This window comes from Saimiri boliviensis, chromosome 1, assembly GCF_048565385.1.
Source record: "Saimiri boliviensis isolate mSaiBol1 chromosome 1, mSaiBol1.pri, whole genome shotgun sequence".
Taxonomy (NCBI): domain Eukaryota; kingdom Metazoa; phylum Chordata; class Mammalia; order Primates; family Cebidae; genus Saimiri; species Saimiri boliviensis.
This window is the reverse complement of record NC_133449.1, coordinates 300,198,148-300,267,654: the sequence shown is the minus strand read 5'-3', so window position 1 is coordinate 300,267,654 and position 69,507 is coordinate 300,198,148. Positions and strand designations below refer to the sequence as shown.

The following is a 69,507-nucleotide window of genomic DNA, read 5'->3' as shown; positions in this document are numbered from 1 at the left end:
AGGCTGTGGTGCCCAGCTGTTGAGTCAAATGCCAGTGTAGATGTTTCTGGGAAGGTTATTTTTTAGATGTGATTAACATTTAAATTAGTAGACTTTGAGTAAGGAGGTTACCACCTTCCCTCCCACCATTGTGTGGTGGGCCCCATCCAATCAGTTGAATGTCTTAGGAGCAAAGATAAGTTTCTCCTCAAAACTGTGCCACACGCATCCTGCCTGTGTTACTGGTCACCCCAGCAGATTCCAGACTCAAGATCGCAACCTCATCTGGCCCAGGTGCGGGGACTCCCGCCTTAATCCCAGCACTTTGGGAGGCTGGGGTGGGCAGATCACTTGAGGTCAGGAGTTCAAGACTAGCCTGGCCTACATGGCAAAACTCCATCTCTACTAAAAATACAAAAAACATGAGCTGGGTGTGGCGGTGTGTGCCTTAGACCCAGCTACTCGGGAGGCTGAAGTGGGAGAATCACTTGAATCTGGGAGGCAGCGTTGCAGTGAGCCGAGATCACGTCGCTGCACTCCAGCCTGGGCGACAGGAGGAGACTCTCCAAAGGGAAAAAAAGAGCTCAACATCAGCTCTGACTGAATTTCCAGCCTTCTCTAGAGAGCCCTGATTGCGTCAGCCCTGGATCCATTCCTGTTCCCACCTAGAGGGCTGGTGGCCCATCCCAGCCATTGAGAACTCAGGGGTCTCATCACACCTGTCCCGGCCCCAGGGTGGAGGTAAAAGAAGGGGTGTGGTGTCTGTTGGGTTCTCCCCCCAGGTTCGTAATCCAGATGCGGTCCCCACCCCATGCCCCACAGCGCAGCCAACGCCATGGCTGGGTGACAGTCCCATGCCTTAGTCATCACCACACCGCATCACCACGGACAGGGTGGTCCTGGGAAATCAGACCTGGATGCAGGAGCCCAGCCTGCAGGCTTGGAAGTTTTCCCTGAGCGTTTGGTATTAGATTTGTTTGCAAAGTGCTCAGATAACTAGGAAAATAGCAAGATTTTCCAGTATTTGCCAGTCCCTAAAATTCCGTTTCTGTTTCACTGCACACAATCTCACAAGAAGGAGGCTGACACAGTGTTACGATCTGCTGCTGCTACAGTCATCACTGTCCTTCACATGTGATGGTGTGAGAAAAAAAAAAAACATTTTAAGAAAAAAATAATTTTTGATTGGACTGGAAACTAATTCTTATTTAAATCTGTTTATATTTCTAGATACGTACAAAATTTATTCATATAAATAGAATAAAATATTCTTATAAATAGAACCCAGAAGGTCAATTTAGCATAGTATTGCTCGTAAACGGAAAACGCTGTGCTCTAAACAAGCAGAAAATATGGTCATTTTCAAAATAAACTCCATGTTTTACATACAGAATTTTCAGTGTTAATTAAAATTGTGAAAAATCAGATGGTATAAAGTCACTTTATTCACTTTTTCTTCTGAAGCAAAAAAGTAGACATCTCATTTTAGCTAAAATATTATTTTGGTTGGGAGTGAGAAAAAGAGATGAAAAAAATCCTGATTAAAAAGCAGCAAAACCAACAGAAATTAAATCTTATCAAAATAAGAGGCTCGTCTGGAGAGACAGCTCAGCCAGGGTGGTGTTTCTCCGGCGGGTGAGCGCAGGGCTCCTTCTGGCTGATGTGAACTCACCGGCTCCATGTAGAGGAGATAGGATAACATGTGAGCTACTGTAACAGGTGCGCGGCCGGCTGTCTCAGAGGGAGGCTGAGCCCTAGAGGACCCTACGTGGGGGGCGGTCCCCTGGCCTGAGAAGGACGAGGGAGAGTTCCTCAGGGAATACATAGAAGCATCTCTGCATTTTTAACGGTTTACATGGACTTTGCAGAGATGAAGAGTGAGCCAGCAGGAGCCCCACTGAGGGTGTGTGGGCTGCTACAGGGGAGGCTGGCCTGATGCTCCTCCTCAACCCACAGGGGAGGCCAGCAAGATGCCCCCTCCTCAACCCACAGGGGAGGCTGGCCCGATGCCCCTCCTCAACCCACAGGGGACCATCAAGATGCCCCCTCCTAAACCCGCAGGGGAGGCTGGCCCTGGGCTAAGGGAGTCCTGGGCTGGGGGATGCCAGACACAGAAGGCCACACAGCGCACAGCTCCTTTTCCATGCAAAACCAAGAACCAGGAAATCCACAGGGCACAATTCCCTCTATGTGCAATACCCAGAACCGGGAAATCCACAGGGCACAGTTCCCTTTACACGCAGTACCCAGAACCGGGAAATCCACAGGGCATAGTTCCCTTTACATGTAGTACCAAGAACCAGGAAATCCACAGGGCACAGTTCCCTTTACACGCAGTACCCAGAACCGGGAAATCCACAGGGCACAGTTCCCTTTACATGTAGTACCAAGAACCAGGAAATCCACAGGGCACTGTTCCCTTTACGTGCAAATCCCAGAACCCATAAGTCCACAGTGACAGGAACCAGGTTAGTGGCTGCCTGTGGCTGGGAGGGGGGACAGGAATGACTGCTCATGGGTAGGAGGTTTTGTTTTAGAGATGACGGTGTCCTGAAGCCAGAGGTGGCAGGTGCCCATTGTGAGGGTGACAAAAGCCACTGAGTTGCTCTCTCTAAAATGGTTAATTTTGTGTTGTGTGAATTTCACTTCAGTTTTGACAAGCGGAATAAGACCCTGCCCCATCCCCCGAGGTCACCAGGGCCCCTGGAGGTATAAAATGTGTGTGCAAAGGGCTCACTATGATTTCGACCTTGGACTGAACCTCCTTAAGCTTCAATTTCCTTGTTCATAGTTTTCATGTGTAACTGTCTGGGGGCAGGGAGAGGAGAGCGCCTCGGAAGGGGTGATGTCGTTAGATGGCTGATGGTGAAAGAAAAGGAAAAAGTCGCTGATGATAAGGGCACCGCTGACCCAGGGTGTTCTCAAAGAGTCAGAAGGAAACAGAGACCAAAAATTGCCATTTATTACATTGAACTTCACTATAGCAAATAAGAGATCATAGTTTTCATCTCACAGTGTTTTGTGGGGATACTATGAGATCGTGGAGCAGTGGTGAGCACACTAACATTTTTGCGAACATTCCGGTTGGTGTGGAATGGCTCATCGAAGTCAACAACTTAATTCTATGCCTGTTTTCTCTAGCACGGAATAACAATGCGCACCTTTTAAATGTAAGGTGACGCTGCAGTCCATACGCGGTGTGATCGATCAGGATTCATCTGGCTGTCAGGAAAGCAGGGGCATCAAGATTCGTCCAGCTGCTGAGGAGAGCAGGGGCGGTCCCACAGGAGGCCCCTTGGCAGGGCCGGCAGCTCCGTCAGCAGCAGGACGGGGTCTCGGTCACCAAGGACTGGCCCAGGATGGGAAGCACCTCGAGGGGCACATCCAGGGCAAGCACCTGGCCCAGATCTCAGCCACAGGAGGGCTCAGCTTCCAGGGCGGGCTCAGGGGTGCAGCGGGAGTGAGGTGAGTCCCGAAGGTCCCCGCGCGGCCCCGAGGTCGTAGTAGGAGGAGCTGCAGGATGCCTGCAGAATCGAACCAGGTTCATTGCCACCATGCCATGGAGAGCCGAACACTGAAGCGCGGGGTTTATCAGCAAGGAAGGCTTATTGCGAGTTGACCGGCCAGGAGACAGGGAAATGTCCCGCTCTGCCTCGTGAGCTGGGGTTGGACCGGATTGTACAAGCATCTGGTCAGGAGGTCTGGTCTGACTGCACCTGACAGGGGCTGATCCTGGATCCTGCCACGCGGCGTCCACGTCATTCAGTCCCTGTTCCCAGCCCCAGCACCGAGGCTCCCCCGTGTTGCCCGTGTGCCTCGTCTGGGCACGCTCAGGTTATGTGACCTTCTGAGGGTCCACAGCAACTGCACAGCACTCGACGCCACTGCACGGACGTGGAACCAGACTGGTCAGCCGTGGCTACGAGCTGGGCATGGTGGACCCTGCCTCAGCCAGAATTACCCACAAAGTACAGTTGGAAATGAACGTGCTGCCGTGGGCTGAGCACAGGCGGCTGCCACGTCCTGGGGGGGTGGTCCCGCTTTATGCATGTGGCTCATTCGTCTTGCCGGAAGGTTCATTGTGGTCTGCCCTCCGCACATCAGGGGGTGCCAAGCGCACTCACTACACGTGCTTTTCCGAGCCTGCCGAGCCACTGCCGCACCCAGCAGGCCTGGACTCCGCACCCCCGTCAAATCCGCCCTCACACCTGGGCCTTCATTATTCTCAGCCTGTCTCCCACCTGCCACACAGGTGAGGTGCTGGGAGCTCAGCCCGAGACCCTTCAGGGTGCAAGTGTTCAATACGAGTGAGGGAACCTGAAGAAGGAGGCGAAGAAGGGAAGGAGTGGCTGTTGGATAATGACTGCCCCTTAGACCCAAATCTGTCCGCACGTCCTCTCTAAAAGCACAAAGAAAACGAACGAAACCACCCACAACCAAGCAGAACACAGAGAACGAATAACACAAACCTCAATGGACACGTAAAAGGTGGAACAAGCATCTGAACCCATCGGAGCTGGCAAGGGGCCCACAACAGAGCGGGGTGAGCTGCAGCGTGCTTGGGGGACCGGAGGGTTTGCCGTGCCCGTGTGTAGAAGCCCGCGACATTCACGGAAGAGTCGTCTGCACCCCGAGAGACGGAGCCACAGAGGAGGCCTAAGTTGGGTGGACCAGAAAGCTGTGCTGGGAGCCGAAAGGACGATGCTTGGAAAGCTCGCAGGACCCGTGGATGCAGCCTTGTGGGCGACCGTCGGCGGGGGGGGGAAAGCTCCTTGGAAGAGAGAAGTGCCCCTTCCGTAAGGGCGCTACTGAGCCCAAAGAATCAGGAAGAAACAGGTCCCCAAAGCTGCCGTTTATTACACAAATTGAACTTTACTATGGCCAATAAGAGGGTGCTGCTAAACCAAACAATTTAGAAAAACATCCAGACCCCTTCACAGGGGATCAGCTACTGCTGGTCCAGGAAAGTCTGACACAAATAATCCTGAACAAAGTAAGAAGTCAGCATCCAGCCATAAGAATTGACTGTAAGAGTGCCAAAATTGAAAATAAGAATAGAAATTGCAGCAGGAGAAAAAGCTACCTCAAAAAATCCTCAAAGCAAATGAAAAGCATAACACAACCCACCCATACAAACGAAATGCAGGTAAACAAGCAATTGTGGGTTTCAAAGGTCATCACAAATCAGAGGCTCAAAGACTCAGAATACAGACAGATAGATACGGGAAGGTACAAAATCACAGCCAGCAGCATTCAAGTAAGGAACTGAAGAAAAGAGGCCGGGCGCAGTGGCTCATGCCTGTAATCCCAGCACTTTGGGAGGCCGAGGCGGGCAGATCACAAGGTCAGGAGTTCAAGACCACCCTAGCCAACATGGTGAAACCCCTTCTCTACTAAAAATACAAAAAATTAGCCAGGCATGGTGGCACGTGCCTATAATCCCAGCTACTCAGGAGGCTGAGGCAGGAGAATCGCTTGAACTGGGGAGGAGGAGGTTGCAGTGAGCTGAGACTGTGCCACTGCACTCCAGCCTGGGAGACAGAGCCAGACTCTATCTCAAAAACAAACAAACAAAAAAGAAACACAAAAGCACCATAATCCCATGCCTATAGTTTCAGTACTTTGGGAGGCTGAGGTGGGAGGATTCTTTGAGCTCAGGAAACTGAGACCTGCTGGGCAACATGGTGAAACCCTGTCTCTACAAAAATCAGCTGGGTGTGGTGGTGCACACCTGTAGTCCCAGCTGCTTGGGAGGGCTGAGGTGGGAAGATGGCTTGAGCCCAAGACGCAGAGGTTGCAGTGAGTCAGGATCACACCACCGCACTCCAGCCTGGATGACAAAGCCAGACTCTAAGTTTTCCCAATTCAAGAACTATAAGAAAATTTAATTCTACCCATTGAAAGATGCCCATCATGTACTCAAGAAAATCAACTTGGAACATTGAAATCAAACACAAACATTGTGGGACGATACTGACTCTCTCCTAAGGAGAAACTGATCACTCTAATGCCTGTATTAGACAGGAAGAAAAAGTGTAAAATCAATGATCTTTGCTTCCACCTTAGGGAGCTGGCTAAAAAAAAATAAAAAATAAAAAAATTAAGGTCAAGGTAAGTAGGAAAAAAGAGAAATAATAAAAGCATAAGGAAATTTAATTAAATATAAAACAGCAGAGAAACTTTACAAAGCCAGAATGTGTTATTTGTAAAGATTAAGGTCTGTGCAATGGCTCACACCTGTAATCCTAGCGCTTTGGGAGGTCAAGGTGGACCAATTTTGGCAACATGGCAAAATTCTGTCTCTACAAAAAATACGAAAATTAGCTGGGCATGGTGGTTTCCACACCTGTAGGAGGAAGCTTCTTGGGAGGCTGAGGTGAGGCTTGAACCCGGGAGGTGGAGGCTGCAGTGAGCCAAGATTGTGGCACCGCACTCCTGCCTAAGTGATGGAGTGAGACTCTGTTTCAAGGAAAAAAAAAGATTTATAAACCTGTAAATCGCTTAACAAGACTGATAATTAAAAATCAAATAAAAAGACAAATCAGCAATATCAGGAACCAGAAAGGAATATGACAACAGGTCCCACAGACACGGGCAACGGGTGATGACACATGCCACTTCACACCGATCATTCGATGGCTTCGATAAAATGGACAAACTCCTCGAAAGACACACGTTACCAAAACATGCCCAAGCAAAAACAGAAAATGTAAGCGGCCCTGTATTTGTTACAGATATTAATTCATAATTAAACTTTTTACAAAGAAAATTCCAGGCCCAAACAACTTCTCTAGTAAATTCCATCTAGTATATAAGAAAGAGATAACATCTCTTCTATATAAACTTGTTGGGGGGAGACCCCATAAATGCCGAGGCAGGAGTCAGAAGCCTCAGCCTGTTCCCATATAAATAATGAGGAAGAAAATAACTAGGGATATAACCATAGTAGTTATTCATAGGCGATCTTAGTTATTCATAGGTAACCATTAAGATATGTATATATACTCAGCATAGTCTTTTACTAATGCCTCTCAGGTCGGGAAGTGTGACCCTAAGGTAACATTGTGAAAGAGGTGACCCTAAGGCAAGATGCTCTAAGCCTTCTGTCACGCCCGGGTAAGGGCTGCTGGAGGGCGCCTTGGCTGCAAGGCAGCCCCAGCGCTGGGAAGTCACCCGCTGTTTAGCCAGCTGCAGAAGGAGACGTCTCCTTCCTCGGGGGAGTTAGGAGGAAACTCTGCCCCCCCAAGCTCTTATGGTGGGTCTGACGGCTCTCAGGGAGGCCCACAGACATCAGGGGCGTAACTGTCTCTGTGTGACGCTGTGCTTCAGAGGTCACGTTCCATGTCCACTCTCAGGTTCCGCTTCTGCACCTGGTTCCTCTTTTTCTTAGAAGATAGAATCAGTAAAAGTAACATAAATCTTAATGTCTTTGTTCTTTCTTGACAAGTCTGGAAAAAGTGCTGATGCATTATGCTCCTTACCTCATCTCGGCTACTTGAAAGTCCCGGGCCCCCAACCCTAAGACACGTGACGTCCCTGACCCTACCACTGACCACCATGACCTCACCCCACCCGCCCTGCCCCCTGGTGCGTACTGAATAAAAGTCAGAGCGTGCGCACACTCGGGGCCACAGCCGGACTCCACACTTTGGTGGGCAGTGGACCCTGGGCCCAAACTGTTTTTCTCCCATCTCTGTGTCTTGTGTCTTTATTTCCAGTTTCTCATCTCTGAGCCCTAGAGAGGGGCTCACGGGACCCTGCAGGGCTGGACCCCACATAAATACATAAACCCATAAACTAGAGGAGGAACTATTCTTTCCTAAAATATTTTAGGAGGTTACCAGATAAAATATTTATGAGGTAACTAAAATGCAAAAAGCAGACAAAGGCATTATAAGCTAGGAAATTAACAGACCAATATCCTTCATAAGAATAGACGCAAAAATCACTGGCAAAATTAGCATATCAAGTTAAGCAATAATTAACAAGAATAAGATACCATGGTTAAGTTGGGTATATTCTAGAAACATAAGAAAATCAGTGTAGTTCACCATATTAACAAACAAAGGAAGAAAAATTATATTGTTATTTCTATAGATGCAAACCAATTATTTGACAAAATAAAACACTTTTTTTATAGTTGTTAAAATCCCTGAGCAAATGAAAACCGTTGGTGAATTTTTCAACCTGATAAAGAGCTCTTACCACTTCTGCTCAGTATGGTTCGAGAGGTGCTAGCCGCTGCAATAAGACATGAATGGGAAAATAGAAATCATATGAATTCAAAATAAAGACATGAAAGTGCTGAGCCTAAGAAGCTGAATGCCAACGAGTTTGTACTGAATTATTTCATTTGTATGTGGTGAACAGGTAAGACTAGACTGTGTTGGCGAGATTGGATTCATGGGAACCTGTGGGCGGTGACAGGGGAGAGGTGACGGGCCTGCGTCACACCCGGGGCCCGTCGGAGCTGACTGAGCAGCACTCAGGGGGCATGAGCACCTCCCTGTGTGGAAAATCATTCCTCAGTTTCCCAAAACATCCACAGGGGTTTTTCTCCGAATGGTGGGATTTTATTTAGTTATATTTTATTGTGCAACCCAGCCTGTGTTCTGTGAGTTTTCTGAAATGACTATGTATTTTATTGGTGAATCAAAATATTAACTAATCCAGTATAGTCCAAACAGTAAAAATATGACCTAAAATTATCTCGAGCTATAAATGCTTAGCAAAGAGTGATGCAGGGCCTAGCTCTCTTCTGAGCTGTTTGGTGAGCTCTTCCTATAAGATGTCCTTACAATGAACTTGGGTGAGAGAAGACAGGGTTTATAACCATTACGAAGGCCTGGAGCCGGGATGGGATTAGGTCAATAAGAAATCAGCCGTAAACCTCCAAGGTTCAGGCCGGAGGTTGGCGGGTCACTCCTCTCAGGTCAGCCTTGGAGGGGGCTGCCTTGTGTCAGCATCTTGACTCTGTCTTTCCTCTTCTCCATGTGTTTTGGGGTCACAGCTCCTTTCTTTCTAAGTTTCACGAAGTCCTCAGTTACCTCCTGGGCTGAGCCCCGCAGGACGAGCTCCCCATGTGGCCGCTCCCCGGGCACCCGGCATCTGCCAACAGCACACGGCCTCCCGGTCCCTCTCCACCCCCGCCCACCCAACCCTCGCCAGGGAGGGCGTCGACTCTCCCGGGTCCTTTCCTCTAGAGTGCTGAGGCCCCACTCTCTTCCTGGGTTTGTGCCCATCGCTTTGGTGACATAGACACACGGGATTCCGTCTGTCCTGTCACTCCCTGTCCCCTCTTGGAGCTTCCTTTATTTGTGACCGCTTCTGAATGCATTCAGGACAGGACACCGCAGGCAGTGGCAGCCGTGAGGAGCCTCTGAGCGCATGCATGCTCTCCTCCAGGACCGCCCTGAGGGCAGTGGACATGGCCCAAGGCAACGCCGGCCTTGCTGAGCAGGAAGACCACAGACAGCAGCCTGGCGAGAGTGGGAGCAGGAGCTCTGCTGAGAAGAGCCATGCCCTCTCCAGGGAAAGAGCGCCGGTGCCTCCCGTGTGCATCTGCTATGGTGCATGCCGCCGGCAGAGACAGCGACACTGTGGACTGAGCGTAGGCTCCAAAGTCACAGGTGGGGCCCCAGCCCCCATGTGGCTGTATCTGGGGACAGGCCCTTGAGGGAGGGAATTAAGGTGAAATGAGGTTGCGAGAAGGGCCCTGACCTGACAGGACGTGTCCTTGTAAGAAGAGGAAGCGACACGAGGGATGGGTGTGCAAGGAAAAGCGGCCACGGGAGGACACGGGGAAGCCACCACCTGCCCCCCACGAAGAGGCCTCGGCAGAACCTGCTCAGCAGCCCCGTGGTCTTGGACCCCCAGCCCCCAGATGGTGAGGGAACAATTTCTGGTGTTGACATCCCAGCCCCTGGTGCTTTGTCACGATTGCCCGAGCCGACAAGGCCGGATGAAGGGAAGGGACAGCAGTGGGCCCGGTGTGTGGCCTCGCACAGCCGGGGAGGCTCGGCGTCAGGACACCCTGTCTCCAGCTGGGCTGGGCAGTACTGGTGAGTCAGCTGACATCGGGGCTCTGTGTTCACTGTCTAAATGGTGGGCAGCAGATCAGATGACCCTCCTGCATCGAAGCCCCCTGGGCTTCTGGTCACCCGCGAGTCAGAGCCAGGAGACTCAGACCTGCCGTCCACACCTGCTGCCTGGTGAGACTGCAAAGCCAGGCAGAGACCCAAGGGCGTGGGCTGTGGCAGCAGGATGCCCATCACCCAGTGCCTCTCCCTCCCTGGGAACAGTGGCAGAGGCTCAGGGAGCTGAAGTCTGGCGTGAAGATGAGGGTTGGTCTGGGCTGTGCTTGTCTGAGCAGCCGGGGTTTCCTGTGCCCTCCGGAAGAAAGCCAACTGCCTGCTGGGCATCCTAGGCTGCAACAGGCATAATGAGGGCAGCACTGGCCAGCACTGGCTGTCCCAAGCAGGCCCATTGTCTCAGAGCGTGCAGGGTGGGTGTGTGTGCATGTGTCTCTGAGCGTGCAGGGTGTGTGTGTGTGCACGTCTCAGCATGCAGGGTGCGTGTGTGTGCACGTGTCTCTGAGCGTGCGGGGTGCATTTGTGTGCACGTGTCTCTGAGCGTGCAGGGTGGGTGTATGTGCACATGTCTGAGCGTGCAGGATGTGTGTGTGTGCACGTGTCTCTGAGCGTGCAGGGTGGGTGTATGTGCACGTGTCTCTCAGCATGCAGGGTACGTGTGTGTGCACGTGTCTCTGCGTATGCAGAGTGGGTGTGTGTGCACATGTCTGAGTGTGCAGGGTGGTGTATGTGCACGTGTCTGTGAGCGTGCAGGGTGCATGTGTGTGCACGTGTCTCTGAGCATGCAGGGTGAGTGTATGTGCACATGTCTCTGAGTGTGCAGGGTGCATGTGTGTGCACATGTCTCTGAGCGTGCAGGGTGCATGTGTGTGCACGTGTCTCTGAGCGTGCAGGGTGGGTGTATGTGCACGTGTCTCTGAGCATGTGGGGTGCATGTTTGTGCATGTGTCTGAGTGTGCAGGGTGCATGTGTGCACGTGTCTCTGAGTGTGCAGGGTGCATGTGTGTGCACGTGTCTCTGAGCGTGCAGTGTGGGTATGCGTGCACGTGTCTCTGAGCGTGTGGGGTGCATGTTTGTGCACATGGGTTACGGGCATCTTCCCAGGAGGAAAGCCACATGCCGACTCCCACCACCCCATTCTGGGGACCAGTTTCTGGGTCTCAGCTTGGGTGGGGTGTGGGCCCCCTTGCACTAACCCCCGGGGAGTCCATTTTCCCAGACACAAGGACAAATCGGGCCGGCTCAGCTGGGCACAGCCGATTTCCTGCATTTATTTGTTTCTCCGGAAAGAAGGCTTCTGTTTGGTTCTAATGAGTAGCTTTTCCTAAAGAGAAACAATAATAACAGTGGAACCGTAAGTGGATTCTGTAAACTTGTAATCATACGTGTCAAACACAGCGTGGTATTTTCCCCCGTAAAATAGAAATGGTGGGAAGTCATACAGAGTGCGTGCGGGAAATGGTGTTTTCTCTGACAGAAGTTAATTCTAAACTAAGTATTCCCTGAAAGGAAAGCAGGAAAACATTTTTACATGTCTATCATTCGTCCTTAGAGGACAGAAAACAAATATGTTTTTAACGCTTGACACCAGCATCATTCCGGGCGGCCTCGGGCTATATGCTGTTTTCCAGTTTGTAGAATTGGAGGAGAAGAAAACAGCTCTGCATTAGGAGGAACAGATCGCACAGCTTAATCATCAGCACGCGGACGTCAGAACGCGGCCGCCGGCAGGGCGGGGGCCTGGGTGCCAGGGTGCCAGGAGTGGCGGGAAGGCCAGGAGGCGGAGGCGGCAGCAGCCAGGGCCCAGACCAGGATCACCGCCCCGGAGGCAAACGCTTGCCGACCTGCCAGGGGCTGGAGCTCCTTCGGGTCCCTCTCTACCAGGAGGCTGCCCTGCCGCGCTTCACAGACCTCCCCACCGTCCTCGCAGGCGGAAGCTCCCCGGGAGGTTTATTTCATCAGTCCATTCCCAGGAAGCCCCACCGAGAAGCCCCGGGCAGTCAGGTCCTGAGGCGCGGCCATCATGGCCCAGGCCCGGGGCCGTCCCAGATCCCCCTGCGGATGTGGTGGGAATTACGACTGCCCCCCACAAGTGAGCCCAGCCGCACGCATTGCATTAAACTGTAGCAGCGGCAGGGACACGGTCCCCGAGGGCTCTTGCTGCTTCGGGGTGTGCGTGACCCCCTCGGCGCCTCTTCTCCAGCCTGGCCTGCGGGGACTCCCAGCCCAGCCTCTCCCATGGGAGGCAGGCCCACGTGCTCGCTTCCCTCGGGGCGGGAGGCCGCCCTGCCTGGGGTTTCCACTCCCATGCTCCTTCTCATCCCCGGGATTAGGAGTGCCTCCCTGCTCACCCTGGGGCCACGCTTCGAAGCCCACAGCTCCCCACGAGAACCCAGCCCACATGGCTGTTGCTGTGGGAGGGATCCCAGAGCAGGGGCTCCCGGGGTCCTTGCCCTATGAGGGTTCAGCAAGAGGTCAAAGTGTGCAGCTACTGGTCCTGGTCCGCACTGTCTGCCAGCCTGTCCTTCCAGGGGCACACACAGGCCTACCTGGCCACCCACAGGGGAGCCTTACCCTGTGCACCTGTCCTGTCCTGAGGGCGACGTGAGGCGGAGGGGCCCCTGGCCAGGGGGTCCCATTCCTTCCTGCCTCCTGCCAGTACGGCCTCCTGAGCACAGGCCCTCTGCAATCCTTCCACAATTCTTGGCAGCATCTGGAAGGAACTGGAATCGCAGCCCAGGGAGCTTCCCACAGAGCATTCTAGTCCGTGGCCCGCCCCAGCTTCCTTTGTACTCTCAGAGGGATCCGGCCACCCCGGCTCCTGTGGGGATGGTATCTCTCCTGCTGTCTCGCCTCTCCATCCTGTCTCTGTCACACATTCATGCTGCACGATGGCCAATTTGGTCCAGCAAGAAGGTGGCGCTGTGACCACTCCCCTCCAGAGCACGCCACCGCCACTGCTCAGGGGCAGGTGGGGCGAGGGACACTCTGTTGTCAGTCCAGGAGGACCACACTGAACCCCAAGCGGGTCTGCAGGTGGCATTAGAGATGCTGTGGGGGGTCTCGGCTGGCAGCCGCTGGCTCAGGGCTCAGCATCCCTCCAGGGGGCTCCTGGGTGTCCTCTGCTGGACTTGGCTTCGACACTTCCTGAGTCCTTTAGCATCCACAGCCCTGGGGGACAAAGCAGTTTCCCTTGATTAAAAAAACAAACAAACAAACAAAAAAACTCCAGCCCAGTTAAATGTAAAGGTGTATAACTGAGCAATGAATGATTTGTGAATCCGGCGGCCTTCCCAGCCACAGCAGGCTCCGCCTCCAGCGCAGCCTCGGGTGGAAGATTTAAAGACGGAAAAAGAACGACGGAAGTGAGGCCCAGACACGGCCGCACTGGTTACAGGTCGGGGTCTGCCTCGGCTGAACACAGTTCAAACAGCTGGCTACAGTGACCGGGCAAAACTCAGCGACGGGCACAGGTGTGTAGGATCCGCCCGTCTACGCTGCCACTCATTATGGGGGACGATGGGCAGAAAAACCTTTAGGCCGAACTAAAATATGGAAGGAGGCAGCTTCAGGCTCAAGTTGACTTAGCACAGTGCTTTGAGACGCTCATTGGCGAGAATTGCTTTTATTCACCTTCCCCGGGACGTCTCGCATCTTCCGAGGGCGCCTGGCTGCCCTTCAGGGTCTCCTCCAGGAACATCAAGCAGGCGACTGAACAGATCCTGTGTCCTCGTTCTCAGCTCAGCCTCTCCCTCCGTCGGAAGCGGGGAGGGCAGAGACACTGTATCTGGAAGGTTCTTCTGTATCTGCTCTCCCACCCCCGTCTCACCCTCAGCCACACCCTGGAACCTGGTTTCATGAGGACTCTGCAGAGTAGCCTTGGGACAGACCCCAGGTGCTGGAGGACGGTGCAGCTGCCTCTACCTAACCTCAGCCTCCACCTCACCCTCAGCCTCACCCTCAGCCTCACCCTCAGCCTCTGCCTTACCCTCCATCTCACCCTCAGCCTCAGCCTCTGCCTCAGTATCAGCCTCCGCCTCACCCTCAGCCTCCACCTCACCCTGCACCTCAGCCTCACCCTCAGCCTCCACCTCACCCTGCACCTCAGCCTCACCCTCAGCCTCCACCTCATCCTGTGCCTCAGCCTCCTCTTCACCCTTAGCCTCAGCCTCCACCTCAGCCTCCACCTCCGCCTCACCCTCCTCAGCCTCCACCTCTGCCTCACTCTCAGCCTCCACCGCACCCTGCACCTCAGCCTCGCCCTCAGTCTCCACCTCACTCTGTGCCTCAGCCTCCACTTCACCCTCAGCCTCAGCCTCTACCTCCACCTCGCCCTCAGCCTCCACCTCACCCTGCACCTCAGCCTCACCCTGCGCCTCAGCCTCCATCTCTGCCTCACCCTCCGCCTTGTGCACCCCTCCGCAACACCACCAAGCCCCAGGACAGGGCTGAGTCAGGCTCACTGTCCTCTCCTGGGCCAGGCTGCAGACAACACTGCCAAGCCACGGTCTCAAACAGCAAAGCCTGCAAATGCTGGGGTGACTTTTTGGTCCCCAAAACTTTCTGGACTCGCACCTGAGAAGGCACCTCCAGGTGGAGCAAGGCTGCAACTGCCGAGGCCGGGAGGGAAGCTCCGGGGCCTGGTTGCCCACCTGGTTCCCTGCCGAGGTGGCCTCTCACTGGGGCCCCGTAGCTGCGGTGGGACTGCTGAGCCGGTGTGAGACTGCGGTGGTCATGTCCCCTGACCTCTGGTGCTGCATGTGACTGCTCCTGATCCAGCCGTCTCCTCCCTACGTGTGGGGCCCGGGTGGGAACTGCAGGCACCACTGCTCAGGAGCCTGGAGAGGGTCTCCATGCGGCTGCCGGTTCGTGCACCCACGGTGCTGTGTCTTAGCAGGAAATAAAATGTCACCCAACGTAGCCCTCAGAAGAACCCCCCATGCTTCAGCTGGTCCACCCCCAGACCACACCTAAATAACATCAGTTTCCTTGGCAAGGGTTCATAAGGCCCCTCACAGAACTTGGGGTGATCGCTTCAGAACCTTTCAGCCTTGGAGCGATTCTGCCACTGCACCACCGCCTTTGGGAACTGTGAACCATTTCCTGTGCGAGCATCAGTCTGGTCTCAGGAAATTCACGCTGATCACGGCCCTCCAGTTCAGAATCAAACACGGGCTCAACCGCTGAAGCAGAAGCCCCAGAAATGCTTCAGCCTTTTTTGTGCTTTCACTGACCTAAGCATGAGGGATCCTCTGGTCTACATATGTGTGCACACATACACTCACGAACACACCGCACATGAACACACATGAACTGGATCCTCTGGTGTACATATGTGTGCACACATACACTCACGAACACACCACACATGCAAACACAGAAACATACCACACGTAAACACACATGAACTGCACACACATTAATGTGCCATGCACGTGTGCACATGCCATGTGCACACATGTGAGCACACACACCACCACCCGTGTGTGCACACTATGCACTCACACACACGCACAGCATGCAAACACGTCACACATGCAAACACTGAAACACACCACATGTTAGCACATATGAACTGCACACACATTAACATGCCATGTGTGTGCACACACCACACATCTGCACACACACCACACATCTGCGCACACACCACACATCTGTACACACACCACACATCTGCACACACACCACGCATCTGTGCACACACCACATATCTGGGTACACACCACACATCTGCACACGCACCACACATGCTCTGCCTTTCCACATCAGATCCACATGTTCCCTGCAAGCTCTTCCCCTGCAGAGGGCCCTGTGCCCAGAGATCCCTAAGAAACAACCAGGCACGGTTTGTCTGAAACTGGGCTCTGGACACAGAGCTCCGGAGGCGGTCACCGGCCCTTTGAAAAGGCCACAAGGACTCTCACCAGCTTGCAAGGACTCATGTGTCCCGGTGCGGGTTTGAAACAAAGATGGGTCCCTCTGGTCTGTCAGACACCGTGATCGGCGTCACCCATATTGCCCCTCCTCTGGGTCCTGGAAGGGTGAGGCTCGGTGAGGCTGGATTGCTTATCCATGCGGGAATTTTCGGGCCTTTGAAGTGGCTTTGTCAGTCCGGAGGCTCTGAGTTTGGCCCGGCGCCTGCTCTAGGGGTTGACACACGCACCTATAAATAACGGTGGTGACAGGTCCCCTGTCAGCACCCGCTGATGGACGGCCCCTTCTCCCGCCATTACAGCCTTGTGACTGTGGGAAAATTAATTTAAGTGGTAGTTAATTTCTAATGAATTCCACTCAAGCGGCTAATATGGTCCCTCGGCGTTATGGTAACCTTCATGGATCATTGCATTATGTAAATAAATTCTACTTTATGCTGCTTTATTAAAAAAGAGTGAAGATTGGGAAGCCTGGTGAAGTCTCTCAGATGCACAAGACTAACAGGCAGTGGGGGGACTTTAAGAAAGGGAAGCCACCAGCCCACCGAGCTTTCCCGAAAGGCTGCGCTTCTCACCGCTACCTTTCCAGGTGGACCACACTGCCCAGGTGCAGGGCTCCGCATATGTACCTATCTCCAAATCTCCAAATCCCTTTTTTTTCTTTTTGAGATGGAGTCTCAGTTTGTCACCCAGGTTGGAGTGCCCTGGTGCGATCTTGGCTGACTGCAACCTCTGCCTCCTGGGTCAAGTGATTCTCCTGCCTCAACCTCTGTTTTCAGGCCCTTCTGTTTTCAGACTACAGGAGTGTGCCAACATGCCCGGCTAATTTCTTCTGTATTTTTAGTAGAGATGGGTTTTCACTGTGTTGGCCAGGCTGGTCTCGAACTCCTGACCTCAGGTGATTCGCCTGCCTCAGCCTCCTAAAATGCCGGGATGACAGGCGTGAGCCACCGTGCCTGGTCTCCATTCCTTGTGTCATCATTGCATTCCAAATGGAAAGAGAAGCGTTCTGCCTTAGACCACGCGTGGTTCCTAACAGCCCTCAGAGACAAATCTTGGGAGTGTCCTGATCAGCCTCAGTCTGAGGACAAGTGCAGGCCTCAGGGGCTGGGTGCGCTTTGGCTTCCTGGTCCAGCACAGAGAGGGAGGGACACACAGGCTCCCCATAAATTCTTCCATGTGACCGTGGGCAGCCCACCCTGTGGAGGTCCCTCCATGGCCCTCCCTCGCCCACTCCTGGTCACTCCAGGAAGTTGCTGCGTCTGAACCCACCCTGCTCCGTCTCCTGGTGGCATTCGCTGGGCCAGGACCCCCTCCACCCTGCAACTCTTCCCAGGTTCGGCCCAAAGCCCTCTGTGCTCCCGATCTTCCTCCAGCACCTGGGCACCCCACGTGTCACCTGCTGTGGCACCATCCTCTTCTACAGGGAAGCCCATAGGGCTGGAGCCGGGATGCCTTCTCTGTCCACACATTCTCCTCGGGACAGCTTCCAGCCCCTGGCTTTCGCATTGTTCCAGTTGTCTAACGCTGCGTGCAGCCGCCTCGAGGCAGGAGCTTAAAATAGTAACGGCCTCTCGTGTTGTTCCCAGGTCGGGTTGACTGGGCTCAGCAGGGCTGCTCTGGTTCAGCGGTGGCCAGATGGTGGCCGTGGCTGGGGTCGTCTCCTTCATCTCACCTGGCACCTGTCTCCTCCCAGCCTGCACTGGTCCTCAGACTGAGCCTCCACACCTGGGCTCCTCTGGCGCACTTCTGTCTAAATGGCCTCTCCCTGCGGCAGCCTCCGCGGGTCTGGCGAGGGTCGCAGGAGAAGCTCGCAGAGGCTGCACTGGTGTCCTAAGCTCACGTGTCACTGTATTGATGGAGACGGTCACAGAAGCCCATCCAGGCAGGAGGCATTCGGCAGAGACCTCACGTCCTTATGGGAGAAGGGGTCAAGAGTTCTGGGCACGGTGCACATCTGCGGCCCGGACACCCAGATCTTCATCTCCAGACTCACATCCAGCCTCTGGTCCTCCTCTGTCTGGGGACTCACCCACATGGGCGGTTTGGGGGTGCTTCGCCTTCCCCCACTCTGTTTCCCTCTCACTGCAGGTTTAGACGGCAGCAGGTGCTAGCAGATCAGAGAGACGGAGGCTCTGCTTCAGCTTCCTTGCATGCAGCAAGCCTGCGCGCCTCAGGGGCCCCTCCACACAGCTGCCCTTGGCTCCGGGAGCTGCCCCTCCCTGCCCTTCTTAAACCCTGCTCTTATATTTATGAAAGCTGGCGGCTGGACGCGGTGGCTCACGCCCGTAATCCCAGCACTTTGGGAGGCCGAGGCGGGTGGGTCACTTGAAGTCAGGAGGTCGAGACCAGCCTGGCCAACATGATACAACACCATCTCTACCAAAAACACAAAAATTAGCTGGGTGCGGTGGCATGTGCCTGGAGTCCCAGGTACTCTGGAGGCTGAGGCAGGAGAATGGTTTGAACTTGGGAGGCGGAGGTTGCAGTGAGCTGAGATCGCACCACTGCACTCCAGCCCGGGCAATAGAGTGAGACTCAGTCTCAAAACAAAACAAAGCAAACGAAAGCTGGCCAAAGCTCACCTGAAATTGCTCAGTTTCCACGTGCCGGCTCTTTCCTGCCGGCCCCGACCAACACCATCTCCCTAAACACCACAGTGGGACCCAGGCTGAAGGCGCCATTTTTCCTTCCAGAGTCACCTCTTCCCAGCTCCCCACTCAGCAGAGGGAAGCGCCAACCACTCAGGCTCCCAGCCAAAAATGAAGAGGCCAGGCGCAGCCGCTCCTGCCTCATCCCCGCACGTCCAATCCACGCGCATCCATCTACACCTGGGTCTACCCTGGGATCTACACCAGGGTCTACACTGGGGCCTACACTTGGGTCTTGCCTCAGGTCCAGGGGTTTCCCTCTCGTCTGCTGCCAGCCACGGCATCTTCTGCTTGGGCCCCTGTGGCAGTTCTGCCTGACTTCCTGCTGCAACACTGGTTCCTGCCATCTGTTCCACACATGGGGCTGGATGACTTCCGGAAGCACCTGCAGGGCTTCCCGTCACTCTTGGGCTCACGCCTGCCCATGCCCAGCCTCCAGGCCCAGCCCCGCCTGACCACCCCCGTCACGCCCACCCCTGCCCAGCCTCCAGGCCCTGCCCCGCCTGACCCCTCCATCATGCCCGCCTGTGCCCAGCCTACAGACCCTCCCCCGCCTGACCCCCCTGGTTTGAGTGCCTGTCCTGCTCCACGGGAAGTCAGGCAGAGCTGCCACGGGGGCCCAAGCAGAAGATGCCACCTGGACCCACAAACAGGCCATCCCAGGTGAGCCCCCTGGGAAGGGACCCCTGGGGGGAGCTAGGAGGGTGTGTGTAGGGGAGACCTCCCAGGACCAGCACAGAAAGAGGCAAGCCACACGCAGGTTGGGCATCGAGAACATTCCAGAGCAGAAGAAGGAAACAGAAGCCGAGGCTGGGGATTTGCAACGACTGTGCATTATATACTGTGACCTGAGTCCAAAAAAAACGGCCAGGGGCAAGTGCCCCAAACCTAAAGTCAGTCATCATTTCTAGCTGCTCTGCCTCCAGGCCATTGGCGGCTGTCCATCCTACAGATGACCGGCCGCTTGCCTTAACAGGGCCGAGGGAAGGCAGCACCCCTCGTGTGAGACTCTGGTGCATTCTGGAGATTTCTGTGGCGAGTCAGAGGCAGGGGCCTCCAGCAGAGTCCTTGCAGAGGCACGAAGTGGGCGGCCGGGGCCGGCTGTGTCCCAGGGGCGTCCGTGTCCACCTGCAGTTCTTGCCTTCATCCGATTCTCCTGTTGCACGGGGAGTTGCTGGCTTCAGGAGGGAGCCGCGGCCGCAGGGCCCCATTTTCAGGCCACACCAGTGTCCACCTAGCGGGTCTCTGCGTTCGATGGCTCTGCTCAACCCTGGGAGTAAAGAAAACCCACCAGGCACCCACGGGGAGCGGGACCTGGGCTTGGCTGGTGTGATCTGTGCTCCTGAGGCTGGTGCGTCCCCAGGCCATGTGAGTCCCGGGCTGCGTGAGTCCCGGGCTGCGTGAGTCCCGGGCTGCGTGAGTCCCGGGCTGCGTGTGTCCTGGGCTGTGTGTGTCCTGGGCTGTGTGAGTCCCGGGCTGTGTGAGTCCCGGGCTGTGTGTGTCCTGGGCTGTGTGATTCCTGGGCTGTGTGATTCCCGGGCTGTGTGAGTCCCGGGCTTCGTGAGTTCCCAGCTGTGTGAGTCCCTGGGCTGTGTGTGTCCCTGGGCTGTGTGTGTCCCGGGCTGCATGAGTCCCGGGCTGCGTGAGTCCCGGGCTGCGTGAGTCCCGGGCTGCGTGAGTCCCGGGCTGCGTGAGTCCCGGGCTGCGTGAGTCCCGGGCTGCGTGAGTCCCGGGCTGCGTGAGTCCCGGGCTGCGTGAGTCCCGGGCTGCGTGAGTCCCGGGCTGCGTGAGTCCCGGGCTGCGTGAGTCCCGGGCTGTGTGAGTCCCGGGCTGCGTGTGTCCTGGGCTGTGTGTGTCCTGGGCTGTGTGAGTCCCGGGCTGCGTGTGTCCTGGGCTGTGTGTGTCCTGGGCTGTGTGTGTCCTGGGCTGTGTGAGTCCCGGGCTGTGTGTGTCCCGGGCTTCGTGAGTTCCCAGCTGTGTGAGTCCCTGGGCTGTGTGTGTCCCTGGGCTGTGTGTGTCCCTGGGCTGTGTGTGTCCCGGGCTGCGTGAGTCCCGGGCTGCGTGAGTTCCCAGCTGTGTGAGTCCCTAGGCTGTGTGTGTCCCGGGCTGCGTGAGTCCCAGGCTGCCTGTGCCCCTGGGCTATTTGATTCCCAGGCTGCGTTTGCCCCCAGGCTGTATGAGTCCGGGGCTGTATGAGTCCCGGGCTGTGTGAGTCCCTGGGCTGTGTGAGTCCCTGGGCTGTGTGTGTCCCTGGGCTGTGTGTGTCCCTGGGCTGTGTGTGTCCCGGGCTGCATGAGTCCCGGGCTGCGTGAGTCCCGGGCTGCGTGAGTCCCGGGCTGCGTGAGTCCCGGGCTGCGTGAGTCCCGGGCTGCGTGAGTCCCGGGCTGCGTGAGTCCCGGGCTGCGTGAGTCCCGGGCTGCGTGAGTCCCGGGCTGCGTGAGTCCCGGGCTGCGTGAGTCCCGGGCTGCGTGAGTCCCGGGCTGTGTGAGTCCCGGGCTGCGTGTGTCCTGGGCTGTGTGTGTCCTGGGCTGTGTGAGTCCCGGGCTGCGTGTGTCCTGGGCTGTGTGTGTCCTGGGCTGTGTGTGTCCTGGGCTGTGTGAGTCCCGGGCTGTGTGTGTCCCGGGCTTCGTGAGTTCCCAGCTGTGTGAGTCCCTGGGCTGTGTGTGTCCCTGGGCTGTGTGATTCCTGGGCTGTGTGATTCCCGGGCTGTATGAGTCCCGGGCTTCGTGAGTTCCCAGCTGTGTGAGTCCCTGGGCTGTGTGTGTCCCTGGGCTGTGTGTGTCCCTGGGCTGTGTGTGTCCCGGGCTGCGTGAGTCCCGGGCTGCGTGAGTTCCCAGCTGTGTGAGTCCCTAGGCTGTGTGTGTCCCGGGCTGCGTGAGTCCCAGGCTGCCTGTGCCCCTGGGCTATTTGATTCCCAGGCTGCGTTTGCCCCCAGGCTGTATGAGTCCGGGGCTGTATGAGTCCCGGGCTGTGTGAGTCCCTGGGCTGTGTGAGTCCCGGGCTGTGTGTGTCCTGGGCTGTGTGTGTCCTGGGCTGTGTGAGTCCCGGGCTGTGTGAGTCCCGGGCTGTGTGTGTCCTGGGCTGTGTGATTCCCGGGCTGTGTGATTCCTGGGCTGTGTGAGTCCCGGGCTTCATGAGTTCCCAGCTGTGTGAGTCCCGGGCTGTGTGTGTCCTGGGCTGTGTGAGTCCCGGGCTGTGTGAGTCCCCAGGCTTCATGAGTTCCCAGCTGTGTGAGTTCCGGGCTGTGTGAGTCCCAGGCTTCGTGAGTTCCCAGCTGTGTGAGTCCCTGGGCTGTGTGAGTCCCAGGCTGTGTGTGTCCTGGGCTGTGTGATTCCCGGGCTGTGTGATTCCCGGACTGTGTGAGTCCCGGGCTTCGTGAGTTCCCAGCTGTGTGAGTCCCGGGCTGTGTGTGTCCCGGGCTGTGTGTGTCCCGGGCTGTGTGTGTCCCGGGCTGTGTGAGTCCCGGGCTGTGTGTGTCCCGGGCTGTGTGTGTCCCGGGCTGTGTGAGTCCCGGGCTGTGTGTGTCCCGGGCTGTGTGAGTCCCGGGCTGTGTGTGTCCCGGGCTGTGTGAGTCCCGGGGTGTGTGAGTCCCCAGGTTTCGTGAGTCCCCAGCTGTGTGAGTCCCGGGCTGTGTGAGTGGCACGTGCTCTGGGGCCTCTCCAGATGCGGCTTTGTCTGCGGTCACATGAGGCTGTCAGGAGCCTGAGCTGCGCCCGGATTTCCTAAGGAGGCCCTGGAGGAGACCGTCCACGAAGCTGGAGCATCTAAGAGGCGCCTCTGAGGGGACCCTGCTCTGCAGGGAAGTGGCTGCTGGCAGACCTGGCAGGCCGGTCCTCTGCTGGTCCTTAGGTGAGCTTCCAGCAAGGCTGCAGCGAGGATTTCCGGCGCCCAGGCTGTTGACGGGCCGGGGCGTGGGGAGGCGGCGCTCCTGGGCGGGTGAGTGTGAGCCCGTGGTGCCTCGTGGCCAGGCCTGCACCTGCATCCCCACACAGCCCGTGGCTTTCCCCGGCGAGGCCGAGTTAAACACCAGGAAACTCACCGTGTGGCCGTTCCTTCGCCACGCACTCTTCCATGGAGACAGCCTCCCGCCTGCCCCCGGCCACCTCCCATCCTCCACGTCCCCATCCTGGAGGGCTGCCTCGCACCCACATCCGGCCCCGTCTGTCCCCAGCATCTCCCCACGCAGAGCAGACCTGGCCTGGACGGCCCTCCCTTCCTGTCCCCTCCCTCCCCTGCTGCCCCAAAGCTGCTGAGCCAGCGTCCACATCCAGCCCTGGCCCCACTGGGCCCTAGGAGGGCAGAGCTGTGTGGGTCCCCCTTCCTCGAGCCACCCCCTGTTTTCTGTCCAGGACTGGGGAGGAGAGGAAGGGCTGGAAACCAGTCTTCCTTCCCTCTTGGGGGCTCCTGGATTTTTTGAGACCCCGATTGCTGCAGGGCCCAGACGAGGAGGGGCGCCTTCTGGTGGACCAATGGCCTCTACCCTCATGTCCGGATCTGCCTCCGTGTCCCCTACACCCTACCGCCCAGGAGCTGTGGCAGCCTCATCCTGTCTTCCCCCGCCCCTCCCGCTCTCTCTCTCTCTCTCTCTGTCTCCATTTCTTTCTATCTGTTTCTCTGTCTCTAACATGTTCTCTGTATCTGTATGTCTCTATGTCCATCTCTATCTCTTTCTCTGCATCTCATCCTCCGGGGGTCCCCATCGGCTTAACAGGGGCGTCCACTCTCCATGCGCCCTAGAATGCTACATTCAGTGGCGAGACGGTGTGGTTCAATGCAGTGGATTTGAGATGGCGGGGGCAGAGCCAATCAACGGCTGATGGGGGCTCCTCCACTTAGATACGGGGTGACCTGGGGAAAATCACTTCACCGCCTTCATCTGTAAAGTGGGAGTAATAGTGACAGCCACCTCCCGGAGTCACTTTGAGGACTGACTTGACGAACACACACCGAGCAGTGCCTGGTGACTGGGCCCTGTGTAAACGCCGGTGTACCATCACCCAGGCCCTGGAGGGCACCCAGGCACGCGTGGCTCCTGTGCGGTTCCTGTGGCTGAGACGTGGGACACATAAAACCATATTGGTAGCAAGACTTCCAGACTGTGAGCCGTTAGCATCTGACCACGACAACGAGGGCGGCCTTCTCTGTGAGCAGAGACAGAGATTAAATTCTGCGGGAGGCGCAACTTCGGGCTAGCCTGGATGATCCCTGTGAACTCAGCAGCTACAGTAAATACTAAAGCAAACAGCAAAATTTGCATTTCAAAATAGTAAAAGTAAAAAAAAATTAAATTCTGATAGTGTTGAGAGCTGAAAGCCATTTATTAATAAAAGCCTTCCAGTGAAAAGTATTAGAAAACCTAACAATAACTACTGGAATCTTCCCATATGCAGTTCTTCCTAAGCAAATTTTACTGAAAGTCCTGTGAGAAGGTTGAAAGTTTCTGGCCACAGAGCACCACAATCAATGGATCCAGCCACCAACAGCTAAGGGCAGCTCTTTCCTTTCCTCCAGCAGCCTCTGATGAAAGCAACGTCCAGGTGACCAGGAGAGCGGCACAGAAGGATGGGAAGAGCAGGGGCAGCGGGTGCTCTGTTTCCTTCCAGTGTTCCAGCCCTTCCCTGTCTGACTGCCTGGAACACTGGAAGTAATCACTGGAGCACTGGCCATCCTACTGTGCCAGGAGTTTGACATGAGGACGCAAAGCAAGCACCAAGGTTGGCTGTGAGGGAGAAGGGATGAAAGACACTGGGAAGCCCCAACAGGAGATGCCACAGCAGCCCAGAGGGCCTTTGATGGCCTTCCTTGAGGTAGCAAACAACATGCTGCATGTTTGGTTTAAACCACGGCTGAGGCAGGAGAATAGGGTCTGGAGGTGGGAAACCTAAGGCTGATTCATGCTGACCTCTTGGAACTAAACCAAAAGGAAACCCCAACTTTCCATGCCCAGGTAACCAAAGGACCAGAGGCTACGACTCCCTTTGCAACCCCTCCCTCTTTTCTGTGTGCTAGTTGAAAAATGGAAAGTACCGCTGATTGGTCTCCTCCTGCAACCAGTCAGGCCCGTTGAGGGTCAAGCCTTCATTTGCACAGGAGTATAACCCTGTAACTTCACTTCAGCCTCTGATTGGTCACTTTCCACAACCAATCAGATGTTTGCATAGGGTGTAACTTTGCAACTTTGCTTCAGCCTCTGATTGGTCCCGTCCCACAACCAATCAGAACCACCATGGGCCACTACCTCATTTACACAGGGTGTACACCAAGTAAGCAATGGGAAACCACTAGAGGGTATTTAAACCCCAGAAAATTCTGCAACTGGGCTCTTAAGCATTTGCTCAGACCCTGTCCCACCCTCTGGAGTGCACTTTCATTTTCAATAAATCTTTGTTTTTGTTCCTTCATGCTTTCCTTGTTTTGTTTGTGCATTTTGTCTAATTCTTTAAGACACCAAGAACGTGGACACTCTCCAGCAGGAACACTGCTATTTTCATCCCTTCTCTTTTGAAGTGGACACAACTTATAACTAGCTATACGTCTGTGGATGATCAGGCAGGACTCTCTCTCCTAATGCATGAATCTATATACATGCATTTGGCACAGTGCGTGATTCAAGATAAAAGCTTATAAATATTTGGCTGGATGAGTAGAGAATCAAGTTTGATTCACAGACCACAGGAAATGCCTTTATCCTGTCTCAAACAGCATTCTAATTAAACTGATAAAAATTATACATAAGGAATTGATGACAGTTTTGGAATAGGTGAATGCATTCTTAACCACTGAAAGAACCATTAGGCTTTCGACGGAAACCCTAGGAGAAAGCACACCTCCAGACCTCCTAAGAGACCGCAGACAGGCCGCCAGCATTTCTGGATAGCAATTCACCGTATGTTTCCTATAATAGCACCATTCTGTAAGGAAAAACATGCCTCTCTTTCTGGGAAAAAGACAATGACTTTTTAGTGGTTGCCAGCCAGGAGAAGCAATTTTCATCTCCATCCTGGGGAGCTGCTTGGACGGGTCTGGAGACACCCGGGGTTGGCTTCCTGACAGCCTGTTTCTGAACACTGACACAGCCAAAGTCAATTTCTCATGCAATGCAAAACAGCTTTCTTTGTTCTATGCATTCTCGTTTCTTCCATGCATTTTAAATAGGAAATGACAAGTGGGGACTGGGAGAAAAAATAATTAACCTCTAATTGGGAATCACCACTGCTGGTTATAAAATAGGGGGAAAATGCCATATAAGTCAAAAAGAGAAGCAAGAAAAGATAAAATTTCGTTTAAGTGCAGAACAACACCCTCAGTCATTATTTATGCTCACCGTCTCCTACACCACCTTGAGAAAATGGAGGGCCTAGTCACCCACGGAAAGAATGGGGACGCCCTGAGTCACCCGCAGGAGCCGCCATCCAGATGCAGCCTCAGGTTGCAAGACGATGCACAAGACAGGAAAGAAACAGCATTGCAGGCATTCGTTTAGAGACTCCCAGGACAGGGCCCAGCAGCCCCGCAGGAGCTAATAATCGCACTGGCTTCTAGGGAGGGAACTTCACTGTATACTCAAGCGCCTTTTGCATTTTGAACCATGTGAACACATGCTCTAGTAATATTCATTTAAATTAAAATTATTTTCAAAAACATTCTTTACCACTGTAGTGGGTTGAATAGCATCCCCCCCAAAATTCCTAAACCCTTGAAATCTGATCCTATTTGGAAATAGAGTCTTTGTAGGTGTAATTAAGTTCAGAATTTCCAGATAGAATAATCCTGGATTTGGGCGGACCCTAAAGCAAGGACAGGTGTCCTTTTAGGAAGAGGAGAAGGCAAGATTCACAGAACAGAGAAGGCCTGATGAAGACAGAGGCAGAGGTCAGAGCCCTGTGGCCAAGCGCAGAATGCCCCAGGGCCACAGAAGCTGGAAGAGGCAGGAGAGAGCCTCCCTTGGAGCCTCTGGAGGAAGCGCTGCCTGGATGGACCACAGGTTGGTGTTGGACATCTGGCCTCCAGAGCTGTGAAAGAATACCTTTCTTTTGTTGCAGTTTGTGGTAATTTTTTATGGCAGTCACAGCCAACTAACATACCACATCATTCCTTTTTAAATCATCTTAGCCTCTAAAGAAGTGTATTTGAAGTGTAATTAACAAAATAAATTTTCCCCCACTTTTTTTTTTTGGAGATAGTTCCACTCTGTCCCCCAAGCTGGAGTGTACTGGCACGATCACGGCTCACTGCAGCCTCAAGTTCCCAGGCTCAGATGATCTTCCCGACTCAGCCTCCTAAGTAGTTAAGACTACAGGTGTGCACCACCGTGCCCAGCTTATTTTGGTATTTTTCTAGAGAAAGTATTTTTCTAGAAAGTATTTTCTAGAGAAGGTATTTTCACCATGTTGCTCAGGCTGGTCTTGAACACCTGGGCTCAAGCAATCCTCGTGCCTCAGCCTCCCAAAGTGCTGGGATTACAGGCATGAGCCACTGTGCCTGGCCTTTCCCCACTTTTTAATCTTAAATTTGTCTTCATCTGGGATGAATAAGAGAGGTGTCTTTCTAAAGCTGATAGGCATGTAACACACAATAATAAAATATTATACAATTTGTTTCTCACCCAGCCACTTACTCAACAAAAGCCAAAGAGAATTGCTATATTTGGTAGAGGTGGGTTTTTTTTTAATAAAACAAAATAAAAAATAAAGTACTTTTATATGAAAACCAGTTCATTGAGTTCTTAGGGCTTTACACTTTAAATTTAGGGAGAGCGCATTATTTCAAGATTTAAATTTTGCAAAAAGTCAAAAATAATCTGAGTGATGAAGCAAAGGAGAGTGTCACTCCTGCCTGGGACTGCGTGCAGACAATTGAAGGGGCGTGTAAAGGTGCATGCAGGTGTGCACGGTGTGACGCGGTGGAAACGCGGGAATCAGACCGAGAGGAAAGCACACGCCACAGGGAGGAAGGAGAGGTTTTCTCAAAATCTCCTTGTTTATTTATACTTTTTCTTTTTTTGGAGACTGAGTCTTGCTCTGTCGTACAGGCCGGAGGGCAGTGGTGTGATCTTGGCTCACTGCAACCTCCACCTCCCAGGTTCAAGCAATTCTCCTACCTCAGCCTCCTGAGTAGCTGGGATTACAGGTGCGAACCACCATGCCCGGCTTTTTTTTTTCTTTTGTATTTTAAGTAGAGACAGGGTTTCACCATGTTGGCCAGGCTGGTCTCAAACTCCTGACCTCAAGTAAACCACCTGCCTCAGCCTTCCAAAGTGCTGAGATTACAGGCATGTGCCACTGTAGCCTATTTTTACGTTTTGATTTTTAAAAGTGAGTAACGGCTGTTCAAAGGTCTTTAGAGCAGAAAGGAGAGTCTCAGGGCTCCCAAAAATCTCTGCACACACGGCTTTCAGAAGAGAATTACCCTCATGGACACACAGGTGCACACACCATAGCTCTGATGGGCAGAGGCTGCACCTGCTGTGGTGAATGTTCTAGAATAGAACAGGGTTGGCAAACGTTTTCTGCAAAGAGCCAGAGAGCAAAACCTTTCTGTGCTCTGAGGCAACTGCTCAACTCTGCTGTGGCCATGGAAACACGCACAGACCGTGGGATGCGTAAATGAGTGAGGGGCCCTGTGCCAATAAAACTGCATCAATGAAAACAGGCAGTGGCCCCGCCACAAACTTCTGGAGGACACCATCACTGGATGAGTTGGCCACGCTAAAGCTCAGACACGTGCCACCAACGGACCGAGGCAGAGCCTAGAGCGCATGTACCTTCTTCACTCTTTAAGACTAAAGGCATGCTTAACCACAGGTGATAGGAGCTCAAGTATTTACTGGGTTCCGTGGCGGGTGATCCAGTGACCCTGCAGCTCCCAAAAGGGAAAGAAGAGAATGAAGCAGCAGGCAGCTGTGGGAGAAATCACCACGCGGTTGCCTCGGGTGGGGGAGACATAACCATGCGGTCGCCTCGGCGGGAAGCGGGAAGCACTGGAATCCAGCTCAGGGAACTCCCAGGAACTCTGTGACACCAGGAAGGGGTGAGATGGAGGCAGCTGCAGCCCCAGGCGGACAGCGGGGCCCTGAGGCTGGGCTGTCCCTGGGCCCTGCCCCTGCCCAGCGCTTCCCCCGGCAGGGGCCTCAGCTCCTCTTCTCCAGGGCCTGGAAACAAGCCCCGCGGGCCTGAGAATCACCTGTGTCGGGGAGGCACGTGGACCTCTGAGTAAACGGAAGCCACGGTGTGACTGCAGAAAAGCCCCAGAATAGAGGCTCAGCCGGACTGGCAAAGGGGGGGCGTGGCGTGCGTGGGGAGGGAGCCTCACTTTTCCTTGATAGCTGTTTCATTGCTCAGATTATTTTGGAAACGCATATTGTTCACCGATTTTTATGTTTTTCTAGGTATCAACATAAAAGATATAAACACAACTCAACAAAACTCAAACCCACAAAAAGTGAACCTCAGTTCCACCCCCACCCGTGATCCTCTCCTCTCCCTGAGAATGTGCAGCGTTGCTCCAGAACTTTTCTTACAAAGTTCCCAAAATGCCGTGGCTTCGAAAATCATGTGCTTAGATTCGTGTTTTTTACTTAAATGAAAACATACTTTGCACACTGCTATACAACTTTCTTTGCATATTTAATGTTCAGAAATATGTCTTGGCGTGAGTTTCGAGATGGGTCGTGCTCAGCCAGCCCATTCGTCACAGGGCTGAGCAGTTACCGGAGCCTGGTTTCCCATCTGCCCGTCACTGAACGTGCATTTCCAGAAAAATCCGGTGTCAACGTCTTGTCCCATACTCCGGTGCCAGAGGGGCTCAGGGTTCTCTTGGGCAGGACCATTCAGGCAAGTCCACAGAGCACAGTGTGGGCGTGGGCTTAAAGGGGTGAGCGAGGCGGAGAGGGGCCTCGTCTCGTGCCCGGGCACGGATGGGCAGGGCCGCCTTCGCTTGCCCAGTGCTTGCGGCAGGCCGGGGTGATAGGAGGTGCTACAGACCCGAGCGTGGGGCGCAGGCTCGGCCTTCACGTGGAGTGCTCGCCTGTTCAGGCTGCGGTGACAAAATTCCTCCGACGGCCTGGCCTGCAGACAGGAACCTGTTTCTCACAGCTCTGGAGGCTGGAGTCCAGCATCAAGACGCCGCAGCTTCCGTGTCTGCTGGGGCTTCCCGGCTGGTAGACAGGGCTTCTCCTCACATGGTGGCCGGGCGAGCTGGCTCTCTGGGGTCCCTTTCCAAGGCCCAGATCCCCTCATGAGGCCCTGGCACAGGACTGAGTCACCTCCCGAAGGCCCCATTCCAAAACACTCCTACCGAGGATTAGATTTCAACACCAGAGTATTTGGCGACACAAATTTTGAGACCACAGCCCCCAGCTCTCTGGGTTCCCAGAACCCTGCGGAGGACTGGGTAGCGCCTGCCCCCTTTTCACCATGAGGCTTCCGTGGAAACTTCTTGCCCGAGGCAGGACGCTGAGGAATGGCCAGGGTCACACTCAGACCCGGGGGTGCCCCCGCCCCCATCGCTTTCTCCACATCCCTCTCGCCTCTGTCACACGCTCACGCTGCGCCAGCAAACACCAAGCTCAAGCGCATTAACACACAACGGGGTGTCCTGCTCACACAAGCCCACCCGGTGACTATGGGCCGGATTCCCGGTGAGCGCTTTCACTCTCCCACCCCCCGATCACCTCCCCGAGTGGTGAGCCCTTCTGCTGCACAGCCTTCGTCACGTCTGCTCAGCGACCCTGCGGGTGCCCCTCAGTCAGCTTCATAGGCCACAGCAGGTCTCAAGGCTGTGCCCACTCACAGGGAGGCAGGCAAGTCCCAGCCCCCACCGAAGGTCTGGCAGAGGAAGGAGCCCTGGACCCAGGAGCACCGGTCTCCCTCCCATTCTCCGGGTGGGTGACGGCGCTGCTTCCAGGCAGGTGGTCCGCCAGTTAGACCTGGTCCATGTGTAGCCACGTGTCCCACAGAGCATCTGGACTCCTGCTTGGCGGCAGGCAGCCATCTCCTTCTGGAAAGCCCGAGGCAGCTCCTGTGTTCTTCTCCCCATCTGTGTGCCATTCGCTTTTCCTTCACTTGCACGGCTGTCCCCAGGTGATCCTACTCTCAAAGTCCCTCGAGAGACTAACCCTAACGACGTGTACCTGAATAGCACTTCCAACTTCTCAAAGGATCTTCAATCCACCCTTCAGTTCATTGGCACCACACCTTCAGAAGACAGGAATGACGTTGGCAAGATGGGGCTGGTGCCTGGCAGGGCCCTGGCCCACCAGCGGGTCACCTGAGTGCAGGGACAGCTCCTGACAGGATGACCTTACCAGCCTACATGCCCACCCCTCCTCTCTCTGCAGTCACCTTTCTCTGTGCTCACGAGGACCTACCTGCTCAGCCCGCCTTTGGGTGGCTTGGAAGTGCCTGGGATTTAAGCCCTACATGATGACTCTCAACCATGAGTGACGAGCGTTTGTACATAAACAGTCCCCCGTCCTCGTCCCCTGGGGAACAGCAAGGTGCATTCTGCTGGAGTGGGGCTCGGGGACACAGCAGGGTGGCGCCCAGTGCCCTTCTCGTTCTGTGCCCTGGAAGCTCCTCTCCCTCCCTGGCGTGGGTCCCCACTCCCCACCCTGACTTCTGAGATTACCTCCCAAGGCACGTGCCTCCCAGCCCTCATCATGAGGTGTGCCCATTAGGACAGGCGGCAGCAACCCTGGATCACAGTTGAGGAAACATATTGCCCCCAGGGCAGTGCTTGGCAGCATCTGGGGCATTTCTGGTCGGCCCCGCCGGAGCGGGGTGCCACGGCATCTTGCGGTGTAACCCAGGGCTGCTGAACACCTGGCATTGCCCAGGACGGGCCCAGAGCATGACCCAGCCCAGATATCCACAGCGCTGAGGTCCAGGGGCCTGGCCCGCTTCTGCAGAGCTCCTTTATTAATAGCTTGTTCTGGACTGAAGCCTGGGTGTGTGATTATCAGCCTGAGATTTCTACTCAAGCAAAATTAGCAGAATACCCTCCTTTCCCCATTGGATCAAGTGTGCCGTGAAATCCGGGCCTTCTTTATTCCTTCCTGTTGGCCCCTATGCCAAGCTGCCTCGCTGGGGATGTGTCTGTGCAATCGTCAAGAGGCCACGACTGTGCATAGCACAGTTCCACGGCACGCAAGCATATCACACCCAACCACAGCTGTGCAGCTGGCAGTCAGGCCTCCTGACAGAGCACCGTGTGCTGCAGAAGCACGACGCAGGATGGCTTGGGTGCCCCCTGCCTGTGCCCAGCCTCAGGCCCCTCCTCGCGTTGCCTCCCCTGCAACCTTAAAGTTTCAGCGTGGCCGTCACCCCCTCCGGGGAGCACTCTGACCTCTGCCTTGGAGGGGCTGGCACGCCTCACGCACAGCACTCACCAGCCTCCATTTTAGTTCCACACGCTCCGCGCGGAAAGGGTGAGGGCAGCAGCGCCTCTTCTCCTCCACATCCCAGGGCCCGGGCTAAGGTGCTCAGGAAGCATCAGCAAACGGTGCTGGGGGCTGTCAGGCCCTCTGGTTCTCAAAACCATGTCACCCACCCCGTGAGACATCAGAGACATGGTGTGCCCACTGGCTGGAGGTCGCAGAGCACTGGGTCACTACGGCAACCCTGCTGACTCATCACACCCTCCCGCACTGTTCAGGTGGTGTATGCAGACACGGGCATACATATGTGCACACGTGCATGCACACACACGTGCCACAAACACACACACACACACATGCTTGAGCAAAGTCCCCTCTCAAACTATTCTCGGACCCGGTGCACAGCAGGTCTCCTCTAGTGGGGTCTGGCTTCTGATTTTCAGGGTCTCCTGGGACACACCCTCTAAAGCGGGCGTCCCCAAACTTTTTACACAGGGGGCCAGTTCACTGTCCCTCAGACCGTTGGAGGGCCGCCACATACTGTGCTCCTCTCACTGACCACCAATGAAAGAGGTGCCCCTTCCTGAAGTGCGGCAGGGGGCCGCAGTTTGGGGACACCTGCTCTAAAAGCATCCACAACGCCTCACTTAAGAACAGCTTGTGAGGGCTTCCCTTTTACTGCACAGAAGCAGGGGCTTCGGGAGCTGCCTCCTTTCTCTTTCAGGGAAGACACGCCCTCCACTTTCTCCAACTGGGCCAGATGCCTGCAGGCTGCAACACTCACGTCAAGCCGCTCGCAGAAGCCCTTCCTGTGTGCCCTCCTGTCGTGAGGTGAACAGGCACAGCATGGAGGTCATGGCAGCCCACACTGGTATCTGCTCCCCCTGAAGTCATGTGGGTGTTGGGGCTGGGCTTTGGCCTGATGTGGCCATGGTGCCCCTCTGCTGCCCCATCAGGCCTTTCTAGGTGACCTTGCTGCCACCTGCTGCTGATCTGGACGGCAGGGTGCTCCCCCAGGGCCAGGCTCCTTGCATGGTCTCCTGTCTCAAGAAACTCCTTTTCTGGGAGAAGGGGAGGCGTCCCTGGTCAGGAGGAAAGGAACCATGGGAAGGCTGTCCCAATCTGAGCACCTGCTCTGGGTTGGCCTGTGCTCCCCACTCCCAAATTTGTATGTTGACGTCCTGATCCCAGGACCTCCAGTGATTTTATTTGGAGACAATATAGAGAAGGTTAAATAGAGGTCGTTGAGGCGGGCCCTTATCCAACGGGACTGGTGTCTCTCTTAAGAGGTTAGGACAGCTGCAGAGACCCCCATGCAAGAATGCAGGGAGAAGACCCCTCTACATGCTAAGGAGGCCTCAGGAGGAAGCAACTCTGCTCTCACCTTGATCTCCTATGTCCAGCTCCGGAACTGAGAACACACTCGCTGATGATAAACCCCCTCTGAAGGTACCTTGTTATGGCAGCCTGAGCTGACAGCGCTCCACCAAGCTTGGGCCTCACTCAACTCCAAATCCTGGTGAGCAGGCCAGGACTAGCCCACTCCATCCCTGCAAGTCCTTGCCAGCTTAGAGGTGTGGCCATCCTCTAGCAAGGGAGCCCCTCATTCCCCCTGAATCTGGGCTCACCCTAGGGACTTGTGAAACCAACAGAGTGCCGCAGAAACGCCACGATGGAATTCCTGAGGCTGGGTCACAGGAAGCCTCCTAGCGTCCGAGTGGGTCTCTCCAGACAATCTGGGGAAGCTCACTCTCGGGCAGCGATGCCCTGAGCCCTGCCTGAGGAGGTGCCACGTGCAGTCTGAGGGGCACTGAGGCCCCAGACAGGAGTGCTGGTGCCATCTTGGAAGTGGGTCCTGAAGTTAATGCCACATAGATCAGATAAACAGCTCTGCTGAGCCCATGCCAAATGCCTCACAAATTTGTGAGCAACGTAAAAGGGCTGATTGAAGCCACTAAGCTTGGTTTGTGCAAGGACAGGTGACCAAACACTGACTTCCAAGAGGCGCTAAGCAGCCTCAGGGAGACTGAAGAACTCCTGCCCCACCTCACACCCGGCACCACCCATCCCTCCTGCAGCCAGAGTTCACGGAGAATGAATGAACTAAGCTATTCAGACAGTCTATTCAAATAGGAAAATGTTTTTAATTGGAACGCTTTAGAAATGACACGATGCAATGTCTTCTATAGTTCCTCATTTTAACTGAAAAGTGATAGGTAACCTTCAGGGCGTTTGCCCCCAGTCACTCTCCTGACTCCTTGATGTGATAATTCCGTAAGATACAACCACTCAGGATAACGAGAATGTGCGTGACTCTGGAGAGAAAGGGACTACATCTGTCTCTGCTTGTGCCTCGGGTGGGTTTTACAATAGATGTACCACCGGCCCCGCCTCTTCACCAGGTAACAGTCCTTGCAGCGCTTCTTAAGGACACCCTTGGTTTTGAACCCCAGCGCAGGCAGCAGGCGAGGCAGGAGGCCGGGTGAGAGAAATGACCTCACTTCTGCCCCCGGTTCCCCAGCCGCGGGGGCCGCACCTCGAAGGGATCCCAACAGAAACGTGGAGAAGGCTGGAGGCTTCAGTGTGTGACGACTGAGACACAGCAGAGGGTTCACCATTTTCCTTATTAAAAGCGTTGCCATGTTGTGGCGAATCTATGGGAGAGAGAAAAAAAGCTGTTAGAGCTTCTCCTGCGTTTCCACCTGCTATTGAAGGCTTCCTTTCCCGTCTCACTGAGGCTCGGGAAGGCAGCGACTATGGGGTCGGCGCGCGTTTCCACACCAGCTGCAGCCTCGGCCACAGGTTCAACTGCCTTAGTCGGCCAAGTGTGCCAGGAGAGGAGGGGGCACCGGACGGTGGCTTCGTTCGCTTTGCCGCCCGCCGCAGATGCAGGCGAGTGCGCGGAGCCCCGCCACGCCGAGCAGCGGCAGAACGGCCGGGAGGGCGCTTCCGGAGGCCGCATCCCTTTCCAACAGTCGCACCGGGTCCAGGCGGTTCCGCGGACCAGCCCCTCCTTCCCGCTGCCCCCAGTCCCAGGGGCCCTCCCTCGGGCCAGTTTCAGGACAAAACCCCGAGACCGCAGCCCCCGGCCTCCGCCGGGAAGCGCTCGGAGCCCCGGCCGCCCGCCCCTGCTTCCCCACGGCTCAGCGGCCCGCGCGGGGAGGAGCCGGGTCTGCAGCGCCGGCAGGACACCGCGGCGCCGGGGCAGGCTCTGCGCGCTGGCCGCGGGGTCCCCGCCCCCGGGGTCGCCCGACACCCGCTCCCGCCGCCCATGTCGGACCCGGCCCCCACCCTGACCCTCCGACACCGCCAGGCCCCGGCCCACGCTTCCCTGCCCGCGGCCGACTGGTGGAGACAGGCCCACGGGGCCCAAGGTGGCCGGCCCCACCCTCTCGAACCGGGACCCCTGACCTGCGAAGACGGCGTCGGTACCGAGCCTCGCGCCCTCGGCCCGCGCCTGCGCCTGCGCACTGGGACGCGGACGCCGCTGCCAGGAAGGAAAATGGCGGCGGGAGTCACGTGGCGTGCCCACGTCCGGGGCCCGGCGCAGAGACGCAGCCGCGAGTGCGCAGGCGCGGGAGACCAGACCGCGCGCTCCCTGCGGGCCGGGGGCGCCCTCGGCAAAAAATGCGGAAAACGGGAACGGAAATGGATATTCGCAACAAAAAAGAAATGACAACCAATTAGACCTTAGAAAAAGCTGACAAGTACCAATGTCAAAACAAACTGAGCAAGAGGACATGTTTTTAAGGGACATCCCGGGAGAAAAGTAAACAGCCTCCGGGAAACGGGTGGAGACCGGCAGTGGTTCCCACGAGGTACGGCTGTTTTCCCCGACCGTATGGAACACTTCAGACATACAGAAAAGGGGGAGACCTTTACGGTGAGCACCCACATACCTGCCACCTAGATACCACAGTTAGCTCGCTTCTCCCTGCCATTTCAGGGATCTACCCGCGACTCCATCCGCCTTCCTGTGCGTGTGTCCAGGTGAGGTGCGCAGGTGGCTGCGTCCAGCCCGCGCTCCGTGCAGGCCCCAACGCTGCAGGGGCATGGCAGCGCCCACTTTTCACACCTGACTCGGCGAACACCCGGCGGGCCTGTGGAGCTGATCAGCTCCAGGACAAATCTGCCCCTGACCACCACGTTTACTGGGACAGCTTTCCCAGTTTTCGGGGTTTTCTTCTGTGCATTCTTGTTTCCCATCGCCTTTCCCCCTCTTCATCTCCCCGGCCTCTCATCCATCTCTAGCGTTTTGTTCTTGGAGTCACCTGGTCCTCCAAGACCAGGTGACTGACCACAGTCAGTGCTCTGACCACAGCAAATAAAAGCTGACCACAAATATTGCTCTGACCACAGCAAATAAAAGCTGGATGCCGGAGCGTTACGCTGGGATTTGTGCCCAGGTCAGCTCTAAACAAAATGGGCCTTTTTAGAGGCTGTGCTTGCATGCTGGATAAAGTGAATTGGCGTACTAGGCTCCGCTGCAGAAATCTTCCAAATATGCTCTTCCTCCGCGGCTCCCCATAAGCTCACGCAGGAATGCTTGCCTTGAATCAGGAGAATGCATTTCCAGTCTCTTCTGCTAAGCAGCCCACTCCTTCACCCAAGAAAAGTTCTTGATATTTAAACGTCCCATGATTATCGGTTACCATAGGAACATAAACATTGTATTTTCAGTTTACATCCTCCCCTGCCTGTCCCTTAAATAAGAACCACTGGGCACTCCTAAGAGCTGAAGATTGCGCACACGGCGGCCTGCCGCGTCCGGTCCCTAGCTCCAGCCTGAGGCTGCAATTGCCAGAGGCCTCCGCCCCGACCGACGCGCGCTCCCCAGGGCGAAATAAGTCCCGGGCGCATGGGCGCCGACCGAAGCCGTGCGCATGCGTCGGCTGTAAGAGCGACGTTGCGCCAGGTCAAAGGTCAGCCATGAAACATGGCGGCGGCGGTGACCTTCTGCCGGCTGTTGTGCCGGTCCGGCGCGGTTGCGCGGAGCCTGCCCCTCGGCGCCAGGTGTTTCGGGGTGCAGGTCTCGCCGACCGGGGAGCAGATCACACACACTGGCCAGGTAACGGCCGCTGGGTACAAGACTCCTCTTCCTCCGGCCGCACCTCTGGTGGCTGGTGGCAGTGGGCTCGCCGGGCATTCGCGGCTCTGGTTCTGCGCCACCGGCCTCGCGGGTCGTGGTAAGGTTGTGCTTGTGTCGCTGACGCACCGGGAAGGAGGCCTGCCGGTCGGGACGGTGGCGGCGGCCGGCGGCGGTGGGTCTCGTCCTCCCAGGGCCTGCGGGCTCTGGAACGGGAAGGCTCCCCGGCGGGCAGCCTTTGCTGTGGAGTGACTGCCCATAGGCGGTCTGTGGCCGCTGATTTTTTGGGTCAGCGTTTAGAATTTGTGTAATATTCAATGATAAATTTTAGTAATGTGAGAAATCGGTTGTAGTCCAAAGCACACAAATATTGTAAGCCAAATGAGGAACAAAGGTAAATGTGCCCTAGGAGATTTAAGGGGGATATTTAAAGCTATCTGGCCATATGCGAAGGAAGGTTGGGGCGGTTTTCGGTCAGGATTTGTCTCTCCTCCTTAGCTTCACCTTCCCGGGCTACTTCTCTATGCTGCTCTCTGATTCAGGTGCTCCTCCGTTTTCATCCCAGGTATCTTGCTAAAAATGCTCCTGATTAACTATGTACTGTGCCCCTCACTTGTTTGACTTTTCATCAATGACGTAAAAGTTAAGAAAAACACTCACCTGTAATATTTATGATTGATACGAAGTGACATTTTTCAGAATTAGGCTGTAAAAGTCACACATGATCTTTTTGGTTTTTTTTTCCAGGTTTATGATGAAAAAGACTACAGGAGAATTCGGTTTGTAGGTCGTCAGAAAGAGGTGAGTAAAGGTTACAATGAAGAGAGGTAAGCTTTCATAAAACTTTTATGTAACCAACAAGAAATGAAAATTAATATATAAGATTTAAATAAATTCTCCCCCTCTTGCAAGGACCCTAGCAGTTCTGGATGGGATTCTACTTTCTAGTATGAATTGTGTCTATTTGTGTCTTGTTTCCCCCTGAAATACATTACATAACATTTCAACCGCAGTTCTGGTTTATATATAAGTGGAAGTGATCTTTTTATTAAATCCTCATGCCTTATTCTGAGACTCTCAGGTTAAAGTAAATCTTACCAACTTTAAAAAATTACTCTTTTAACAACCTGGCGGTGTGTTTTTCATAGTTTTCACCAAATAAATTAGTATGTGTTTTTACAGGAACTTACAGTGATAAGCTGAAAATCCACGAGTTTTTCTTCACTTAGTGGGTCTATTAGCTCTATACATTGTGAAGGAAGATCAGTTCAGGTCATCTCTGAGTGACCACTGGAGAAAGAATGTTGAAATTAGAATCCTTCTACCTGAATCAGCCTTTTTTTTTTAAACCTGACTCCCAATTGCTCATGTCTGTGAGCTCCTGAATTCTTAATTAGCTCAGGCATGCTTCCATGTTTCCTGAATTTTTTTTTTCCATTCTTTTTCCCACTTTGGTTAGCCTGGTTATTCTTCTTAACACCTTAACGATCCTTGAATCATATGTTTTCCCTGCTCCCTTAATCTTGGTTAAGTTATCCTTTCCAGTGTGTAGTTTTTCTACTTCTGTTCTGGAGCTCCAGGGCATTCTGGAGAAGCTCACATGATCATGAATTGACTATAAATTCACATTTTCAAGATTCGTCTGGTTCACTGTCGTATGATTTGATGAGTGGGTGTCAGAGAAGTTTGTATTATGGTGGTTGATTATTTGACAATGCTCTTGAATGCTGGGTTGAGAAAGATCTTGAGGCTTGATCCACGTTCATTGAAAGAGTATGTCATGATTGATTAGTGATGTCTGCCAGGATCCTGGTGGTGGAGAGGGGTCGTGTCCAGTGGGTTTGCCTGTCGGAGTAGAAGCCGTGTGGACTTGCAGTCTAACAGTTGTGAGGGAGAATCACAGCATAGGTTCAGTTTTCTCATTTGTAAAATGGAAACCCTGTGAATGTTTCTAGTAGAATCATAAGTCTCCAGTGAGATCACATGTAAATTGTCTAGTACGTGGTAACATATGGTGAGTCCTGCTCCTCTCCATCCTCAGAAAGCCTTGTTTTGTTTATTTGAATTGTTAGTGTATTCTCAGTAGAAGCATCTGTTCCGTATGCTGCCTTCTCCAGTGCTGTAGCCCAGTGATGGACACAGAGGAGCTCATGGCATTGGGAATGGGACATTTCTTCTGTATGCAGGCTATCTTGGTCATCCTTGTTAGGTACATGAACTTGACATTTGGAAGGTGGAAACCGATGGATGTTGAGAGGATTCACAGGCCCTTTGGTTTCTTTTGGCAGTGATCATGGAGAAGGGGAGGTTTCTCCCAGTGTAAAGTGGTGCCCATTCGCAGATTTCCTGGGCGTCGATGGGTCGTGTTTACTGAGGCAGTGGCTGGACCCTACATCCCTGCTTTGTGGGTGTCATGGCAGGGTCGTGGGGATGAGACAGGAGCCCCAGATAGAGCATTTCCAGAGCAGATTGGTCCTGAAACCACTGGGCTCATTCCTGCAATCTGGCCCCCAGCCCAGCTCCCTAACTCAGTTCTTGCTGTGATGTAGCAAATATGTGGGTCCCGGTCACAAACACCTGTCCGCTGAGCGTTCTTTGTGTAGCTTCTGATTTCTGGTTGGCATAGCACAGGGTAGCATGGAAGCAACTTAAAAGAAACCAAACAGAATCAGGATTGGTGAAGCCAGTTAGGGTGGGTGCAGGAGAGTGTGGTAGTCGTGCCTATGATGGCAGCTTACCCAGGCTGTCCTGGCTGTGACCTCAGTGCTCCAGCAGGCCCAGCCTCTCCAGTGCTTTCCCCCCATTCAGCATCCCAAGTGTCCAGGGCATGCCTTGGCATCACACCTTGGAGGTTCGAGGCGTGTTTATAACATGATGAGTGGGCTTCCCACCAAGCTCTCCTTTCAGCACAAATTTGTGTTTAGCACTATTTATAATAGTTTTTTGGCTTCTGAGAGACTTAATTTTTTGGACCACTTTTAGATTTACAGAAAAACTGAAGAAAGTAGTTTTCACAGCACCGCCCCCCTCAGTTTCTGCTGTTCACTGCCATCTCTCATTTGTGTACTGCTTGTGTCACAGCTGATCAGCTGATACTGATACATTATGATTAACTCAAACCCACAGGTTCATTCCCGATGTTGTATATTCTAGAGTTTGGGCAGATGTGTAATGATGTGTCTACCATGACAGTATTGTACAGAGTTCACTGCCCTAAAAATTCTCTGTGCTCTAACTGTTCATCCCTCTTTCTTCCGAACCCCTGACAGTCCCCGATCTGACTGTCCCTCTAGTTTTGTCAGGCAATACTTTAAAAAATAAACTGGGCCAGGCACAATAGGCTCATGCCTGTCCTCCTAGCACTTTGGGAGGCCAAGGTGGGGTGATTGCTTGAGCCCAGGTGTTCAAGACCAGCCTGAGCAACATGGTGAAACCCCGTGTCTACAGCAAATATAAAAATGAGCCCAGCATGCTGGCACATGCCTGTAGTCTGAGCTACGTGGGAGGCTGAGGTGGAAGGATCATTGAGTCTGCGAGGTTAGGACTGCAGGGAGCCGAGATCATGCCACTGTACCCCAGCCTGGGCAGCAGAGCCATGCCCTATCTCAAAAAAAAAAAAAAAAAAGAAAGAAGAAAACAAACTGAATCTAAACTTCACCTGTAGAACAAGGATAGCAGGAAGCTGGATAATTGAATTGGTCTTTGCAGGAAAAAGTGGAAAGTATCTCTGTGTGGCTCCTGCCCAGTTTTGACTGGGGGTGCCTGCAAAGGAAGCCGTGGCCCCCGGGCCTGGCTGGAGAATGTGCCACCCACCCCCAACCCTGAAGGAAGGGACCAGAAGTCAGGCCTCACACGGTCCTGGAGTGGGTAGCACCCTGGGTCACATGAGTGAGGTGGAGGGCTGGAATGGACTTGCAGGTCACCAGGTATTTCTCCACTGTTGATGGAAATATTGTCATTGCTTTATAGTCACACATGTAAAATTAAAGCAGGTATGACCTGTCCTGTAATAGAAGAGGTGATTGGGTGAGGTCTACAGTGAGGTGTAGTAGTGATAATGCAGTATAGCAGCCTTGTAGCCAGGTACTTGACAACGTCATCTGCTTATTTGGTCAGAAGCTGGGGCTGCCCTGCCTGGCCGCATCTGGATTCAGGCTCCTGCGCTGATGGGTTTATGAGGGCTGTGTGTTTCAGTGACTCATCTTGTTGGCACATGGGTATTGAGTCCCTGTATGAGGGACTAAATGGAATTAAATACTGAATTTAAGGAATTAAATACTGAATTAAGTGTTAGTGTCCATACACAAGGTTTTTCCTTTTGTTTCTTGTAAGGGAATTAGGCAGCAAACCCAGAACATCAGGAGGCCGGGATCCCTTGGGTGCAGCTCTGTGCAGCCCTCTCCCTCCGTGTGTCAGGTTACAGAACAGCTGGGCTTTAGCCTGTGCCTTTGTCTGCCCGCCAGTGGGATAGATTCTCTCTCCAGGTGCTCAGCAGTGCGGAGTCACTCCCCACCTGCACAGCCCACAGCTGGGCGTTCAGGGCAGAGCAAGATTCTGGACGTTTTCTTAGATACCTGGCTGTCAGGGTTGAGTCCATTTGTGACCCTGTGATCTCACCTGCCCGGCTCCCTGTTCCTCAGAGATCTCACCTGCCTGGCTCTCTGTTCCTTGGTAGCAGGCTCTGAGGTGCAGGGCGCCTCCAGCGCCTCCAGGTTTGGGAGCAGCTGCCCACGGTGCTGATGTCTACTTGGCATGCTGTTTTGTTGTGATGATGTGAAGTTTTATCCTTCTGAGAAGAGTGCGTGCAGATTTCGTCAGTGGAAATATTTGAGTAGCGCTCGAGAGAGAGGAAAACTACCAAGTGGTTTTCAGTGACTCCAGATCCTCAAAACAGAACAGAAGCATGGGTGACGACCTGAAGAAACTGGGACTTTGTGCCTTGCTGCTGGGAATGTAAAATGTCGCAGCCACTAAGGACAGCAGCCTGCGGGCTCCTCAGGCAGTTGAACCTAGGTCTGCCGTCCAGTGCAGCGGGTCCACTTCTGAGTGTGTGCCCGAAAGAATTGAAAGCAGGGTCTGGGGTCCACTCATGTTCATCCCAGCATTGTTCACTATAACTAAAATCTGGAAGCAGCCCGGGGATCCGCTGTCAGCTGAATGGATAAGCAGAATGTGATCTGTCCATAGACAGTGGAATATTGTTCCGCCTTAAGCAGGAAGAACATTGGACACACGCCGCAACATGGATGAACCTGGAGGACGTTGCGCTCAGTGAAATGAGCCAGTCACGGAAGCGTCCCGCGTGAATCTCATGTGAGGGACCCGAAGAGTCGGCTCTTAGAGGTAACTAGCTGGCGGCTGCCAGGGGTGCGGTGAATTTGGAGGTAGTATTGAATGGAAACAGGGTTTCAGTTTAGGAGGTGGAAGGTTCTGGAGATGTGTGGTGGTGATGGCTGCTCGGTAACGTGATACACACAGTGCCCTTAGAAATGCTAAAGGTGGCACGTTTATGTTACGTGTATTTACTGCAGTTTAAAAAAAACTTGAGGGGCAAGTGGCTTTAGGCCCATGCAGGGAATCAACCAGAGGCTCTTCTGTGGCTTTCATGGCTGGCATCGCTCATTCTTGTTTCTCCCAGGAGGCTGGCAGGCAGGGTGCCCTCAGGTGGGGAAGCGAGTGAGCCTGAGGCTGGGCCCACGCGGCACCTCTGGAGGCTCTGCACACCCGCGGTGGTGACTCGTGTTATCACCCAGGACTACAGCATGCCTCAGATCAGCAGTGAAGACTTGTGACATCTTTCCCCTACATTGAGCAGTCTCTTGACGCCAGCACAGCACCACCCGAACCACGCTGGCCCTTGTCTGCGCATGCTGCTGGCTGCAGGAGGGATGCCAGAGAGCCAAGAGGGGGTGCTAAGGCGCCCAGGGGTCTGCAGGACTGAGAGGGGGTGCTGAGGCACCCAGGGGTCTGCAGAAGCTGAGAGGTGGTGCTGAGGCACCCAGGGGTCTGCAGGAGCTGAGAGGGGGTGCTGAGGCACCCAGGGGTCGGCAGCTGCAAGAAGCAGCCATTATTCCTGGGACCGGGGCCAGGGGAACGGGTGGCGTCACCAGGAGGAAGCTGTGAAAGTTCACTGACCCTCTGGTGCCACTGGAGCCCCAGGTGGGAGGCAGGACTGGGAATCAGGGATGAGTGCTAGGGTGAGGCCCCCAGCCAGATGGCAGTGGCTGAGAAGGTCACACAAGTGAGAGGAAGATTGAACTCGAGGGGCTTGGAATTCCACCCTCCTCCTTTGCAGATCATCTCGCTGGTGACACGGGGAGAGCTCTGTGCTGCGTTCTGGCCCATCCTTGGAGGGTTTAAGGGGGAGGTTTGCCTGAGTCTGTCTCTGTCTTGAAGCAGCCTGGGCATCCTTTAGGGACGGTTTGAGGCGCAGGCATTTTAGTGTGCGCCGGAGCTGCTCTCCAGAGCTCTTCTGTGGCTTCTGCTTCCGTGTGCTCGTCCTTCCAACTTCCCTCCCAAATACGCCATCTTTACTGTGGGGCAAAGGCAGTCGGATTTGAAAAGAAATCTTTTGGATTAATAAGAACCGTGGGTCTTTGCTTCCTTTAGAAAGGCTTGGATTGTCAGAAGTAGTGGTTATAAAGTGAGGTTTATTTATCCCAGGACCCAGAGGAAAGTAATTGGAACTATGAACTCGTGAGCCCCAGGTTGACACGCTGGTGGCTTCGTGGGTAAGCCGGCTAGAGGGGCCTTCGTTTCCTCCCGCGCGCAGCTGCGGGGCTTCCTGTTCGCTTCTCTTCCTGGCTTTGTGTCTGGTGATTCTTTCTCCAAGGCATTGGCAAAAGGACTCACTGGACTCCACCGTTCTCAAAGCAAGTTTGAACATGTCCGGACAACTCAATTGTGGTTTTAGAGCATTTTCTATGGAAATACTTAGTTTAAAAATGAATTTGAATGAAAACTTCAGTTTGTCCTGTGATTTAAGAATTACATGCTTACACGGACATATATACACATGTATGTTTAGCTAAATATAGTTATTGGCATTAATGTTAAAAATGCCCGATGTTCTGAATCTATAAATTTGCATTCACGGGGTAGGCGTTCTACAGAACATCGATGATCCGGCCGGGGGGTTATTTCCCTTTTGCATTGGTTTTGATGGTGTGTCACAGAATCATGCGTTTTATATTTTATCTCTAATAATTGTAATCTCAGTTTGATGTAATAGAACTTTCACTCCTAAAGACTTAAACCTAAATGTGTTTATGCCCAGTTGGTTGATGATCAAGAGGTCAGTGGAAAGAGTTTCCTATTTTTACGTTAATGACGTGCAGAGGATGCGTTTGGCAGTGGTTGGACAGTTCACTGTGTGGTGCACCACGTGCTTAACGAGAGATGGCGTGCGGGCTGCTGTGGCAGTTGTCCCGGGATTCCCTTGTGAAATGCAGCAGTGCTCCTCAGTCTTCCTTACCTTTCCCCAGGTGGAAGCAGGTGAGAATGGAGTCTTGAGAACCTGGAGCGTCCAGTGAGTTGGAGCCTTGGGTTTGAACGTGGAGCGAGGCTCTTTGTTGTGGCTGGGTGCGTTCACTGCCGGGTCTTTGTATTCCTGCAGTTGCACTGAGCTCCTGGAGCTAGACGTTTGCTCATGATGGGCCGTCAGGGTCACCCTTGAGCTGTGCACGGTAAATGACAGGAGGGCATCCCACGTCAGTCACCAGTGTCGAGGCGTCAGCTGCCCTCCCTGTGGGGAGGTAGCCGGTCTCTGAGTGTCATGATTGGGGCCTGGCAGTTTGTCACTTAGGCAGACACCATATTATTTACACCATAAGGCTTCATTTGTCTGGTTAGTTTCCTCTCCTGCAGCAGGGGTGAGCAGAACATCGCTCACTTCTGAGCCCGCTGGAGGTGCTGGTATGAGGCGAGCCACCGGGCCGGCAGCAGAGGCCTGTGTCGCAGGAGCATGAGAAACAGCCTGGCAGCACCGCCCCGCTCAGGGCTCCTGCTTTAATGTGGCTTCATTTCCACTAACTTCCTTCTGTGTTTCTGGAAATAGATCTTCAAGGAAAACTTTACAGAATGGTCATCTGTAACTGACAGAACCTGTTGAAAAATAAACCTTTCCAAAATGTATCTGTAAGGGAAAGAGTGGTGTCTGCCTCCCACTGTGTGTGTTCTCTGTGACTGTGTTTGGCGTTGAATGAGTCTCTGGCCTCCAGAGGTGGGTGACTTGGTGACGAACCCTGTGGCTGCTTCCACTCTGAGGCGGGGACTGTAGGAGGAATGCACGGTTCCAGGCTGTGCTGTGAAGCCGGAGAACCCCCGGGCAGCGTTGGAGGTGGAGGGAGGGCTGTGTCATGCTCAGTGGAGCTGGCCGTCCAGGAGGGGACATGCTGGTAGACCCCCATCCCTGGACGTCAGGACCTGCTGGGGTGCAGAGTTGAGTTCCTTCCCTCCGCATGCGCAGACGCCAGTGCTCCACTTCCCGTGGCCTCCCCGTGCTCCCTGCCTTGTCTTCCTGGCACTTGCTCACTGATTATTCCCAGCGGCAGCTGACCCGGGCTGGCTCATTATAGTCAGAGGAAATCAAGGCATGTCTCCTTTCTGGGTTCCCAAATTTGCCATTATGCGCATCATAAAATACATTATTTGCCAAGCCGGGATGTTTTATTGCTTTTTAAAAAGCATAAACTATGAAGCGGAGGGGTGGTCTAAGGATTCCCTTTCCCATGTACCCAGGTAGTCAGTTTCAACAGTTACCAACCGAGATAGGTGTCAGAGTGGCCAGTCTGACTTCAGCTCTGCTCTGCTTCCACCCCGGCCCCACCAGCCGCTAGTAAGTTAAAGTGGAACTTTGACATCATGTTTATCGAGTCTAAATTTATCTGTGTATAAGTTGACCCTTGAACAACATAGGTTTGAACTGTGAGTCCATTTAACAAGTGGCTTTTCTTTTGCTTCTGCGTCCCCCCCACCCGTAGACAGCAGGACTAACCCCTCCCTTCCGCCTCGTCAGCCTGCTCGATGTGAAGACGACGAGGTGAAGACCTGTGTGGGGACGCACTTCCACCTAATGACAGTCGATACAGTTTCTCTTCCCTGCGATTTCCTTAACTGCATTTTCTTCCCCTAGCTTACTTTATTCTAAGAATTCAGTATTTGGTACTTGTGACATGCAAAATATGTGTTAATCGTCTGTTGATGTTATTGGTAAAGACTGGTCAGCATCAGGCTGTGAGTAGTTCAGTTGCGGGGGGAGTCCAAAGTTAGGCAGATTTTCAACTGCGCTGGGGGTGGTCCCCCAACCCCTGAGTCGTTCAAGGATTAACTATACAGTCAAAAGATACTAACATTTGGATTTTACAGGGAAGCAAAATAATAGTAACAATAAAATATGTTAACATGACAGCAGTATTACACCTTAAAGTTACAATAATTCCTTTAAACTAAATATCTAAGTGGCGTTAAATGTTCTTGGTCATGCATGGCTTTAAATGTGATGGCGCGACTCCGAGCCCAAGTACGCTCCTGCATTGCAGCAGTTGGTGTCTCTTAAGTCTCTTTTAATCTGTGGGTTCCCATGGACCTCCCGCTCTGTCTCTTTTTCTCATGGAAAATGTATTCGTGAGAGCGCCCACGTCCTTTCCTGTCGAGTCCCCACAGCTGGAACCTCCTGACCACATCACTGTCGTGCTAGTGAACTTGCTCTGGTCTCTGCGTGTTTTGGGAATTAGTTGGATCTTGAGGCTGGATCAGATTGAGGGTTGGCGTTTTGTCTCTGGTGCCACTGCTGTATAGGTGATGTTCCTTCCATCGGGAGCCACAGCGTACATGATCGGTTCTGGTTGTAGTAAGAGACTTTGATCATTATATCCTGCATCTGTGATTTCATAAAGGGCTGTAAAATGATGATACGATCTGTCTTATTAGGTTGAATACTTATATCAAAAGAAAGTTTGGTCCTGAGGTAAAGTTTCTGTAGGAAAATCAGAAGAAATACTTGATTCTTTCTCTTTATTTACCAGCCTTTAATGGGTTGATTCTCTAGTGCCTGTTTGTTTTGTGTTGCTATAACAGACTACCTAAGACTGGATAATTCATAAAGAGCAGAGATTTGTTTCTTACAGTCTGGAGGCTGGGAGGTGCATGGTTGAGGCCATGTCTGGTGAGGGTGGAAGGTGGAAGGCCTGGAGAGTGTGCATGAAGGGGGACTGAACTCATCCTTCCACCAGGAGCCCGGCCACCACCTGTGAGGGCAGCCAGAATCCCTCATGAGGCAGAGCTCTCGTGAACTCAGCACCTCAAGAGGCCCCATCTCTCAACACTGTTGCATTGAGGAATAAGTTTCCAAGACAGGAACTGTAGGGGAGCTCATGCAAACCGTAGTGCCTAGTAAGGTAATTAATGAGTTTTTTAAAACATGTTTAGGAATCATGGGTGTAAATATTTGTGTTTCTGTCCTTTGCAGTTATAAAAGCCCCTTGTCCTTCCAATTTCCAGTATCCCAGATCATCCCATGTGGCAGGTTTCCCCAGGTTGACTCCTCTCTTGACACAACCTTAGTTGCCTTTAAAACTTCCTTGACTTGTGCCAAAGTACAGTGTCTGCAGTTCATCCTGTACCATTTCCTGCCCTGGACCCAGAATCAGGCATTTTTGAAAGAACCCAGTCCCTTCCCTTTGGTATGAAAGGGTGTTTAGAGACCACTGTGTGGGCAGCGGGGCGCTCATTGCCACTAGGTTCATCATAGTCCTGGGGATGGAGCTAGGAGGGGGGTGTGTGGTCATCAGGTGCGGGATGAGTTACACGGACCCTTCCACACTCAATTCAGGATCATGAGACTTCTTTCTGCCAGGCCACTGAGCTGACATCTCTAGTTCCTTCCTCACACTGAAAGTCCCGATGTTTCAATAGTAGTTTCATTTGCCTTGGAAGTGGTTTTATTCTTAAGGTGTGTCTTGTTAGAAATGTTCCTGTTACTCTCTCTTACAGTTTCTTGGAATTCCTTAGGTTCATTTGTCTCCTTTTTGTCATTTTAAAAGTTTAGTTTTATGACTTTGAAAAATGTAAAACATGATTTCAGAGTCAAATTTATAAAACTTCAAAGAAAGACTAACCGTCATGCTCATGTCCTTCTCACAGTAGTAACTGTTCCGTGGTTTCTCCTTTGGGTGTTGTGTAAGTAAGTGACTATGCAGGCTGGCCCCTCGCCTTCCCCACGCCGGTGAGGGGAGCCTTCTGCCCGCCTCCGTACTGCGGCGTTTCCACATAGTCCTGTGTCCTCCTTCACCCCACGGTGGTATGGAGACATCTTTTTCATTCCATTTTGATTGTAACTCAAAAGAATTAGCACACAAGCAGGAGGTGAAATTACCAGGGTCTTTCCCGCAAGTCATAAATGACCAGGTAGAAGACAGTGGATGGGGAGACCCGGTGTACGGTGGCAGCAAACAGGAGAAAACACTTAGGAATGGCCTAAGCAGTGTTCAGAACTGGGAAAGCCGGAGAGACGTTGTGGTCTCGTGGTTGCAGCGCGGGTGGCGTTTTCGGCATTTTATTGGATACAGCTGTTCAGTCGGTATTCCGAGTACTGAGGTGGAAGACCGCATGGAGGCTGGTGAGAGAATGTTCTTAGGACACGCACGCTGGAGCCTGTGCGGTGCAGGTGCTTCCGGGTGGGACGGGGCAGTTGTGGGGAGAGGAGGGCACGCAGAGCCACAGGCGCCTGGCAGCCAGCACGTGCCGAGTCAGACGGGGACGAGGGAAGCCTCTGCTGCTCTGCTCCTTGCAGCACTTCTCCAAGTTCAGAACTTATTTGGAATAAACTTTCATTCATTTCAGTGAAAAGTAAATGTGTGTGTAGACCCTAAATTTAATTACCTGTGAGTCATGAAGGTCTATGATGATAATAGTTACGTGAAGCAGGCACCATAGATCCGTGCTCATGGTACATGGGTTTGTGTGGGGGGCTTAAATTGTATGAAGTTAGCAAGTTTGTGTATTTGTTTATGTAAGTGTTTCTCTTGTTCCAGGTAAATGAAAACTTTGGTATTGATTTGATAGCAGAGCAGCCGGTGAGCGAGGTGGAGACTCGGGTCATCTCGTGCGATGGCGGCGGGGGCGCGCTGGGCCACCCGAAAGTATACATCAACTTGGTGCGTAGCCACCCACCTGCGCGCACTCTAGCGCGGCCTGCGGGTCCTGACGCTCCCCTTCACTCCCAGTGCCTGTTCTTTCTGCCCCCTTCTCTATCTGTTCCTGAAGCAGCCTTTACGGGGTTCACGCTGCTGGCACATTCACCCCGCGGCCCTACAGTACAGGGCCTGGCCACAGCAGCGTGTCCGAGAACCCCTTCCAGCTGCGAAGCGGTGGACGGCGTGCTTCGCTGGGTCAGGCTGGATGTCCGCCTTCCTCTTCTCAGATGCTCGGGCTTCTGCGTCCTCTCTGGCTCTTCTCGGTTCGGTCATCATCTTAGCTCAGGCTGCCACACAGAGCACCACCAGCCAGGCCAGAAACAACAGACACGTGCTTCCCACGGCACTGGGGGCCGCCGTCCAAGGCCACGGCGCCACTCGGTTGGTTCCTCCTTGGGGCCTCCGGGACTCGCGGATGAGGGTTCGTCTCTGTGTCTTCACAGGACTGTCCCCTCATGGGTGTCCGGCCTCATCTCCTCTCGGAGGACACCAGGCAGATTGGACCAGGGCCCTTGTATGACCTCATTTCACCCTAATTGCCTCTTTAAAGGCCCCAGCTCCAGATGCAGTCACGCTAGGGGCCAGGACTTTTTGAGGGGCACAGTTTATGTTGTGACAGTCCTTGTGTAATCCTTTATGCCTGTTGATGAGTGTCATGTACAGAGAGGGACGTCGTGGCTGAAGCTGGGCTGCGGACCTGGGGTGCAGGGAGGAGGGCGCCAGGGAGCACTCAGGGACTCGGGCGGCTGCCGGGCTTGGCGTTCCTGCTACAGGACTTGAACTTCGTTAGAGCTGACCTTCATTAAAAGCTGCCATTACCTTGGTGCCTGTCCTGAAAGGGGGCAGTGTAACAGGCATAAATGGTGAAGCAGCCCAGGGCAGGACTGGGCACCCGGCTGCCCTCTCCTGGGCCCCAGCGCTGTGGACCCTGCCTGGGTGCGCCTCATGGTCCTGCGCAACACCCGCCGCAGCCCAGGAGGGTGAGGTGTGGGTGGTGCGTGGGTCATAGCTGCAGCTAATGGCGATGTCCCTGGGGGTCCGGTGGGGTGGCTGCCTAGCCCGGGTGGGAGTCTGAGGCCGGGGGCTTCAGTTGGGGAAAGCGAGGCTGACCGTCTCCGTTCTTTCTTCGGCACTAACTGTATTTTTATGTGTTTCTGACTTAAGTTTTACATGTACATTTTCGATGTGTGATATCTAGATTGGAAGTAGAATGTGGAAACACGACATCATTCCTTTTGAATTATTTCAGGACAAAGAGACAAAAACGGGCACGTGTGGTTACTGTGGGCTGCAGTTCAGACAGCGCCACCGCTAGAGCCATGACACGCGGGGGTTCCGCAGCGTCCACATGAGCATTTCCATGGGAAGATGAGCGCGGGAGGCTCACCGATTGTGTGTGAAGGATATTCCTGGTGCTGAATAAAGGTATTCCATGTTGCTGTCATGGCTGAAATGTGTATGTTTGTGTCTTTCATGGGCTGGGCTTTGGGGGTGAAAATCCACATGGGCACTAGAAGACATGAGGGAGGAAGCAGTGTCCACTCCTGAGTCAGCCTCCCGCGGCCTCCGCGTGTGAGCCCCAGCCGCCTCCTGCAGGCCGCCATGTGCCTTCCTGGCTGATTCTGTTTCTCACCCTTGGGGCCATGTGCGCTGCAAGAACGGGCAGGGGCAGGCAGGGAGAAGAAGTGCGCTTGCTGTGCCGATGCAGCTGTGCTTCGGAGAGCCGAGCCGAGGGTTTCCTGAGTTGTGAGTGCAGGAGCAGCGGCGGGCCTCAGCTGGTCCGATGGGAAGGCCAGTCTCTCCTGTCACCGCCTGCAGAGCTGGACTCTGCATCCTAGTCCTTACGTTGACAGCTCCAATCTTAAAACCCAAGAATTGAAGCACTGATTTGATGGTACTGAAGTCACGTACTGGCCAAATTAAGGACATTACGTTTTTAAAAGAGGTTTATAATGTAGTGTAACACAAAAATAAAAGTAGAAGTTTTGAGAGGGAAAGGAGGCTTGCTAGAATGATCCAGGAATCTGGCGTTGAGGAGTGGGAATTCCAGAGGAGAAATACCACAGGGGAGGGAAGGTGAGGCGGGAACCGCAGACACAGATGTCCCGATCCAAGGAAAGCGCCGATCACAGGGCTCCCCGGGCTCCTCGCAGAATTGGTGAGAAGACAACCAGGTAGATGCTGGTTTAACAAAGAATAAGCTCTAAACTTCAGAGTCTAGAGAAAAGAAAACCTTTTAAGCTTATGGATGAAAAAGACATTATAGTGGAAAGCGCAGCAATCAGGCATCCAGCTTTTGTCTTCGACGCCGGAGGCTAGAAGAGTGAAATGGTGTCCGCAGTCTTCTGGAATCCCACGTATAACCAAAGTTAAATGCCTGATTCTGAGAGGAGGCCGTTCTTGGATGTGGGAGAGTTCAGAGGGTATCATCCTGGACCCCACTGGGGAAATACCTTGAGGAGAGGGCCTTACCCAGCAGACCTGGTGCCCTGACTGTGGGAGGGAGGCCGAGGCAGGAGCAGCCGGTAGTGGGAACCGGTTCATTCCGGTGGCAAGCTACCCAGGCATGCATGGGAGGCTGCGTTCCCTAGCTGCAGGGACAGTTCGATCATGTTGCCCTGGGTGCTGAGTTGGCAGGTCTGGGAGGTGGGGAGAAAGAAGAAGGGGTGCAGGGATCCTAGAGGCCTCTGGGTGGGGCAGGTGGAGGTGGAAGGAGGCTGAAGCTGCCTCTTGGAGTGGCGTGAAAACAAAACAGAGACAGATGCGATAGAATAAATCGATGCCACCCGGATTCTAAAGAGCCGTGGAGACATCTGTGAGCTGTTCCCACGAGGGCCCAGACGGAACAGCACCCAGTGAGCTCTCCCCACCAGGGCCCAGACGGAACAGCACCCAGGCCAGGAAGTCAGAAATGTGGATGCAGAGTAACCAGGGATGGGGAGAGGCAAGGGGGTGGGGCCGCTGGGAGGGGGAGAGAAGGGAGGAGCCAGGCCAGCCCCTGGGGAGCCGCTGGTGGGAGGTGAGGCCCCAAAGCTCCACCCTGGGCTACAGAGGTACCCCCCATCTCTAATGTGCCAGTTGCTTTTTCGTCATGTGTTGGGCTACCATGCTGCTTTTGTAAACCTGGATGTGTGAATGACGTTTCTTGGTCAGACCCCCGTCTTCCGAGGTGGATCTGAGGGAATTAAATACTGGGCCTTAAAGACTGCCCTTCTTGGGAAATTAAATGCTGTGCCTTAAATACTGCCCTTCTTGGGAATTAAATACTGGGCTTTAATTTAAATACTGCCCTTCTTGGGTCTTCCTGTCAGGTTGTGCTCACTGAGCGTTGGGAAATGCCCACATTTTCTGTTCTCTGGAAGAGAAGGCGTGGGATTGGGATTCCTGTTTCTTGCCTGGTGAAACTTGCAGGGAAGTCTTCTGGGCCCAGGTTTGTTTCGGGAAAGTGGGCAGCCAAGATTTCGTTTCCTTTAGTAGGTACAGGACATTCAGGTTTCTTCTTGAGCCAGTGGGTTGTGTTTTTTCTAAAACTTGGACTGTCTTGCCTAGACTTTCAGAGTTACTGGCCTGGAGATGTGGCTCAGATATCTTCCAGGTTTTTTCGGTGTCTGGGGTTCACAGTGACACCCTCTTTGCTGATGGTCGTATGTGCCTTTTGTTTTTTCCTGGCTGAGCCTCATAGAGGTTGTCGGTAACGTTTATATTTCTGAGTGACCTGCAGCTTCGTGGGCCACTCTGGTGTCTTTGGTTTCTACTTAATTTCTGCGCATTATTTTCAGTTTCTGCATTCTTGCTGTTAATTTTACTGTTCTCTTTGTAACTTCTGAAGTGGATTATTTTCTTCTCAGCTTTTTTCTTTTCATGTGTATTTAATGCTGTAAAGTTCTCTCTGATCTCTGTTTCAGCTGCATTTCCCTAATTTTGGTAGGGTATATTTTCATTTCCATTCCATTTTAAATATTTTACAGAAGTGTGTTTATGAAAACAAACTGTATGGAGTTTACACTTTGCTGCTGAGCTGTGCCGTGGTCTGAGCACGTCCCCAGATGCGTGCATTTGTGGGAAGTCTGCGGAGACGCGCTCCATGGCCCACCGCGCGTGTTTCTAGAAACGTCTTGCCTCTGCTCAGACTGTGAGTTCGTCGGGTTTCAGTGCAGGCTGGCCAGGCACTTGGCGAGACCCCCACAGCGAGCGCCCAGGGTTCCTCGTTCCTCCCAGAGTTCTCATTCTCTTCTTTTGTGTTTCTTTAAGTAACTGCCTTTGAGGCTCTGCTGATAGTGTCTCTCATCTTAACATGGCCTTACCTTTTCACGGAATTGAATCTTTTAACAACTTGCTTCAAATCTGTTTGGCCAGCATTTCACTGGGCTCTCTGGCTTGGTCTGGGCACCTTTGCATGCTGCTTGCTGAGTCCTTTCATCTGCTGCTTAATGTAGCCTTTTGTGCCTTTTGCATCTCCTAGGAAAATAGAGCTGAAGATTTGCCACCCAGTTTAAAATTCTTTGTCTCTTCCCTTGAGATTTGAGTCCATTTCTGTCTAGTGTCATCGTGGGCCTGCTTCAGTGTGAAGCTGCCGTCTGTCCCAGCTCTTTCATGCTCCTGTGTCTCCCTCGCTTGGCAGAATTATTTTATCATTCCCTTTTCCCCTGATACTTCAGAAGTTATTTTTTTCTTCAAAACAGAAAAGCCACACACAAACTGGAAAAATTGTTGTCAACTCAAATAATTTTTTTAAAACCCTCTAATATATCAAAATATAGGTCATAATGTATATTAATTAACATAAAAAAGAGCCACCTTTGAAGGAAGTGGGAAAAGTCATAAAGGTAATTTATGAAAGAAGAAACGCAAAGGCCAGTGGTCGTGTGTAAATGAAGCAGGAGCCGCCGCAAACAAACTCTCCACACCCGACAGGGAAGGAAGTGGTCACTGTATTTGTCGGGAGCTGCGGCAGGCGGAGGTGCCTCAACAGCCGAGCTCCTGACGAAGAAAACCCTGGCCCTTTTAGAGGCTTACAGTCTAAGAGGTGCACGTGTGAGAGGGTCGTGGGGGGCGTGACTAGGTGGGGGTCTGAGCAGTTAGCAAGAACAGTGCCTTCTGGGGCAAATTCCTCCATACCACGCCCGTGATCTAAAGATTGATTGTGAGTAGGTGTGGGGGTTTTAATCTTCAACCTTTAGACCTGGCCTGTGAGCCAACCGGTCCTTCCTCTGGCTGACTTTTAACTTTTCCTTTTGAAATGCAACGTAGAAGGCTAGGGGGAAGTGGTCTTAGATTAACTTAAGAGTGGGGGTCTCCTTCCTCACAAAGGCAGGCGTGGCATTTCCGTGATGAACTGACTAGCGAAGGGTGTGTACGGAGCAGCACCTGGGGTGGAGGTTAGCTGGGCACCCCGAAGTGGAGGGAGCGTCTTCGTATCTTGGTAACAGGAGTTTATCCTAAGGAGTTGGGTGTCAGGTGTGAAAGTTACGCACAAAGGTGTCCTAAAAGGACTGCTTATGGTAGGCAAATTATACAGAAAGACAGGCCTGATAAAATAGGTTTCTTTTTCTTATGCTTAATTCAGTGAGGTAGTACGAATCGTAGGAAATAATGACGTGGACCGATATTTCTCGACATGGAGGAAGTACATTACATATGGTTGCATTTAGAAAGCGAGTAACAGAAGAGTTGTATGGAATGCCCACTGGATGCAGCTGTAGCTGTAACTTGTTGGAGATTCTTGTAGAAAGAGGTTCACCAAAACAGAGCAAGTGATTCTGGGAATGAGATTTGGGTGATTTTTACGACCCTTTCTGTACTTTGTGAGATTATTATAATAAATGTGTCACAATAAATATGTTTTCCATATAAACTTTTACATGGGGAAATAATATTCTTTTCAGTGTAATGGCCTGAGAATTTCAGAGAAGAAAAGATCTAATATTATTCATGAAGCAAGCCAGTTTCAGCTTCTGTTTTTATAAAACCTAGAGCAGCTGTGTTCACATTACAGCATCCAAAAGTTGCCGTTCTCATGTCTGTCCTTCGATCTGCTCACAGAAATGCTGTGTTCCGGGTGCGCAGGGCAGCGGCTCACTCTCAGCCCGTTACCCTGGCTGGATTCTGCGTGCCCTGAGAAGCAGTGAGTCAGCAGCCCGCCTCCTCTTGCAGAGCGTCGGCACTCGCCCTGGGTCCTGGAGGTAGACAGCAGGCAAGCCCTCCATTTGCAAGGATGGTGCCTATTGTTCCTGCACAAAATAGGGCGCTGGCTGTGCCAGGGAGGGCGGCTGCTTCTGTGCCAGCTCGAGGGTCCCATCTCTTCCTCACTCAGCCTGCCTTTACCCATGCCAGTTTCACCACCACACATGCCCTCTGCATGGCTCATGTAGGTATTACAGAATCTCATCCCAGGCAGTTGTCTTATAAACACTCCCAACTGAGTTAGTGTTAGGAAGTTAAAACAAGGTTCCCATGGAACCCGCATCCCAGCTCTCGCTTGGACCACGGTGACCAGGAAGCTGGAGTGAGACTCTCGGGCCGGAGGGAAAGCCCTGACCGCAGCTGCTCACCTCCGTTCGTCTGGGGCTGTAATAAACGTTCTGCTGACCGCTTGACTCCTGCATAGACCCGCGATGCTGTGCTCTGAGCTGACTGCAAGTGTGGGGGCTCCTGACTCTGTCCTCTGTCCTGCAGGTGCAGTTTGGGCACAGGGGGCCCTTGCGTTCTGAGGAAGTATCAGTGTTTCAGCTCAGGACAGACCTCCGTGGTTGGCCTGGCAGGGAGGCTGCAATGGGACATGAAGCTCCCTGAGCCCCACCTGCTGCTGCTTCTCCCTGGCCCTGAGGGTCCTAGAGACACGGGGGTAGGGCGCCTCTTGTTTTGGTTTTTACTTGCTTTGTATGTGTGCACCAATCTTCACAGAAAAGTTAGGTACATCTCTCCTGGAGGCGGGCATGGGCACTACAGTCTTGTAGTCTAGGCACAACATGAGCTTGGAAGGTGTGTGCCGATGTCCCAGGGCTGCTAACCAGCGCAAACTGGGTGCTTCAAACAGCAAATCCATTCTCCCCTAAAATCTGAGACCAAGATACAGCGCCATGCCCCCACGGAAGGCTGCAAGCAGGCCGCGCCATGCCTCTCCCAGCTTCCGGGGACTGCCGGCATCCTGCATCGTCCGCGGCCTTCTTCATGGTTCTTTGTTCCTGTTTCACCTTCCTTTCCCTTCCGTGGCCTTCCTCATCCTTCCTTAGTTATCCGTGGCCTTCCGTGGCCTTCCTTAGTTATCCGTGGCCTTCCTCCTCCTTCCTTAGTTATCCGTGGCCTTCCTCATCCTTCCTTAGTTATCCGTGGCCTTCCTCGTCCTTCCTTAGTTATCCGTGGCCTTCCTCGTCCTTCCTTAGTTATCCGTGGCCTTCCTCGTCCTTCCTTAGTTATCCGTGGCCTTCCTCATCCTTCCTTAGTTATCCGTGGCCTTCCTCAGCGTTGTTTGGCTTGTGTCTCCATCGTTTCGTTCTCTGCGTTCGTCTTTACGCGGCCTTCTCCCCGTGTGTGTCTGTCTCCATATGGCTTCATAGTAGACACCAGTCATTGGATTTATGGCCCTCCCTAACCCCATGTGACCTCATCTTAACTACATCTACAAAGACCTGATTTCCAGACAACACCACATTCTGTGGTTCTGAGCAGACGTGAACTTTGGTGGGCTGCACTTAGCCCCATGTGGGAGGCCAGGGTGCGTATCTTAACCCTTCTCACTATAACACTAACAAGACCCCCAGTTTGCAGGTGTCAGACATTCACAGACCTGGAGCCTGCGGAGGAAGGAGGACTGGAAGTCTGGGTTACCTTGAGGAAGGACCCTGTGGAGCCACTGACCTGTTTAAGGGACTTTTAACAGCTTTCCAGAGTAATGGTGACCTGGAAAGGAGAATAATGAGACTTCTGTGACTGCTGAATGTTAGGTCTGGGCTGGCTGTGATGCCAGGGGACCCAGAACACCACCGGGGCCTCTGCTCCTGTCCCTGGTCATGTTCCTTGCTCTGGAGCCTAAGCCATCTGATTGGAGGACAGTAGCTCCTGCTTTCTTCGCTAATGCTCGCCTGATATGTGATTTTCCACCTTTGTCCTCTGGGCCTGCAGATGTCCTCGTATCTGAAGTGAGTTTCTTGCACATGGGACACAGTTTTTCTCATCCATTTTATCTGTCCTTTTGATTGATGTCTTTGTACTGTTTACATTGAATGCAGTTATTGATATGTTAGGACTTAATCTACCTCTTTGTTTTTGTTCTGTGCATAGTGTTTAATTAATGGACAAAAAATAATCGTAAATATTCATGGGGTACTCTGTACACATGTGCATATATGGCTGTTTTCTGAGTTTCTCTGTGTGTGGGCAGCTCTGGGAGTGACCTTACACATGTGCATATACGGCTGTGTTCTGAGTGTCTGTGTGGGCAGCTCTGTGGGTGACCTTACACATGTGCATATACGGCTTCCCACCACCACCTTGGTAGGGTTTGGGGTGCATCATTGCAGCCTGGCAGAGGTGGAGTCCAGCCTCCACCTGGCCTTTGCTGGCGTGGGCGGAGGTGCAGTCTGGCCCCTGGTGACTGGCTGGATGGAGCGGTTCCTATCTAGACATTTCTTGTCCTGTTATACTGCGCCTTCCCTGGGTCTCCGGCCAGAGACAGCAGGCTTTTGCAGGGACTTTTTTTGTAGGGGGTGGCAGGGGGCGGTCTCCGTCCCTTGGTCTTTCTATGTTGCTAGCTGCTTCATCTGTCAGGGATCTATAAGGAAAGAGCAAGCCCGGGGGCTCCCCGGAATGCCGTTCCCCAGGGTCCCAGCCCAGCGGGCTGCCTTCCCCCCGCCTCTTCCACTGTCTGTCTTGTGCGTGTTTTGTGTGCCAGGTCCAGGGTTCACAGTTGCACTTAGCCAGAGGCATGGGGAAAGCTCATAGCCTCCACATTCTGTGAGCAGAAGACCTGGACATTCACCTTTTTGTTGTTTGTTGGTTGGTTTGAAACACAGGCTGTACAATTCAGGACGAGATTTTGGGTGGGAGAAAAAGAGACACAGGCTGGAGTGCAGTGGTGCGGCGTCGGCTCCAGCAGCCTCCACCTCCCAGGCACAAGCAATTCTCGTGCCTCAGCCTCCTGAGTAGCTGGGATTCCAGGCACACACCACCGCACCTGGCCAATTTTAGTATTTTTAGTAGAGATGGGGTTTTGCCGTGTCGGCCAGGCCGGTCTTGAACTCTTGACCTCAAGTGATTTGCCTGCCTCAACCTCCCAAAGTGCGGGCATTACAGGCGTGAGCCGCCACACCCGACCATTCACTTAAAGGAAGGAGGCATAGACTTCGCTGTGCCTGGACTTCTTGGGAGTGATGAAGGGTGGCTGGCAGGCCAGGGTGGTAGAGGCAAGAGTGGCCGTCCCGGAAGAAGGTCTGAGCGGGTGTCCTGTGCAGGCAGGTGTGGAGCCTGTGTGTTAGCTGCTGAGAGGACACTTGGGACCAACTGGGAGGTGGTGTCCAGGTGTGGGCTCCGGTCCCTAGCCCTGCACTGTGGAGGCCCCCATACCCGGGGGTCACTGAGGCAGGGGAGCAAGTTTTGCATGTCCTGATGGAGGCTTCCTTCCCAACCTGACCCGGCCAAGCTGCGCTGTGGGTCCCAGTGCACCCCCAGGACCCTCAGCTCCTGTGAGGACCCGCAGAAACCTCACCTGTCTGCAGAGACCGCATAGCATTGCTGCAGCCCAGGGCCCTGTTTTGAGGTGACAGGCACACCCTGCAGAAGCGTGGCCCTGCGGTTTCCCCTCCCAGAGGCAGTAAGGCTCAGTTGAGGTGTCTCCGCTCCAGAGGGTGGCACTGAGTCGCCAAACGTTGGATTCAGGGGCCCGGGAGTGGAGAGGGAAGCAGGACCTTCCCATCTCATTGTCCTCTATGGACACACTTGGAGTTTGTGCTTCCCATTTCTGCAGCCTCAGCTGCTGGGCCCACATCAGCATCCGCCCCTCCCCGCGCTGCAATGAGGCTGCCATGGAGATGGTGGTTGCAGGGGCCACCTGGCCACTTTGGGGTCCTTGTGCTGGTGGGCAGCAGGCAAAGGAGAGAGCTGCTCAGGTAGTGGGGGGCAGTGACAGAGGGTCCCGTGAGGACCCGGGCCTGCCAGTAAGGGGGTGCCTGGAGCCCAGCATGTGTCTCTGCTGCCACAGTGAGGATCATGAGTATCCAGGGACCGGCAAGGCCCAGCAACCTTGACAGTTCCCCCACCTGGCAGGCAATTTCTCTGGCTGAGAGTGGCTGTGGTGGATGAGGCAGGCTCTTCACACACATGGTCACCTGCAGGTGCGTGGACTGGGTGGCCCTGCAAGGCCTCTCCCAGCTCTCCACGGCGCCATGACCTGGGAGGGCCTCTGAGCAGAGCAGGGTTAATGCCAGCCCAGAAGAAGCAAGCCAGGGCAGCAGTGGACTCCAGCGGCCACAGCTCCCTCTCAGGCCACAGCTTGGTAAGGGGGGGCTGCCCTGGTCTTTGCCAGTTGTCCCCAGGCAGTGCGTCCAACTCTACCCTGCCAGTGCTGGGTGCTCTGGCTCCTGGCTCCAGGCTTTGCAAGGTCAGGGCCCACGACGCCCACGGGAACCCACAGCACCGGCTCGCTTACCACCTGCCCATGTGCGGCTGGGAAGTGTGTGTGTGACCATCTTGGCAGTGGCATTTTCCTCTGTCCCGGCACAGTTTGGTTCTGCAGTGAATTTTGTAAGGGTCCTTCTGGGGCCACCTGGGCAGTGGCCAGGTGAGAGGGTGTCCCTGCACTCTCCTCTGCTCCTGGGTGCTCAGGGCTTCCTGGGGACACCCACCTCCACCCAGCTCTCCTTGCGGTAAGCCGCACCGAGGCACCGGCACTGCCCATTGTGAATTCTGCAGCAGCTCCTGGTAAGTTCTCAACAAGCGAGTGTGGCCCAAAGCAGGCATTCCTGTTCTCAGATCGCAAGTTGTCTCTCTACAAAAGCCAGTGGCAATTTAGAAATGCAGAAAGTGACCTTGCCCCCCAAGAAGCAAGTGAAGATCCTGGGAGCAGCGTCCTTGCTGGCCTTGGAAAGCGGAGCATGAATGTATCCTCCGGTGCTTTCAGTGGTCACCACAGTTCTAATAAGACAGACAACGTCAGGAGAACTAAACTAAACACTAGTTGATGATGTTGAAGCATCTTTCTTTTTTTAATATCAAGTTCTTTTAGCAGAGTGGATCCATCTCCCCCTAATTATGACTTACTCCAAGAGATCAGTCATCTGCACCGGATGAGCTGAGCAGGAGCTTGTCCCAGGGTCAGTCACTGATCAATGGGCAGTCACCGTTCTCCATTTTGCGTCAAGACCCAGACACTGTGGTTCCAGACTTGGGTTTCAGAGGTCAGCAGAAGGCAGTCAGGAAGCAGATGTCCTCCTGCCCTGCTTCTGTGGCCGGGGCGGGGCGTTGCGTCCATCTGGCACTCTCAGCCTGTCACACGAGCACGGCGTGCTAGCGCCAGCAGGCAGGGACGCCACTGCTTCAGAATGACAGTGAGTTCTTTTCAGGGAAGGCCCCTTGGCAGTCCTGCGCCAGCCTTGGTCACAGGTGTGTTTCTGGTTCTGCCGGCAGCAGCATTCAGGAGAGGGTGGGGCCCTTAGAACCACTGCCCGCTCCAGCAAACCAGGCCCCAAGCACAGCCTTGCCACCTCGGCCCCGCGGCTCTGGGGCTGCCTCCACCACGGGCCGGTGTCCACCATGTCCCCTGACCAGGGGAGTGGCGCAGCTCAGCCTGGCCTATGAATCACCTTTCCTGGCCGGAGCCCCGCCTCAAGGCTGACCCCCGGGTGGGGAGGAGGCATGTGGGCGGCCCCCATGCAGCATTCGCGACTGTTCAGCCTCTCCCAAGACGGAGCCGCCCAAGCTTTAGCGTGCTGGCTGCCAGGTGCGGAGGCCCAGCGCCTGCGGAAGCGATGGCTGTCCCAGCCCGGCCTCGGGACCCTCCGTCAGCCCTTTCCCGTTGTGCTAAACTACGCCATTCCACAGAGGCTAGTGTCACCATTACAGTTCTAATTTATTCGACACAGGGAGATTTTAAGTTTCATTTTTGTGCAGTTATTTAAAATTTAAAACGATAACGTCTAACACAATTAAATTTCCGTTGATCATTCTTTAAATGCACGAAGTCTAATAAAACATGAATGAGTCATAAGAACTCCAAGAGCAGCTTCATCTCCATGCAGGTGATCGGCTTTCGGGCTGGTCTTGTCAGGAACAGACAGTAAGAAATATTAAGATACAAACCAGGCAGATCCGGGGTTGGAAAATGATCCGGCTTCAACTTCCTGGATGATTTCTTATCTACCTAAATTTCTTCTCATGTCTTGAAATAATTCTGTTTCTTTTTGACCTTTCTTTTTGGGGATTTCCGGCACTTTCATAATTTAGGGGCTCTGGTGGAAGAGCCCGCTGTTCACCACCGTGGAGAGGGCTCTGAAGGCACCGGGCCACACCTGGCACCGCTGCCCCGTCGCTGGCCTCGCGTGGACCTGTGTTCCCCAGCCCGGCTTTGTGCATAGACAAACTGACCAGTCGGACGGTGTGACCCGACTCCGCAGGAGAACCGGCTGGTGGCACAGTGCAGCTCGTCGTCCGGAAACGTGCTCCCAGCACAGCTCCCGGCTCCATGGCCTGTGGAGCCGCCTTCCGGGCATGCTCACATCCTCTGGCCAGGTCAGCTCAGCAATGCCGTTTAACAGCCGGGACTGCTGCGGTCTGCATGGCTGTCTCCCAGATCCGAGTGTTGAAACCCACCTTCGGTGGGGTGAGGAGGAAGAGGGACCCTCAGGAATGGGATTCCTGCGCTTATGAAAGGGAATCCAGGGAGCTCCCTGCCCCTTCCCGACTGAGGGCTCAGCAGAAGGGGCCGTCCATGAACTCGGAGCCCTCGGGGACACGGAATCTGCCGATGGTGCATGTCCTGGGGCTCTCTGCAGGAGTTTCCTGTGCATGGAGGGGCGCAGCCGCAGCCGCAGCCGGAGCAGGCGGTGTGCAGGGAGAGGCGGAGCCGCGTGCAGGAAGGAGAGGCGCAGGGGAGCCCGGTCACCGTCTGCGCCACTGGACGCAGCCTGGGCCCAGTCGTGGGTTCTTGTTCCGATCGGGCAGATTGGCCTAGGCCTTTATCCTTTTACGCCAGAGAAAGTCCTGGCGGACAGAGGTCTGGGCCCCCGTTTAGGAATGCGGAGGTGGGAGCAGGTTACCCCTGCACTGACTCGCAGGTGGTCCCGGGATGGTTCTGAGGTCGCGCCCCGGGGCCATGGCTGCCCCCAACCCCCGCCACCCCACTTCCGCTCTGGTCACTGCGTCGTCCTCAGGCATTTGCTGACACCCGATGAAGTGAGCCCACTCCTTCAGGGAGACCAGTCAGCTCTGCTTGTTGTCAGGACATGCAAACAAATGCTAGAACTTGGGGAATGAGCGTCCCCCACTGTGAGTTCGGCAGGTTCCCAGCGCGTACAGACTCCCGAGGCGCTCAGGGAGAACGAGGATGAACGCCACTTGCTCACCTTGTGAAGTAGAATGTGCTGACCCAGGGAAATCTGCTTAGCTAAGTGACCCAGGATGTGCCAGTGACTGGTGCAAGCTGTTACAAAACTATGCATGGTTAAAAGAGTCGAAGTGCACTATAGGGCTGGGTGTGGTGGCTCACACCTGTAATCCTAATACATTGGGAAGCTGAGGTGGGCAGATCACCTGAGGTCAGGAGTTCGAGACCAGTCTGGCCTACATGGTGAAACCCTGTCTCTACTAAAAATACAAAAATTCGCTGGGTGTGGAGGCACACGTCTGTAATCCCAGCTACTCAGGAGGCTGAAGCAGGAGAATCACTTAAACCTGGGAGGTGGAGGTTGCAGTGAGCTGAGATCGCACCACTGCACTCCAGCCTGGACAACAAGAGCGAAACTCCATCTCAAAAATAAAGCGTGCTATAGGCCAGTGGAGTTCAATGCAGGAGAATAGGATGTTACTGATCTGTTTCAGAGTTTATTTTGGGGACCAAGCTTTAGGAAATTGTAATCTGTTGAGTTTTAGTGTAATATCAAAGAAGAATCCAAATTCTCAGAAAATACTGTAAAATAGACATTTATTTTCCAACTAGAGATCCGTGTGAGGCTGGGTTTTCTTTCCTACTCCAACCAAAGCAGCACATCACGGCAGCCTGGATGCAGAGGCGCCACGGGCTGCAGCTGTCTCTCCTGAGCCGGACGCTGCAGACTGCGCTGTGTCGAACAGTGCCATGCTTTCCATTCTTCTGAAAATTGTTTCAAAAATTTGCTATTTCGCCCATAATCGTTTGCTATTTCAAAATGAATTAATAAATATCTTAAACGATCAGTTCTAATTCTAATGAGGTTCATCGCAGTGCACGTTGCCCACATAGACGAAAGCTCTTTGGGGTCCTCAGTAACGTCTGTGACTACAGGGAGTGCTGAGACCAAAACTCAGAACTGCAGCTTCGAAGATGTGTTTGTTCCCTGAAGGAGTTTTTATTTCCTTCACTTGGGAACAGTTTTCTTTCTCAATTACATACGTGAGTTAAAGTCTATGAAGCATATGCAAGAGCACTTGGCCAGGTGAGCAAAATGTAAGTGCGTGCTAAGCAACAAACAAAACCTTCTCAAAACGTGCAGTAACGTCTTGGTGTTGCAGCATTTCCTTGAAGATGTTGATTGTCCTCTGAACTCAGGGTTGTAAGGGGATTTCTGTGTGCTTCATGGGAAATGTCTTTTTATTAACACATGAAGCACGCTGACAGCATCTGTGTTTTTGACAGATGAAAGGGAAATTCTACACACTGTCCGTTTAAACCAGGGAAAGGCTGTTTAGTAACTCACTGACCAACATCTTCAGTCAAATGCATTCCACCAAGTCTTTATACAGTCTCACTCACGTTCTTATCTGGTTAACAATTAGCAATGCATTCATTTACTTCATGTAAATATTCAAAATAAAGATCATAAGTTATTTCCCCCAAAACATGTTAGCCATGATTTCACGGTCTGGCACATGGTTCTGAGTTGCTCTTGAAATCTGCACTCTGTTCCTATGGCCACCGTTTGCGTTCCTGTAATACCTGCATAGGGCTCTGCAGAGAAAACCAAGTTCACGCTCAAGGTGGGGATTCACCGGAAGAAACTGCCACACACGCCGGAAGTGGTCCCCGTGGCCTTGGCCTTCCCCTCCCTACCCCTCCTCTCACTTCCCCCTCCGCCCCCTCCCCTTCCTCTTTCCTTCCTCCTCTTCCTCCTCCCCCTCCTCCCCCTCCTCCACTTTTCCTCCCTCCTCTTCCTCCTCCTCTCCTCTTCCTTTTTCCTCCCTCCTCTTCCTCCTCCTCCCCCTCCTCTTCCTCATTCCTCCCTCTTCCTTCTCCTCCCCCTCCTCCCCAGTGCCGGCAGAGGCAGGCTACAGCCCTCGCCTTCTCTCCCAGTCCCTGTAACCGCCTCGGCTTCCCTCTGTCTCTGTGGCTTCTTTCTAATGAGCGTGGCCCTGACTTCAGGAAGCTGATGGAAGCTCTGGGTGGACGCCCCAGAACAAAAGCCGGACACACCGTCCCTTTAAAGCAGAGTGCGCCATTTTCGTGGAATCTGGACTCCCAGGGAGGCGGCCCTTTCCCTGTGCGGGGCGACACCCCCTCACCTGACGCCCTCCCTGGGCCGCCTGCTCCTTCTCCTGTGGTCCCTCCTTGGGACTTGTGCTTCGGAAACATGCCCAACACAGTCACGGGGGAGCCCGGCGTCCTCATTTCTCGCCTTCATTTTCCTGTGGCTCGTGGTTTGACCGAGGGTACTTGGGGGCCGTTGGTCGTGGTGCTGCTTGCGGGCTGGTGAGTTTCAGTGTTTCCCAGCCTCTCCCCTGAGCACGGGGGGACGGGAGGCACTTTGTTAGTGCCACTGATTTTGCTAATGCTTCTGTTAATGTGATTGTATAAGATTGAGAACGGCTTTTTCCTCTGCAAACACACTTGCATACTCCAAGTCAGTTGCTGCGCCCTCGCCCTCGTTGCTGAATGGAGCTGGCTCTGCGGAGGGATGGGCATGGCGCTCTCGGGATGGGCATGGCGCTCTCTGGAGGCGCCCGCCTGTGGTGGGTCCCTCCCGAAACTGTGTTTGCCTGTGCAGGGGCTTTGCACTCCCTGTGTGTTTTCTAATAGGAAAAGAAAAAGATGTCACTTACTGTGAGTGAAATTCCCTCCAGGACCAGGTGAACATTCCAGAAAGGCATCTTCCCCCATGCTGCTGGGGCAGGGGCGATGGAAGGAGGTCCCCAGAGGGGGCCTGGGGCCTGGCGCTGTGGACGAGGGACGCTCTGGGTTTGGCTATGCTGAGGTGGCAGGAGCAGGTGGCTCCGGAAAGGGCTTTGGGGGGGGCGCCCTCTCCATCCCCTCTGCACCCCTCCCTGTCCCCAGCCCCGCCTCCCCGCTCCTGCCAGCTCCTTGCTGGGCGGAACCTTCCCAGCCACAGGCCTCTGTGGAGAAAGCCCCGTCCTTCCAGCTCCCCGGAATTCGTGGGGCAGCTCTGGGTATTGTCGCCTCATCTCTGTCTGGTCAGGGGGCCTTGAGGGTTTGTCCCCGAGCCCCGCAGGGCCACTGGGGGCCTCCTTCCCAAGAGAGCGGCTTCTCCCTCTGGAGCGGCTCTGTGCTGCCACTCCTGTTTTCTCAGGAGTCCCTCCCACCGGCGCTGAGCTGCTCTCATCCTGGAGCCATCGCCAGCTCCACTGCAGGAGAGGACAGCGCCTCTGCGTGCGCCATCGCCAGCCCGGGGGTTCTGGGAAGAGGCATCCAAAGGGAAGCGTCTTGCTGTCTTCCTTCCTTCTCACGTCGAGGGCACCTGCTGCTGTGAGAGCCCAGTACAGCCATGTGTTCTCACTCCGGGGCTGAGCTTCTGACCAAACTGTGGTATTGGAATCATCAAATTAGTTATTTCTGTAAAAAACACAATCTTCCGAAAGCTATGCTTAGACATGCTTTAAGTACATCCCTGTGAGAACAAAGGGAAACACAGTAGCGTGTTTGTTTAGTAAGTAGCCCTCATCCCCCCTGACTTGGGTGCAGCCTCCTGGCTCCATCCTCCAGCTGTCTGTTTATGTGATGAGAGCACAGACCCCCAAGAACCTCAGAAGGCAGCCAGGCACACCCCGGGCTCGACTGAAGGAAAACACAGCCCGCACGTGCGCGCTGTGAGCACCGCCAGGAGCCGCGATAAACTCCGCACACAGGACACCGTGTTCTCCAGGCTGGGAACACGGCCCAGTGGCCGCTTCTGGGTACATCTGACGCCCGTCGAGACCAGCTGCAGGGGCCTGCCCAGCGGGGTGTGGACAGACAGCGGTGCTTTCTGATCCCCGCTGAGTGCCGCGTGCTGCACAGACTGTGAGGACCGGGGCTGGGTGCTGCCTCCGCCTCCTCCAGGCACAGGGCCACAGGGCGTGGGCGTGAGTCCCCAAGAGCAGGGCGGCGCCAAAGCCCAGCTCTGAGGAGGGTTGGGTGGGACGCCCCAGGCCAGGACAGCCACGCGGGCCCATTTGCACACAAGGCAAAAGTTGGAGCTGTAGGTAAAGTGGCGGGGCCTGGACCTGCAGCAGTCCCGCTGCCATGACAGAGACCCTGTACTCGCACGAAACGGCACAGGCGGGGTTTGAACGTGGCCTCGGCTGGGCCCCTCCGAAGGTGAGATTCCTGGAGTCTGGGCTCTCCGGGGTGTCTGCCGTGGGAAGGGAACTCAGGCCCACCACACACGCTCCTTTCCCCACCCACGGGCTGTGCTGATTAACCTGAAAAACTCCCCAATGTGGTAGAAAAGGCTGGAGTTGAGAACTGGAGAGTCCCTCACCGATTGATCCTCACAGCTTTGTCCTTAAGAGGTCCCGGGCAGGCCAGGCGCGGTGGCTCACGCCTCTAATCCTGGCGCTTTGGGAAGCTGAGGCGGGCAGATCACCTGAAGTCAAGAGATCGAGACCAGCCTGACCAGCTGGGTGAAACCCCACCTCTCCTAAAAAATACAAAAATTATCCGGGTGTGGTGGCGTGCGCCTGTAGTCCCAGCTACTCAGGAGGCTGAGGCGGAGAGTTGCTTGAACCCAGGAGGTGGAGGCTGCAGTGAACCTAGCTCTCCCCATTGTACTGTAGCCTGGGCGACGGACCTACTTCCATCTCAAAAAAATAAAAGAGGGCGCTGGCCTCTGAGGTTGCCTGCGCTCTCCGAATGTTATGGCCCACCCGATGGGGCCTCGCCTTCTCAGAGCGTTGGGATGGACTCGGGTCCGTGGCCAGAGCAGCCGGGGCTCTCCTGTCTCGGGAAGGGGAGGAATCGTGTCCCCCACGTGCCCGTGTTTAGGCCCTGACCCCACCACTTCAGAACATGACTGTGTTTGGAGTCAGGGCCTTTAAAGGGGTCGTGAGGGTGGGCCCTGATCCGTTAGGACGGGTGTCCTTCCAGGAGGAGTCCCACGGCCAGCAGCGAGGCCCCAGGAGGCCCCAGCCTGCCCACTGACCGCGGACTCCAGCCTGATGCTGCTCAGAGCAGCCCCTGCTGTGGCGGTGCTGGGCCGTAGGGACCTGCTCACTCATCCAGGCTGTGCACCGGCCCCTCCCTCCGGGCGGCTTCCCTTCTCCGCTGAGGGCCCCTGCGGCAGAGCCCACGTGGGGCCAGGCAGGCGGCAGGGACCCACCAGCAGCCCCCAGAGCCCTTCCTGTGGCCCTCTGTGCTCTGTGGGGCGGGGATGTGGGACCCTCTGCCTCTGGCCGCTCCCTCCTCTCTGCCCCCGGCCAGGCAGTGCCGTGGTCCCGTCCAGTCTGCCTTTCTCCAAGTCACTGCTGGGAGCGCGCCCGTCTCCCTGGGCCTCCGCACAGCAGGCAGGGCACCCATCACTCCCGGCACTCAGGGCTTCTTATGCCCACCTCTGCCGCTTGTGCTGTTTCAGACCTGGGTCCATGTGCGGAAATACCCTTCTCTGCACCTTGTAAAGGCCACAGCCCGCTGCCCGCCCTTGCTCCCCCAGGCCCCCTGAAGTTCTGGCTTGAAACCCAGTTGAGGCCCGCGGCATCCCGCCTGCCGCCGCCACCCATCCGTGTTTCCGCGCTGGCAGAGCTGATTCTGGAGCCACAGGCAGAACCGCGTTTTCTTTTCCCGCCGAAGATCAGAGCAGGGGCTCCTCCCTCCGAGTCACGGATGTGGGTTTCTGTCTGGAAGGACCGCGCAGCCCCGTTCCTCCCATTCCCGAGCCTGTACCCCCGCTCCGCGCTGGGTCGCAGCCACCTGCTTGTCCTGCAGCCATCAGAGGGGATTAAAATTAACAGCAGCGCGGACGTGTGGGGAGACGGGCCTCAGACGCCGCCCCCACCCGTGGTTACCCTCTCGCAGCGGGAGGCTCGCAATCAAATTCTCACAAAAGGTCACATTTGCAATAAGTAAAAAGGAAATGCAGGTAATTGGTTCTGGAGCCTGTTAATACCTCTGCAGGCCCTGAGCGGCGATCTGATGGAGCTGAAACCTTTTTGTTCAGGTAATTAAAAATGAGATTTCATTATATCTCTAAAAATGAGGGCGAGTGAGGTGTTTTCTCAGATGCTATGATACTGAAAGAGGAAAGCAAATCAGCAAGGCCTGGCACAGCCTTGGCTCACAAATGGGTTGAGGCTCCGCCTGGGCTGGGGGGGACCACAGGAGAACTCACCCACAGCCCCGAACCCTCGGGGCAGAGATGGAGCCTGAGTCGCAGAACAGTGCGGACCCCACAGGTTCCAGAGGGTTGGGAGCGTTTAGACCTCTCGGAAAAACTGGCAGACTGAGATTCTGAACAAGTCACAAGCTGCCTCTTTTCCAGTGTGGGAGATTATTTGTAGACACGATTACCAGGTAAATGGAAGGAAAATGAGAGAGTCAGTCCCCCCGGGGCCTCATCCGTCCTTCCCCAGACAAAGGGCGACCAGCGATGGCAAGTCCGTGGAGCTGCAGGAGAGAGACAGGGACGAGGGGCAGGTCAGCTTGGCAGGAGACAGGCATGGCGGAGCTGACAGGGCTTCAAGGCGGTGTCACGTCATCTCGGTCTTCATGACAGGCCGCTGGAAAATCACCATGAAAACTTTGCCTCGAGAAATCTCACCATGTATATCAACCAAGGAGAGCATTGCATCTAAAACTAAAATGCAGA

At 54.1% G+C, this 69,507-nt stretch overlaps 2 protein-coding genes across 4 annotated transcripts; one reads left to right on the top strand and one right to left on the bottom strand.

The window, feature by feature from the left end:
- Positions 1-34,156: 34,156 nt before the first annotated feature.
- MRPL36 (mitochondrial ribosomal protein L36) lies at positions 34,157-36,835 on the bottom strand. Of its 3 annotated transcripts, none has more exons than XM_039469798.2 (2): positions 35,932-36,835; positions 34,157-34,686 (listed from the first exon to the last, which is right to left on the bottom strand). In XM_039469798.2, the coding sequence occupies exons 1-2, from the start codon at positions 35,971-35,973 to the stop codon at positions 34,363-34,365; spliced, it is 366 nt and encodes a 121-aa protein (XP_039325732.1). In that variant the 5' UTR covers positions 35,974-36,835; the 3' UTR covers positions 34,157-34,362. The 3 variants fall into 3 exon arrangements, with proteins under 3 accessions (XP_039325732.1, XP_039325737.1, XP_074243536.1); XM_039469803.2 differs by lacking the exon at positions 35,932-36,835 and adding an exon at positions 35,444-35,529; XM_074387435.1 differs by lacking the exon at positions 35,932-36,835 and adding an exon at positions 35,330-35,414.
- A 98-nt stretch (positions 36,836-36,933) lies between these two features.
- On the top strand, positions 36,934-50,765 carry NDUFS6 (NADH:ubiquinone oxidoreductase subunit S6). The gene is made up of 4 exons (XM_003932513.4): positions 36,934-37,100; positions 37,866-37,919; positions 49,151-49,273; positions 50,562-50,765. Exons 1-4 carry the CDS (start codon positions 36,969-36,971, stop codon positions 50,625-50,627), a joined length of 375 nt encoding a protein of 124 aa, XP_003932562.1. The 5' UTR covers positions 36,934-36,968; the 3' UTR covers positions 50,628-50,765.
- The last annotated feature ends 18,742 nt before the right edge of the window (positions 50,766-69,507 follow it).

Bases quoted from the DNA above. Each gene is read 5' to 3' on its own strand.
- MRPL36 (XM_039469798.2), bottom strand. From the start codon at position 35,973: ATGGCAGGGAGAAGCGAGCTAACTGTGGTATCTAGGTGGCAG. The intron at 34,687-35,931 runs GTATGTGGGTGC...TCTCTCCCATAG, and splicing joins CTGTGGTATCTAGGTGGCAG to ATTCGCCACAACATGGCAAC.
- NDUFS6 (XM_003932513.4), top strand. From the start codon at position 36,969: ATGGCGGCGGCGGTGACCTTCTGCCGGCTGTTGTGCCGGTCCGGCGCG. The intron at 37,920-49,150 runs GTGAGTAAAGGT...CTCTTGTTCCAG, and splicing joins TTGTAGGTCGTCAGAAAGAG to GTAAATGAAAACTTTGGTAT. The intron at 49,274-50,561 runs GTGCGTAGCCAC...GAATTATTTCAG, and splicing joins CGAAAGTATACATCAACTTG to GACAAAGAGACAAAAACGGG.